This window comes from Clupea harengus, chromosome 5 (assembly GCF_900700415.2).
Source record: "Clupea harengus chromosome 5, Ch_v2.0.2, whole genome shotgun sequence".
NCBI lineage: Eukaryota > Metazoa > Chordata > Actinopteri > Clupeiformes > Clupeidae > Clupea > Clupea harengus.
Window position 1 is genome coordinate 24,497,508 of NC_045156.1, and position 71,444 is coordinate 24,568,951.

General features: G+C 41.2%; 4 protein-coding genes and 1 pseudogene across 5 annotated transcripts; all 5 read left to right on the forward strand.

The window, feature by feature from the left end:
* Positions 1 to 8,843: 8,843 nt before the first annotated feature.
* On the forward strand, positions 8,844 to 25,316 carry LOC105895973 (immunoglobulin-like and fibronectin type III domain-containing protein 1). The gene is made up of 17 exons (XM_031567120.1): positions 8,844 to 8,997; positions 9,187 to 9,300; positions 14,485 to 14,647; positions 14,761 to 15,033; positions 15,535 to 15,870; positions 18,712 to 18,836; positions 19,063 to 19,204; positions 19,296 to 19,589; positions 19,867 to 20,163; positions 20,368 to 20,547; positions 20,956 to 21,084; positions 22,279 to 22,587; positions 22,907 to 22,992; positions 23,186 to 23,378; positions 23,737 to 24,033; positions 24,523 to 24,850; positions 25,006 to 25,316. The coding sequence occupies exons 1-17, from the start codon at positions 8,944 to 8,946 to the stop codon at positions 25,025 to 25,027; spliced, it is 3,342 nt and encodes a 1,113-aa protein (XP_031422980.1). The 5' UTR covers positions 8,844 to 8,943; the 3' UTR covers positions 25,028 to 25,316.
* Positions 25,317 to 28,675: 3,359 nt separating this feature from the next.
* LOC105895970 (glutamic acid-rich protein-like) lies at positions 28,676 to 32,163 on the forward strand. The gene is made up of 4 exons (XM_012822683.3): positions 28,676 to 29,290; positions 29,887 to 30,376; positions 30,642 to 30,789; positions 30,947 to 32,163. The coding sequence occupies exons 2-4, from the start codon at positions 30,267 to 30,269 to the stop codon at positions 31,733 to 31,735; spliced, it is 1,047 nt and encodes a 348-aa protein (XP_012678137.2). The 5' UTR covers positions 28,676 to 29,290; positions 29,887 to 30,266; the 3' UTR covers positions 31,736 to 32,163.
* Positions 32,164 to 33,861: 1,698 nt separating this feature from the next.
* Positions 33,862 to 42,096, forward strand: LOC105895864 (protein phosphatase 1 regulatory subunit 12B-like). 2 transcript variants are annotated; one of them, XM_031568235.2, is made up of 7 exons: positions 33,862 to 34,139; positions 38,307 to 38,323; positions 38,649 to 38,766; positions 39,569 to 39,673; positions 39,979 to 40,032; positions 40,298 to 40,348; positions 41,302 to 42,096. In XM_031568235.2, exons 1-7 carry the CDS (start codon positions 34,047 to 34,049, stop codon positions 41,386 to 41,388), a joined length of 525 nt encoding a protein of 174 aa, XP_031424095.1. In that variant the 5' UTR covers positions 33,862 to 34,046; the 3' UTR covers positions 41,389 to 42,096. The 2 variants fall into 2 exon arrangements, with proteins under 2 accessions (XP_031424095.1, XP_031424096.1); XM_031568236.2 differs by lacking the exon at positions 33,862 to 34,139 and adding an exon at positions 36,322 to 36,537.
* Positions 42,097 to 44,088: 1,992 nt separating this feature from the next.
* Positions 44,089 to 59,763, forward strand: LOC105895887 (annotated as a pseudogene).
* Positions 59,764 to 65,457: 5,694 nt separating this feature from the next.
* ube2v1 (ubiquitin-conjugating enzyme E2 variant 1) lies at positions 65,458 to 70,384 on the forward strand. Its single transcript, XM_012822674.3, has 4 exons — positions 65,458 to 65,547; positions 66,741 to 66,889; positions 67,106 to 67,231; positions 67,888 to 70,384. The coding sequence occupies exons 1-4, from the start codon at positions 65,526 to 65,528 to the stop codon at positions 68,032 to 68,034; spliced, it is 444 nt and encodes a 147-aa protein (XP_012678128.1). The 5' UTR covers positions 65,458 to 65,525; the 3' UTR covers positions 68,035 to 70,384.
* The last annotated feature ends 1,060 nt before the right edge of the window (positions 70,385 to 71,444 follow it).

Sequence of the window (71,444 nt, forward strand, 5' to 3'; positions counted from 1 at the left end):
AAGCCTGGAATACCTCTCTGCTCTTCTGCTGTTCTTCGAACTTGGCAGCCATTGTGACCACTGCTTCACCGAAGACGCCCTGGACAGAGACCGGGGCGTCGAGGAGTGGTGCTTTTTCTCTGTCCGACAGCTAAGCCAGCGATAGCCACAGAGATCTCTGGGTAGCCACCGCGGCACCCATCACCCTCCCCAGTGCCTGTGAGGTGCACCGGGTCAGTCTGAGCGACAGATCCGTCACGCGACGGAGTTCTGCCACAGACGGGTGATCTTCCCCCAGCGACAAGGCAAGCTCGGTCAGGAGCTTAGCAGCGCAGCCGTATTGGTTGTAGCAGCGCAGCCGTATTGGTTGTGCAGGCAGCCTGCCCTGCAGCCAAGTAGGACTTCTCTGCCAGCTGAGCCTGGTGCCTGGCCACCCGCGTAGGCAGGAGAGGCTTCTGGCCGAGGCGCATCGGGGGGAGGCGGGCGAGAGGTAGCCCGCTACTGCATCCTCCACCTGAGGGAAGGAGAGGTAGCCCCTCTCACTAGCCCTGTGGAGCTGCATGTAGGGCGCGAACCCCGGCACCGGGGCCCGGCCCGAGTAGGGGGTCGCCCATGTCGCCTGCAGTTCCTTGTGCACCTCCTCGAAGAAGGGGATGCAGCTGGGAACTGGCGCGGCAGGGCCAGCATAAAACTCCCCGTCCAGCAGCGAGGACCGCACGCTGGGAGGGGAAGGGAGAGGGAGCACGAGGCAGCTGGCTGCTCTCAGCGCAACCTCGTGGAGTTGCTGGCCCAGGATCCGAGACGAGGTAGGGGGTGTATCCACCCGCATCCTAACGTCTTGGTTTGTCTGCATTACTTCCGCGACTGAGCTGTGCTCGTCGGAGTAGTCTAGCAGACTATCATCATCCAAGCTGATGTCCAGCTCGAGTTCGGGCAGGGCACCGCTTGGTTGAAGCTCCTCCGCCTCGCTGCCCGCAGCCCCAGGGCTGACAGGCGGCAGTGACGGGGAGAGGCCCGGGAGCAGAGCTACAGCTGCAAAGCGACTGCTCACACTCACCGAGCCTACGGCTGGAGACGCACTCGGTCCTACGGGGGCGTTAGCCCCGGATGGAACCGGTGCACTCCTCGGCGTCCTTGCGCTTCCAGAACGCAAGGCGCCTGGTAGCCTTAGCTAGCGGGAGGCTAGCGCAGATGGAACAGACAGGGTCTTTGCCCGAAAGCGCGACCTCCGCATGGTCCCTGCCGAGGCAGGTCACGCACCGACGGTGGCGGTCACCCTTGGGACGGGTGTGCCCGCAGTCGGGGTAGTGTCTAACCATCTTTATTCAATCTGAAAGTAGAGAAGAGTGTTAAAACACAAGCACACTAGCTGCAACGAACACGTTGTTAGCAAGCTAGCAGGCTAGTCAGAAACTTAGCCAGCCAGGCAGCCAGGATAGCAGCCACTACTTTCAAAATTAAGTTGAGCCAACGAATTTTGCAGCGCCTGAGCTAGTGAGGGTTAAGGAACCCAGATAACTCACCAACCCGTAGAGAGCAAAAAGCACACAAAACTCTTTTGACTGTGGTTTAAGCGTTGAGATATGCTCGGAGATGTTCACTCCGTCTTGCGAAGTTTCAAAAGAGGAAGAGATCTGATGCGTAATCTAAGATATGGACTCCTGAGGGGGCGGGCTCAGGAGCGCGCATTGACAGATCTCGCGGCCTTTCAGGCGTGAATAGATAAATGCTTCGATTTGGGCCCATGACTGACGTCTTGTACCATACTGTTATGTCGCAGTGAACTGCGAAAAGGAACTGCGTGTTCCACCATGGATGATGAGCTAAAATTAGAGCTTTTGGTTCACGAGATTACAGCAAACTAACCCAGGTAAATATAGAAACTCATAAATATTTCTCCGTTTAGCCCTTCCGTCCACATTGAAAGTTGTGATCACTTTGAAATCAAGACTGTCTTTTAATGGTTAGCTGATTTGGGGAAATTAAAGTTTTCAGCGAACATTGAGTTTCTGGGTTGCTATGGTTACCCCTCAGGGTGCCTGTGCAGCTTCATATTAACGAGTTTATGTTCACAAGTTCATATTCACACATATTAACATGAGTTAATCACACACAGGCAACTGCAAACTGTTAATATGGTTCCCTAAGCTAGAGATAGCTAGGATAGTTAATAGCCAGGTTAACTGCTTCATAGCATCCCGTTAAATAGTCTGGTAGGAATACACGACACCCCTTACTTTAAAACGGCGCATTCCAACACTGGAAACCATGCTTTTCAAAAATGCTGCCCTAGGCAGATACATTGAAAACTGGAGTTGTAGCGTGGACAGGGCAGGGACAACTGAAATTTTCATACGTTCGGTTTGCTTGGGTGAAAATACGGTTTAAAGTAAACCATCCAATGAGCGGCGATTCTGGGTAAAGCGTGACCGAACAGCTAGCTGGTGGGACAATTTTGTATATGCCTATATATATCAAATATAAACATTTAAAAAAAATAAAATTGCTGATGTTCGTATTTTTCAAATTTCTCGCAGGCACATAGTTTTCATTTAGCAGCTGATATGTCATGCTGAAACACCATTTGTTTCGTTACTAATACATAATTAGGCGCACTTTACGCATTTCCTCCCATCTCTTTGCGACGAACACCCACTTTCCCTTATACCCTCCCCGCAGCGGTAATCTAAAGTGCGCCACATTTGTAAATACGGTTTTAGGTTTTTACCCGCTATTTTACGCCTGAAAGGGGCGCAATCCTGTTAGTAAATGAGGCCCTCAGTGTTATACTGAGCGGCTGATTTCATTTGTCCGTTCTGCATTCCTGGTCATATGTCCTGTTTTAGCTGTGTACTGTGGGTGATGAGAGAAAACCTGATGTGTCCATCTTTTTCCCTTTTCCATATCCTGAGGTGATATAGTGTTGGATGTCTTCTCTGTGTGATCATAAAGAAAAGAACCACACTGTGTACACTCTTTCTTTCTACTTTATTGGGAACATAATCGATATGCTCCCAATAAATTAGTAAGAAAGAGTATATGCTGGAGAGTCCAGTTTTCTTTATTATTAAAGCCGTTCTTAACTCGCACCCACAGACAGTTTAACTGGAGTTGAGCGTGCCTACTTCCTTGCTTGTTTTCTGTGTGTTCAGCCACTGACACCCTTGTCTAGGTGGAGTGCTTTGTGCAGCCATTTTGGACAGTGAATGATCAACTAAATCAAAGACAACATGCCTGATAAGTTTTCCTTTTCTATGTAATATCACACGCCTCTTTTCTACTATACCTTTACACAAAGCCATGCCACCCTGAACTGTGAACAACTGTGATCTTTGCTTGTGTTCCTGGTACGCTTCCAGTCATGATGCTAGAGTACTGGAGAAGCCTGCAGGTGCTTTACAGTTGGTGTGCTATTGATTTTGTCATAGCTGGGCCAAAAGGTGATAGTGGAAAAGTGGCAACAATAAATGCAGATACCGGTGTGCATTGACATTAATTCAATTACATCAGCAGTTCATTTTTTTCTCTGCTTTCTCAATGATATGGTGCCCTCTTGTGGTTTGATTAAATATATTTCATATGCACCATTTTCATTAACAGCAGGGAATTAATGAATTTCTCCTTGATAACACTGCAAAATGTCAAAAGCATGGAAATATTCATTATATTTTTGCTGATCCATAAAACATGTTTTTGTCTCACATTGGTTTTGCAGAATAAGGGAACCCACATCTGATATCTTCATTCTAAAAGGCCGTAATAATAATAATATGACCTGTTGCCCTACAATCTAATGAAAAAAGTTATTTTATTGAGCCCTTAAGATAGGACTGACTTAAATCAATAATTTATCTCCAGAATACCTCACGCATTCTTAAATTCTGAAAACATGTTGCCTGTATGTTGAACAAATCACAAACCTTACTTTCACCAGCTGTTGAAGAGAGATTTTCTATTAGCCTACAACATATTTCCTCAGTAAAAAAGCAGAAATGTGCGGTCCTCCAGTGAAGATGTCAATGAACTCAAAAGACTCAAAGACTCAAGAGCAAGCTTCGTAGAAGGAAGTTGTTCATAATTCGCTGGAAGTGAATCATCAGAGTTGTGGGAAGCCTACCATCAAACTTCAAATTAAATTAATTTTAAATGTGTAAATATTACTTAACAAGCTGTGCTGTGACCATTCAAATTGTCCTTGGACCAGGACAATGCCGGATAGTGCTATTTATTCCTAATCGACAGACAATCTACATGTTTTTGCCCACAAGCCAGCAAAATGGAAGATAAAATGTTGCGGAGAATCATCCAGTAGAGCTTTTCTACATTTACATTTACATTACATTTAGTCATTTAGCAGACGCTTTTATCCAAAGCGACTTACATATGTGCGACTTACAATGTATACACATTTTACATTTACACTGATGGCACACTGCACATCAGGAGCAATTAGGGGTTCAGTGTCTTGCTCAAGGACGCTTCGACAGGGAATCGAACCAGCAACCTTCTGATTACTAAACGACTTCTCTACCTCCTGTACCACTGTCGCCCAAATTGTCTACAAATAACAACCATTATTTTCTTTTGCAATCCAAGTCTAACTACGGTACGAACTACAGCAGCAGTGGACAAACGTCAGTGGCCATGAATTGAACAATTCATCACAGTGAAAGAAGACATACAGGAATCGTCCAGCATGCACTCGTTTTTGCCAGCTCATCAGTATGAAGACTATAATACTGGCTGGAACATTTTCTTAAGCACACGTTCTTGAAGATTCTTTTTTTTTATAATAGCCTAAATGGAAGACTCAGAAGAAGGTGGATTTAATTTCCATGACTGTCCTCTATCCTTGGAAACCACAGGGACATTCTGATCCCTTCCCTTTGTTGGCTTTGTAATGTGCAAATCTAGTTTTAGTAGCAAGACTTTGTTGACCGTTGTCTGTTTAGCTCCCTCTTGGCTAGTACATTGTCAGTCTTTTTATCCATGTTCATGCTGCCCAATAGGCATAATTCCCTTTAGCAGTTAGAGCTATGCTGTCTAAGCTTCATGTCAACTTTTTCTGTATCACCTCCTTTTCTGTGCCTCCATGTGCATTCAGACGATGAGGATCTGCCTCCTGGTGCAGGTGGGTTGCGGAACATAAGCACATGTGTGTGTCTGCCTTGTGCATGTTTTGTAATTCCACATTTCAACACCCCAAAAACATGAAACAGAAGATTTTTTTTTTTCTGTGTAACACCTCAGGAAATTGAGAGGCTTTTTGGATCATGTGGATGCGCTGTCCTCGTGGTTTAAGAGGTGGACAATCTTGTTTAGAAAGTAGAGTATTAACACTCAGTGTTATACTGAGCGGCTGATTTCATTTGTCCATTCTACATTCCTGGTCATGTGTCCTGTTTTAGCTCCATCTCTTTCCCTTCTCCATATCCTGAGGTGATATACAGTGATGGATGTCTTCTTCTTTGTGATCATAAAGAAAAGAACCACACTGTGTACACTCTTTCTTTCTACTTTATTGGGAACATAATCGATCTGCTCCCAATAAATGAGTAAGAAGAGTATATGCTTAGAGTGCAGTTTTATTTATTATTAAAGCCGTTCTTAACTCGCACCCAGAGACAGTTTAACTGGAGTTGAGCGTGCCTACTTCATTGCTTGTTTTCTGTGTGTTCAGCCACTGACACCCTTGTCTAGGTGGAGTGCTTTGTGCAGCCATTTTGGACAGTGAATGATCAACCTAAATCAAAGACAACACGCCTGATCTGTTAATAACATTTCCTTTTCTATGTAATATTACACGCCTCTTTTTCTACTATACCTTTACACAAAGCCATGCCACCCTGAACGGTGAACAACTGTGATCTTTGCTTGTGTTCCTGGTATGCTTCCAGTCATGATGCTAGAGTACTGGAGAAGCCTGCAGGTGCTTTACAGTTGGTGTGCTTTTGATTTTGTCATAGCTGGGGCCAAAAGGTGATAGTGGAAAAGTGGCAACAAATAAATGCAGATACCGGTGTGCATTGACATTAATTCAATTACATCAGCAGTTCATTCTTTCCCTGCTTTCTCAATGATATGGTGCTCTCTTGTTGTTTGATTAAATCTATTTCATATGCACCATTTTCATTAACAGAAGGAATTCATGAATTTCTTCTTGATAACGGCAAATGGCAAAAGCATGGATATATTCATTATATTTTTTGCTGATACATAAAAAAAATTGTTGAATGTTTTTGTCTCACATTGGTTTTGCAGGATATGCAAAGATGGTAATATGTTGTTATCCTCCAATATATAAGGGAACCCCAAATCTGATTATAATAATAATAATAATAATAATATAATAATAACGTTAATAATAATAAAAATAATAACTGTGCTATTTAATTGCTATTCATTTGTAATTCACCTATTCTTTTCTCTTTATTTGATCAGTGCAAATCAAAAGGCGATCCAGGGTCCCTGGTGTTATGATCACACAGTTTATGGAGGAGGTTCCAAAAGAGTTCACCACTCCAGACTTCGTACGCAAGCCATTTGCAGTGACCACTGTAGAGGGTAAGGGCTATTTAGTTTTATGTTTTAAGCAAAAATCAAGCCTACAACTCCCCTTCAAGCATGCAATTTTTACATTCAATGTCTAGAGAAAATGCCATGTCCTTTGTTTGTATTGTTATAATTGCATTTTAATAGAAACAACTTTTTGTGTGTGACACCTTCAGAACATGTGAAGGATGACAATTTCTAGAATCCCAACAAAACGTCCCAATATAAGAATCAATTAGCATTTAGCATGAATGTTATGATAATCTAATATCTAATTATCTAGCTCTGCTATTCCATTACACTAAGTAATGAACAGCAATACAAATCTGAAGATAGTTTCATATTTCATTTAACATCAGTTATAACACAATGAGTTATGTAGCATCCTTGTGTTTCTTAGAAACAGTTGTATGAAGCAAATATTGTATTTCAGGTAAATCGTGCCTCTTTAAAGCTGTTGTGTCAGGAGAACCAGTTCCAAATGTTACATGGTCTCGGAATAATGGAGATACCAATGATCCAGAAAATATAAGGCACGATATGATGAAAGGAATGCTGAATACGTCTTTGAGGTAAAACAACAATAAATCATTGAAGCAATGACTTATGATGGTATGGGGACTTCATAAATTAGTTTTGTGCATTTCCATAAGCATTGCATTTAGACAGACATTCTTCCATGGTGGTTATGTGTAGACAACCAACTGTACATCTACCGTAATTTCCGGACTATTGAGCGCACCTGAATATAAGCCTCACCCACTGAATTTTTAAAATATAATTATTTTTAACATAAATAAGCCGCACATGTCTATAAGCCGCAGGTGCAGCCAGTTACGATAAGTGCACTGTTGCTTTAAGAGAGCACAGTTGCAAGAGTCAATCAGAAGCTAGAACATTAGATTGAAGACAGTGAGATAGAAGAAAGACGCTAAGTTTGAAACCAATGAGCTAAAGAACTTGAAAAGACTGGATTTGTATTGTTGTAAACTGTTTTGAGTTGTGTTCTGTCTACGCCGGTAGACTGTGGTTATTTTGACATTAGTTAAGTTATTGAGATACTGAGAAATCGCGTGGAGCTAAGCATCCATGCGGCTGCATCCATGCTAGCATCCTAGCTCCACAAAAGCCACCGTATACAGTCACAGGTATTCATAATCCATAAATTAGCCGCGTCGTTGTTTAAACCGCGAGGTTCAAAGCGTGGGAAAAAAGTAGCGGCTTATAGTCCGGAAATTACGGTAGTTAAGATTTAATTGAGATGGTTCTTATGAATAAGAAAATTATGTGCAGATACCTTTTTTATGTCAAGGCCTTGCTTACATTGTGCAACAATCATAATTTTTCATACCCCTGCATAAGCATTGTCCATGCTGTCATAATTATGTAGAAACTGCCCTGTTAATTATACAATAGCAATGGCCTAGATTTACCACATCAAGAGTTCAGTGTTATTATCACATGTATGCATCAGGAGTTTTACTGCCTACTAAAGCAATAGGCCAATTGTATAAATAGGCCTCTTCTCGACATGGTTCATTTTTGGTCTCTGGGGTTCTGAATGATAGGGGTTTTTTTTTTTTACCACGACAGATCTTTAAAATTTCTTTCTGACCAAAAGAACCTATAGAATTCTTTGCTACAAATCCCTATGGAAGAGCTGTGTGTACTGCCACTTTGAATGTTATTGAAGGTGAGCATGTATACAAATAAAACAATTATGTAGCCTGCATTGTCATTAATTAATTTATCCAGACTGACTGACATGATATTACATTTTCATTCAAATGTATATCCTTATTTTTTGTGATGAATTTGTAAGTATTGTGATGCAATGATTTAAACACTCTTAAAATCTGCATTACAGCAAAATATGCTTTATAAATAATTGCTATTCCCTACTGTTTTGTCCTTTTTAGTTGGATTTAAGAAGAAGCCACCCGGTATGTTTGTTCTAATACTACTAAATTACTCTAAGCTACTTGTTAAATTAACTATATTTTAGGTATTAGGTATTAAAAAAAAAAAGGCAAGGTATTAAGGTATAAAAACATATTAAAAATATTTCTGAAATTTCTGGTAATTTTGATTTAGGTTTTTTTCTTACTCTCAGCACCCAAAAATGATCCAGAGGATTTCAGAAAACTTCTAAAGAAAACTGTGTAACTATGTAACAATATTGTCATGTATAAAATATTAATATTTTTTACTGAAAATGTGATATTGCATGGAAAATTCATTAATGCAAAATATTGCTAATTCTTTCATTCCATCAGAATTGTCAAAAGAAAGCCTAAGAAAGTATTAAAGGAAGGAGACATTGATCCAGCTTTCTGGGAAGTTCTGTTATCTGCTCCCAAGAAAGACTATGAACGCGTTTGTTTTGAATTTGGAGTGACAGACTTCCGTTGGATGCTCAAGAAATTGAGCTTAATGAAGAAGGAGAGAGAGAAGGAGCAGGCAAAGGTAGATTTTGATTTTGACTTTTGAAGTCTTAACACAAAAGGTATTCTTTGAAGACACCAGAATTTCCCCACAGGATTAATAAAGTATTTATCTATCTATCTATCTATCTACAATCAGCTCTGTTTTATTAAAGGCCTGTAGGTGCATGTGAAATCCACACGGTCTCACACAATTTCTCTTGCCATTTAGGTTGTCGAGAATGTGCAAAATGTGAAACAGATTGAAGTGAAAACCAGCGGAAAGGCCGAATTTGAGGTTGACATGCAGCTGAAGGACCCTAATAGTCAAGTTCACCTCTTTAAGGTGAGATACTTCGAGGTTTCACACTGAACAACATACACGATTGTAGTACTTTTGATAGGTGTCGTTAAAAGAAAATAAACTTGCCCCGGTTGTGTTGTATGACATGTCACATTTTTTCTGACGCTGGTGTTTGTTGTAGGTGTGTGCAGGCAACTTGTTGGGGTAGGTAGACATGACAGATACCCATATTAACGTGTAGAAGCACTAACAAGTGAAATTGTCATAGTATTTCCCCTATGAGGAAAAGGGGAGTCTGACGAGTCTGTTTACCTTATGAGGGCTTCACTTGCTGTATCGTTCTTCGCTTTATATCATTGTACAGCATTTGTGAAGGATTTTATAGTCACGAAGACCTAAAAACAAACTACTGTCACAGTGGGATAATTTGGATTGATACATAGCACCCTCATGCCCCTACGATGGGCATGACACTTTAATTTAACTAACTTTCAACTTGGGCCATCCCTCAGTTCTTTTAAACAATTGACTACACTATATGTGTGTTAACCTATATGGTTTTGTTTTAGGTTTGGTAGTGTTAAGTGAATTAACTCTTTTTAAACTAGCTTAAGCAATCCTTAATGAAACTAAATTACTAACATAGTAAATGCAATGAAATCAAGAATCTTCCCTTTTTGTAAAAAAAAAAAAGAAGTAGAAAATGCTTACTGTGTAAAACATTAAATGAAATTACAACAAAGTTTTTAAAATAAAATGTTTCTCTCTTATCCTTGAAATGAAATTACCTTTGTTCACTCAAAACAATGAATTTCAAAGAAATAAGGCACCTATTTCACCTTTAAACTCAAATGCAAATGCACAAACCTAGGATAGGTCACTTTTTAAAAGTTAGTCAAAAGCTAGGTAGCCTTAAGAGCTAGCAACTCAGGCTACTACACCTACAAAATGAGCCTAGCGCCCTGGTGCATAAACCGAATAAAAATATTGGCTAATGTAGGCAAATTCAAACATTCAAATGCAGTCAGACACACAGTAATTAACCCTAACTGCACCCAGTGTTCAAAGTTCAAAAAAGTCAGTCAAACAGTGAAATATAACACAGTCAAATATAAATGTCCTATGCTATTCCGGCATAACCTAACATTACCCCTAAAGTTGCAGGTCTGTTCGTTGCTTGGGTGTGGTATGACCATAAACTAAACTGTTGCTTAGCGCGAAAGCAAACAAAAAGGTGAACCGTTTACCTTGAGGCGTTGGAAGATTGGAAGGGAATAGAGTGGAGAGTCCTGTGTGTGAAAGCATGCGCGGAGCCCCATTCCGCGTGTTGACCTGCTAGCGCTTGCTTCAATCCTTTCTGTCCATCCGTCTTGTCCAAAAGAACGGCAAAGAAATCCTCCTCTGTCTTGGCAACTAAGCAAAGTCCCGTGTGCACCGAGGACGATGGTGACTGCGTCTGGCTCGAGCACTATGGGCTAAAATGGCACCCAGGCTAGGCGTCAACTGTCACTGATCTCGTATACTACCCCTTTTCCATCAAGGCCGTGCTGGTGCTGGTTTGGTGCTGGTTCTAACCTAAGAACCAGCTCGATTTTCCATGGACTGAGAGCCAGAGTAGGGTTACGTCTTTAAATCACGTCATACGCCTCCGTTGTCCTAGCTGAACATTTTGGAATGTTGTGACAGGTTACTAGTTTTTCACGAGTGGTTTTCTTCCAGGGAGAAGGCAAACAAATTTCCATAAAACTTCTATTATGTTTCGTTTTTAATACCATGTAGTACCATGTAGTACCATACGAGCTTAAGTTAATGTTCTGTTTACTTGGCAACGGGTTTTCTATATTTCCCCATGTAGATCAAACGAGTGACAATGCAGTTCATGACGGGAGTTGATTAGCTACTACATACTTACCAGTTGCCATAACAGCTGTAGCAGTACCTCACGACAGCTAGCAGCTACTGCTAGCTAGCTAGCTGCTACACGAATTTGCTTAGTCAACAGCTAATCTTAGGTGTGACATCACACAACAAAAACAAGCCAGATTGAAAGAGTTACTGTATACTGCAGACAAACTAACACATTTTGATGGATGAAAGCTTTCTTTATTGTTTTTAATTGGTTAATTGTATTGTTTTTAATTTGTTGTCCTTTTGAACCCCGCCATCTCCAACTCTCCCCCTATTTCCTCATATATTTTAGCTTTCCTTACTGCCTTTTCAAGTTTGTCTTTCATTTCTGTTGATGACCAAATCGCTATCAAGGTTTTTATTTCATCCGTGATCCACTGCTGGATGGATTTTGTATGTATGTTTTTACCGTTTTCACTCATCATCTTTGTTGACGGTGGAAAAAAAATGGCGGTCCAGCAGGGACGAACCCGACGTCATCGGTTCTTGTTTCTGGCCCAGCATAAAGTTGGTGCTGAGTTGGAACCTTTTTTTTTGGAACCAGAGCCAGGTTTATTTGTGTGGAAAACCGAAGAACTGGTTTGAGAATTGGAACCAGCCCAGAACCAGCACCAGCCTGGCTTTGGTGGAAAAGGGGTATTAGCAGTGTTGGGGGTAACGAGTTACAAAGTAACGGATTACAGTAAGGATACTACTACATTACACTCAAAATATTGGTAACTACACTACTTTACTAGATCTCAGGAAGGCGCTAATACCGTATTAGTTATCTGTCCGAAAAACTTAAATCAGTTCAAATCTCGTCCTATAGCCTGGACATAGATAATAACAGTGTAATTGTAAAGTTATGAACAGCGAGCTCAAACTAGCCACCCGCTCTCCTCCCTCTTGGTTCAAAGGTCACATTATCATAACAGGGCTCTCAAGTGTCACGCATTGAGCGTGACAGTCACTCATTTCGGTCTTTAATCACGCACTCCCGCCACACATCGTATTTCTCACGCTGAAAAAAAACTCTAGGCTATTTAATGTGCCGCAGCGCGCTAACATGACCTGGCCGCGCTGCCCTCACCATGGAGGAATCAAGCACGTCTCCCCGAATCCCCTGGAGTTCTGCCGTGAGGTGCCAATTATCAGCCAATCAAAAAAAAAAAAATAGCCAATCAGAAAAAAAGTGTCTTTTGTATCTGTTGTATCTGGGTAAGATTTAATCCAGCAACCAATGAAAATAAAGCATCCTGGAATTGCGCGCGACTGATCTTCCGAAAGTTTCGTTAACCTGAGGAAACTACACTACTACTTCTACAAAGAGCAAGTGGTCTCCTGTTTTAATGTTACAACATATTCACAATGGTTTGACAAAAGCAATGACAACTTGACTGCAGTTAGAGAATATTTCCCAGATAATTAGCATCAGTTTTTAATGAGTGTTTGTAGCCAACACAGTTTGCCTTTTCACTAGGCTATAGCTTTGACTCCGAACTTCGTTAATAGGCTATAATAAATTCGAGTAGGCCTATTTAAAATATATATAGCCTATAATTCGAACGAATATTAGGCAGCCCTTAATATTCAATGATGTTATGGGCATTATTTTTTGTAAATGTGTTTGCTTGAACATTCTATTCAGATTCCGAGGACTCCTTCACGTGAAGTTGTGAATCTCGAGCTCATTAGGCATACTAGCATGTTATAAATATCCTGGCCATGGATGCATTAATCATTGCATCTGTCTTTCAAAGATGTCTGGTAAAAAATAAATAAGCATCCTGTCCTTCGCCCAAAGAGGAAAGCCCCCTAAAAAGGCCAGATTAGGCCCAGAGAACGTAAACACATTAGAGGAGGAGATGGTGGAAGAGGAAGAGACAGTACAGGTGGAAGAAGAAGAGACAGTACAGGTGGAGGAGGAGGAGACGGTGGAAGAGATGGTGGAAGAAACAGTGGAGGAGATGGCTAGAACAAAAGGGAGAATAGTCCCAGGAGCAGCCACCTACAAGACCTCTTTTAATAGTGAATGGACCTCTAAATGGCCATTTATTACTGTAGGAAGCACCAGCTCATATTACTGGTGCTCTATCTGCCGCCAAGAGAACTCCTGTGCCCATCCAGGTGTGCGGGATGTGACAAAGCACATAGGCAGTAAGGGGCATCAGGCCAAACAGCAGGCACTGAAGTCAACCAGCGCAGTCAAAAACTTTTACTTGCCAGTGACTGCAGAGATGAGTGTGCAAGAGGTCAAGGTACATTTAAATGCATAAGGTTGACTACAATGTTCATGAATACCATTTTTCCTAATTAATACATCCAATTCTATGACTATGGCATATATAATGGGAACCAACACCAAAAATGATAAGAGTCCAAAAAGGCAACAAACACCTACAATAAACAACACAAGTCATAATTCTCTCTCAAGAGATCAAGTCTGATCAATTATTAACAACAACAAAACACTAATAATCATATGGGGGGAGGGGGGCAGGGCTGGTCTGTGGGCATACGGCAGGGGAGGGGCGGGCGGAATGGGGCGTGGCCGGGGGGGGGGGGGGTATGTCACTCTTGCCTGTCTTCAAAACTTGAGAGCCCTGTCATAACAACCAATAAAGTTACAGAAACGAGGTATTTAAATTGGGGGAAAAAATACAGTTCGTTACTCTGGCATCATGTGACACGGTGAAAAAAGATGGCATTCAGGTCCAACTTGGAGTATCATGTCTGTAGCTACTGAAGGGGATTTTTATGCATGAAAAGGAGTTCTGTGAATCAGCAGTCCTTTGCTCTTTCTTGATGTTCAGATGTGTGTCTCAGAAAACTGAAATTTAATTTCAAGAATTTTAATTGAATTGTGAGAACTGAATATGAAAGTATATTGAAAGAAGAATTTTCAGTGAGAATCAAATACAGCTTCAGAGCAATTTCATTATATTACATTCGCTTTATTGGAATTCTGTTCCGAACTAATACATTCAATTTCAAATTATACTATTCAGATTCAGTTTTTCAATGCAATTATTCACGTTGATACATTCTAATTGAATTATCAATTATTCAAATATATTTTCTACTGACACATTCCTGCCCATGTCGGCCCAATCCAAATTTGCTGAGTCAAAGGTAGGGAAAATGCTAGTAACCATAAAGTACAGAAAGCCATTGTTCTTCTGATTGATTCCTATACATTTCTATCAGTTCACTAATGTATTTTTGCAGGCTGATCTGAAACAACACAATTAATTTAGTGACTATTCACTATTTTCAATGTCTTTGTTATATTTTGAGTAATTAAACATTATTTATTTTTCTTTCTCTATAATACAGGATGGTGTCAAGATTGATTATGGCACTGGCGGTGATAAGAAACATAATCTTGAGCAAGTAGGCAGCAAGTATTTATTCAGCATCAAAGATCTTGGGCCAGACGATGCTGGGCTTTATCAAGTGGATGTAGAAGACGCCAATGTGCTCTCTTCTAATTTCAAAGGTACATTCATGCACTCAATACTTTACACTCAATTTACAAAAACAATTAAGGCTCTCTAGAGTAGTTTCTTACACATGTACTGTACATATGTGTCTTCTTTTTTTGTATTTCAGTTCCTGATGTTGAATTTGCTTCCGCAATTAAAGACTGCAAAGCCAAGGAAGGCGAGAATGCTACATTTGAGTGTGGCCTGTCTGCTCCGGTTGATAAAATCATGTGGTATGGAAATGATGTAGCAATGGAAGATGAAGCGAAATATGAAATCACTGTTTCAGAAGACAAGTTAAATCACAAAGTTGTGATAAAAGACCTTGACATGGCAGATCAGGGCACCATTACTGCCATAGCGGGTATAGTCCCAAGCAAAGCCTCACTGGTTGTTATAGGTAAGATTCTTTTGTTTGTGATTTTCCCAGAATTGTTGGTGCTCTGTTGTTTTGATAAATACATTTCCTCGGAATCTTTCTCAAGAAATACTGTATGATTCACTTGAGATTATTACAAGTCAAAAAAGTGAAAATACTGTGGGAATGCTTTCTTCTTTAGTTGCATGTTTTTAGCCCACATTCAATCAGACTCCCCATTGTAGTGCATTCTACAGTGGTATAAACACCAGCAACCATTACCCATGGCTACAAATGTACACATTTCACCAGTTTCACTATTGTATCCTTCTGATTTTGATTTTACCTTAGATTAATAAAGCAATCAGAGGGGTGTGTTTAGTTTAAAAAAAAGTGTATTTTAAAAAAGCCAGGATATTTCAGCCCACATTTGTATATCTTTGAGAACAAGAGAATTCTGAGAAATTATTATAAGGATAGCCTAGTTTTTGCCTTTATCTCTCAGTTTGTATTCAAAATTATTTTTCCCACCCTGTACTTCAGAGGATCCGAACCGACGCAGAGGCAAAGGAAGTGGTGACGACGATGAGGCAGCACGACTCGCAGCAGAGAGAGCCAGGCTCCAAAAGGAGAAGGATGATCTGGAGGCCAAGAGACGGGCAGAGAGAGATGCGGCTGCAGCTATGTCTGGAGGAGACGGATCTGGACTCGGAGACGGATCTGGACTCGGAGATGGATCTGGACTCGGAGACGGATCTGGACTTGGAGACGGGTCAGGTGGTGATGGTTCTGGACTAGATGGATCTGGTGGTGACGGCTCAGGGGATGGCAAAGATAAGCGCAACAGGACAGGCCCTCTGGTACCTGACACCATAATAGGTGAGCATGTTCGGGGGCCTACAGTGATAAGTAGCATGTAAAGCTGTATTCTATCATTTTGATTGTCCAATTAACATCAGCAGAGAAGAAGTGAACTAACATCCCCAGTATCTGTTTTCCTGTGTGCACTATTGCTCGTATTTGCCTCCATATACGTGGTCCCAGTGTTCCAACACCTCAACATGTCGGTAACAGCTCTAAGCCAGGTTGAATTAAAATCCTAAGTACTTCGTTTTTCAGACAAAGTAAAAAAAATTAAGCATAAGTGACAAACTTACTTGAGTGTGAGGGTGTTTGAACATATTTAATATATAAATTAGGGTTTAAAAAAGATCAGCTCCACTTTCCCCCAAACTATGCAAAAGTGTCTGTCATGCAGCTACACCGTATAGAGTATAGAGAGTGAGGAGCTCTACATGTTGAGCACATGGAGCCTCCAAAGCTTCTACACTGAATTGAGCAACGACTTTTTAAGTTAATTGGAGAATGAATATTTATTTCTGTTTTGCACAGACTATGGAGAGGTCTAAAAACAGAATCCACTGATTAGGCAGGGTGAGCATTGTGTCTAGCATTTTGACTATTTTTACACCTGGAATAAATTCTCAAAATCTGTTACGATGAGTTTCCATATAGAGTAAGTCACCAAACACTTTCTAGAATAGTCCTTTGGTCATCATATATACAGGTATGCTTTAGTGGAAATTACAAGGATGCACCAGGCAAAAGGACATAAGGAAAAGGACTAAATGCTCACATGAAGCTTGTACCAGCTTGTAACATCATTTTTTCCTGAAATGTCAATCACATGAGGCCAATGGAAAAAATACAAGTCGGCCTATGATGCAGTATCATTATGTTTAAAAGTAAAAATGTAAAAAAAAATTGAATGAAAGAAAAAAAATTATGAAAATGTAAGAATTTTTTTTCAACATAATGAGTAATGTGTTTTTTCACACAGCAGAGTTAAAGTGTTAGCAGAGGGTGTGTTTTATTTTTCTTCAAATTATTGTAAGTCATTAACTTGTATATTGACACTATTCATTATTTTTTACCGTATCTGATTGTACACGGCAGCTTAATATTTTTATGCAATCAAGTATCTGTATTAGTGTGAATTGTTGCCTAGGTGGACCTTGTATGTGACACATCATTGCCAAACCATTATTGTAGTCATATAGAAATATATTGACCCTCATGTCCAGCGTAAGTGATAAGAGTGCAATTGTGTCACACCAGAAATAACTCCTGAGCATAGTAGCTAATGTACAGTTTGATAGCTTGACAAATATTTTTAAATGATATTCTTTCATTTTTGATTTGTGCATCACTCCGAACTATGCAGGGAGTCTGTGGCACTTCTTGACACTCATTTAACCTGCTTTGGTAAGTGATCTGAAAGGTTGTCTATCGCATGTCCCCTTAAGATTGCATAAATGATGCAAAACCACATTGTTAGGGCTGTCCCATTCAAGTCACCAGCCGATTAATCAGTCATAACATTTTTTGGCCAGTTCAGTCTGTTTCAACAGATTGTCCACGGTAATTCATTTATTTATTTAATCATTTGTTAATGGAAATGATCAAGTAGCCTGCGTAGCCACTGTGTTTATTTTCAAGTTTATTTACCTGTCAGTCTAACAGAATTCTATATTCAATACTGAGAGCATGTGGATGGAACACAAGAGAAAGTGACCACAGTCTGCTGTGTGAGCACAGTATGAGATTCACTCATATGATCCTCACAACATGGAATGGAACCTGCCATAACCATATATATACACATAAAATACATATATATTTTACAATTTTTAATTTTTATTTTACATTTACATTGAAATTAATTATTTAAATAATATGCGTCTAATTATCATCTAGTGCTGATAGGACCTTCTGTAATAGTTCTGCTGTCTGCAATTTAGTTTCGTAGACTTCCCTGTCCCAAAGAAGGAGTGGTTATTCGTGAATGGAATGATGAAAAATCATCCGTTTTGGTCGTTTCAGTTGGGGACAGCCCTAGACATTGTGATGCATCTCATGAAACAACCAATGGTCTCTCCATTGTGTTATGGCGTGAGGGAATCTTTTGGAATGTCAAGGTCAGGAGTGGACTAAAATTTAAAATCCCCTTTAAACCGACTACATCCAAATCTTTTAACAAGAATCCTGTAGTTCCCCCTTTGAGCTACACAGAAATAAATACTAAAAGTAAAGCAGAAACATCTTTATATAACCTGATTTATAACAGAAGAATACTAATTTCAGATGGAAATGTCCTGAAAGTCATTTCCATAAAAGTTATAGTGCTGTCTGCAGTTCTTAGGTGACAGTTTTTCTTTAGATCATCATACTCACAGTTTATCATGTGCCATTATTGCTTTCATGATATTTGCGTCATGGCTTGCTTTGAATGTTGTTTGCCAGTGGATTACGTATATGCTTTTTTGTTTTGTTTAGTTTTTTGGTGTTCTATTTCATTTCTATACACATTCCTAATAAACAGCTAATGTACATGTGAACACACCTACAATTCTCTGACCACAATATGACAGCATGAAGTCATAGTATTGAATCAAAAATGATTTGACTTCAGAATGTAAATGTACAAGGAAATCAAATCTAGCCCGTGTTGATAACATCTCAGATCGTGTGGAATCCGAACTGAGCTGTGAACAAATCTTGCTGATTTCCACCACAGGTCCCGTAAAGCATATTGTATTGCCTGTATCAGGTTTCGATTTTATTATCATCTCCACATACTAAGGTCTCTTCATTCTTAGTAGGCCTAGTTGTTATGACTGTTTCCAGAGATATTCATAGTTGTATTCTTCCTTACATCAGATCCATCCGTCCATTTCGCCAGTGGATTAACAGACACCAGCGCTAACAAGGGAGACAAGGCTGAGCTGAGCTGTGTTCTCAACAGCGAGAGCTGCGAGGGCGTATGGTTCAAGGATGGAAAGAGGGTAAACTTTGAAGGGATGTAGAAGGGATAATGCATCTGTTTATTCATGCATGGCAATGCCCATTTTCATTTATTGCTGCCTTCATGGCAGAGTTTTATATAATAATGTATTATTACAATTATGTATTTTCTATGTTCTAATATGACATAAACCTGTTTCTGCCACTGATTTGTTTATTTGAGTTCATACAAAGTATTCTGAATTTCTCTTGTATGTGCCTCTTAAGTTGACATCAACAGAGGGTATTACTGTTATAAAAGACGGGGCCACCCACAAACTGATCATCCATAGCTGCTCTGAGGAGGATGCAGGGAAATATCGATTTGAGGCAGCCGGGCGGAAATCAGAGGCTATGCTCATCATTCAAGGTCAAACTGTTTTTTTATTCTAGTGGCTGCTGGGAGACTCAGCTTTCCAATTACAATGTCACAAGCTTTCTTTTTCTTTCCCTGTATACAGACCCACCAAAGATTGACTTGGATTCTTTGAAAAAATTCCAAGAACCTGTCATCATCAGAGCAGGTGAAAATGCCTCGTTCAACCTGAAGTTCATGGGGTTGGAGCCGATGAAGGTGCAGTGGTTCAAGGAAGGTGATGAGCTACTGCCAGGCCTGAACGTGAGGACCGACTCCTCTACCACTGGTAGCTCCCTGCTCCTGACTAAATGCCAACGGAAAGACACTGGAGAAGTCCAAATCAAAATCAAAAACGAGCATGGCACCATTGAGGCCACCACAAGGCTGATTGTTCTGGGTAAGTCAGTCATTACATCTGGAAAATGTCGATGATTAGATGTTGTATTGATCAAGCATCGTAGGAATACACATATAATTATACCTCTTGGTATATCTCATTTTTACTTACTTTGTATAGTTAAATACAAAGCCATACGTTTAAGTTTTATAGAGGATTGGATGATACAAAAAAGGCTGTTTGCTTTCTACTTTTTCAAATGCATGTTATTAATATTACTTTATATAGATTTTTACTGAATTAGCAAATGGATTAAATCCCTTCTCTCACCCAACAGACAAACCCACCCCACCACAGCCACCAGTAGAGGTTGTAGAGAGTTCACTGAGTGCTATTGAAATCAAATGGCGCCCCCCGAAGGATGATGGTGGATGCCCAGTCACCAACTATGTGTTGGAGCGCCAGCAACTGGGGCGCAACACCTGGAACAAGATAGGGGAGATCCCTGGTCAGCCCTCATACAGGGACACAAACATAGACCACGGCAGGAAGTATGTCTACCGTATTAAGGCTAAGAATGTTGAAGGCATCAGTGATATGATGGAGACAGATGACATTGCTGCTGGCGTCTTGGGTAGGTCTCACATTCTCGATACTCATTTGTGATGTTCGTATTGGGGTCGAAAAAGTATTTGCTATTCGAAACATGCATTAAAGATGTATATCCGGACTTGGGTCATTGAAAATTCTCTGCATTAGATCACGTGAACAATCATACATGGCAACTAATGGTTACTCGTATTGCATTGAATTGAAACAACTTCTTATTTGTATTCAGCCCTCCCTGGTTCCCCAGCTCCTCCAAAGATAGTCAGTGCTTTTAAGGATTGTATCAATTTGACATGGCCTCCTCCAGCCATCACTGGTGGAGTCAGCATAATTGGCTACAACCTGGAGAAACGCAAGAGAGGAAGCAACTTGTGGACTATGGTGAATCGTCCTAACGAGCCAATCAAAGGTATGGATGGTTTCAATGTCTTTTGATCCTGTCCTGTTTGCAACAGCTCTTGGACAATTTTCGATATGGGATGATAACACGCTTTGACATTTACTATCCGAGGGAGGTATTCGATAGGGATGTGACAAGTTAAAAGCTAACAAATAATACATCTAAAAAACAGCATTAAAATCTGTGGCAGTTTTGTGACAAGTGCTCTAAATGCCAGTCACTCACTTGAATGCCAATCACTTTTCTGCTCATCCTCTTAGAATGTATACTTTGCTTGGTATTTAAATGAAATGACAGGAATTGTGCACATGCGGGATTGCAGAGCCTTTATAAGTGAAAATATTCCTACAGCATTAAAATCTGAAGAGATACTAACATTGTACCATACTAACATTGTAATCACCATTTTATCCACAGAGAAAAAGTGTGCAGTGAAAGATCTCATCGAGGGAGCTGAGTATGAGTTCCGAGTGTCTGCCATCAACATCTCAGGGGCAGGAGAACCCAGCGTTCCCTCTGAACTGGTGTTTGCAAGAGACCCCAAGAGTAAGCCTGGGTCCAATCAGAAAAAAACTTACATTATATTATATTATATATCTATTATATAGCTTAACATTATATATCTTTCTTTCTCAGTAGCACCACTATTCTAAAACCCTAGTAGCTCTCTGGTCAAACTTGTTATGATATTTATGGTGAAACTGCAAATGTAATGCAAGTAATGTGAACTGCAACAGTAGCATATGTAGTGGCATTTAGTATATGCCTGTTTAACCAATTACCTCAACGAGATTTTGATTAGGTTATGAGTATAATTTTTGTTTCCAATATTAACAATTTGACATCAGATTAAACAGTAAAGATTGGTTAACAAAAAAGAAATGTGTCTTCAAACATATAGAAGTAGTGGCGAGTGACGGGTATCCTATAGGATGCAGATAATAATGCTATTTACATATAGAATCATATAATTATGTAAAGTTTTAGTCTTAATCTCTTTTTCTTTTTTAAATAAAATGTATTTATCAGGGACCATATGCAAAAAACATTAATCTCAAAAAAGCTTTGTAACAGATTTAGCTAATAGCTCATTTCCATCTGCAGTCCCTGGGCAGGTGAAGGAAACAATAAAACACAGAGCAAAACCTAACATCACCACCACAAATAGGCCAACATCCAATTCATTCCCACGCAGACGTACACAGATGTGCGCACACACATAACACACTTCATAGGACTAAACACAACATAATATAGAAATCACAATATACATAATGTCAGATTAATGCTGGCATAAAAAAAAATAGTTTTTACTTGACTGACGGGGAGCTTATTCTATTCCTTAATTCTTTAATACACAATAGAATCTCCCCTTGAAACTCTGCTCATTTGCTCAGAGCGGAGCTGAACAAGTTCTTTAACGGTGGAGGAGCAGTATTATGAATAATCCTATGCACTAAATGGACATCTGAATGCCAAATTCAGTTGTCAAAGCTTAATATTTTATATTTAACAAGAATGGTCATACTGTCATAATTTCCTGTCTAGGACTTTAAGGGCTTGTTTTTGTATAGTTCTTAACAGGTTTTAAGACAGTCTTGCTTGCCTGTGACCAACATGATATGCAGTAATTATTTTGTTTTGTCTTAGAGGCTTCAACTGTTAACAAATTCCCAATATTCCTGTCATGTTATATTTATTGTGGCATGAAAAAATTGTGCAATGCCTATGTCCATCTAGAGCGTCCAGGGAAAGTCATTGACCTGAAACTGACTGGCTCCAGCTACAATAGCCTGAGTCTATCATGGACCAAACCAAAGGCAGTGACAGACGTTGAGGATGAAGCCAAGGGCTACTTTGTGGAGATCCGACCAATCGAGAGCCTTGAGTGGAGTAGATGCAACGCGACTGCCTCCATTCAGACATCCTTCAACGTGATTGGTCTGAAGTCCATGGCCATGTACTGGGTCAGAGTGATCGCCACCAATGATGGCGGAGAAGGAGAGCCACAGGGTTTCGACAATTACATCATCGCCATGCCTCCTCCTGGTTAGAACTGCTCAGATTTAGCACAGCATGTGATTTGAATCACAGGCCATTTTGAATATTGAACTCGATAGAGAAACATTTACTTTCACTATGTATGGATAAGGAAGAGGTTATAGATGATCATCAGCTATCCCATGACAAAATAGTTTTTTTTTAACAATTAAAATTGTATTGATTTTAGTGAAGGTGTGTTCCACCCCCAAAAGGTGCTTCATACAAGTCATCAGAATAATGTGTCTGTTTTTTTTTATGCATTCACCTTTTATGCATTCATTATGTTCACTGAATATCATATACTTTCTCATCTCTGTCTCCTCAGTGAAGCCTCGGTTTACCGATAAAAACCTGAAAACCTTTATGGTCGTAAGAGCAGGAAACACAGTCCGAGTCAATATCAACTTTGAGGTAGTACTTTATTGTTTGTTTTTTTTAAATAATGCAAATACGCTCAAATGTATGATTATGGTATTTTGTGTACTTTGAGGTCAATATTAGGAGGTAGATGAGCAAATGGATACAAAAAGAAAAACAGTAAATGTTATGGGTCCAATATCTGTAAATGTTATAATCGCCATGACACTTGCTCTTCTTATTCCAGGCCTCTCCGATGCCAGATATCACCTGGCTGAAGGATGGAGCTCCAGTGGGTCATCATGTTACCGTCAGCAACTCTCACAAGGGTTCCCAGCTGCTTATCCCCACGTCTGAGCGCACAGACACCGGCATCTACACCATCGTCGTCAAGAACATCGTCGGCCAGGAGACGTTCAACCTCGAGATCAGAGTGACAGGTAGTTCTCACACTTGCAATTATGTTTGAAAATGTTTTCCGTATGTCTTGCGTTCCCGTGAGCAATTCGTTTCAGTCCTTCCGTGTGGAAAGCTTAGATACTACAGTCCAGTTCATCCTCTTTTAGTCATTCTTCCATCAGTCACGGAAGGACGTAAGGAAGTAGGCCTTAGTGCGCTACCACTCAGATGAATAAAAGAAAGTGCATTTAGCTACTTATGTGCTGACAATCCTTAGTACCTGTAAATCTATAATTTATTCTGCTATTTAACCTTATACACAATCTTCCTGTCTATTAGATGCTTTCTTCATAGATTTTGCCATAGATTTTTCCATTCCCTTCATGCTGTGTGTTTTAGATGACCCCAAGCCTCCGGGCCCCGTGGAACTGGAGCAGAACGTCCAAGACACGGTGACCCTCTCCTGGGTCCCGTCTCCAGACGAGAAGCGTGATGATCGGCTATACTACTTGGTGATGAAGCGCGACTCCGTCAAGCGTACCTGGCGCACTGTGGGTGACCGCCTCTTCAACAACAAGTTCACTGAAGGCAACATCTTGCCAGGCCGAGAGTACAACTTCCGGGTGTTTGCAAAGAACGACATGGGCATGTCAGAGCCAGTAATGGCCCCAACGTGGGGCACTGCGGCAAAGAAAGGTTTGTGGACAGAAGATGGTTTCCCTTGTAGTCTGAATGTATTCTGCCCAGGCACCTGAAGGTTGCCGCCACCATGTATTCACAGTGACATGTTATTTCAATTCCATGATAACTTTAATATCAGGGTTCAGCAGTGATTTTCAGTGTTGTGTCCTTTGTAAGCAAACTGAAGCAGGTTGTCCCTCTTCATGTGTTAGTATTCTACCTAGTGCTTTTTACTCCATAGAAAACACTCTCACTGTGTAATGAAATTTCTAAATATGACACATAATTATGCTTCTAAAAATCCTTGTAGGTGGTAAATAATACTCTGGTGGTGATGTGAAAACATGTCAATGCACAAATTAAATTGACACAGCATGAACTATTCCGTGTGCATAAAACACACTTATATTCTATAAGTTATCTTTTGTAAATATTTATAACAGAAAATCACTTAAGATGCCTAAGTTCTGTAGTGCTGATTTCAATGTATTTTTGCCCTGCCAGAGAAATTTACCCTCAACTTCCCTGAGTCCAAGGCCCTGGACTTAGAGTGTCCTCCAAAGTTCCTGGTTCCTCTGAAGCTGCACGCTGCGCCCCAGGGCTACGAGTGCTACATGAGCTGCGCGGTGAGCGGGAACCCTAGACCTCACGTCACCTGGTACCACAACAACGTCAATCTCAACACTGACACCGACTACTACATCTCCAACACCTGTGGCATCTGCTCCATGCTCATCTTAAGAGTGGGCCCCAAAGACACTGGCGTGTACACGGTGGTGGCAGATAGCCCTCTGGGGGTGGCAGAGTGCTCCACTCAACTCACCGTCCGGGGGTAACTACACTCACGCTACACATCATTTTCCGTCATCAATTTTCAATAATTTCTTCATAGCTTGGCAAAAGCAGCCACTTCATTGTATTTCCAACTCTTAGTGTGAGCATTGTGCTATTGTTTAATGTATGTCATTTATTCAACTTGTTTTACAGACTAGAAGATGTTTCGCTCTGAAGACGCGCATCATTTTCCCTGGCTGATTTCAAAATGAAGGACAGAGACTGTAAGCCTAGCTCATTTTGTGGAGGTTCAAGTCTGTATACATCAAGAAATGTTGTCCATGTCTCCATGGCTTTATTAACGCATGATAAACACAACATTGAAATATTCGCTTCGGAATAAAACTTTTCTGAATTTGCATAAGTGATTTTAGGGGAATCACAACATCAGCTTATGGATGTTTAATTGAATAAATCATTTTGTGTCTGAAATAAATCGGTCTTCTGAAAAAAATCTGTACCCAGACTGTATTCTGCATTTCTTTATTGAGTCTGCAACATAGTACATAACAATAGCACAGTGTTAGACAATAACAACCCTCATACCTCTGTTCAAAGAATTTATTTTAAACAAATTGCAACGCATCCTTAGGCATTAAAAATAAGGCCAGTGGTTGTGATGACATACTGCCATTGCAACGTCTGTATGGAGGATACAGAATTAAAGCAATCAAGAAAGCAAGGTCTTCCTCGCCATTTTGTGCTGTTGTCTCATGAGCTCGTGACTCTTAGAGCCTAGCTAGAGCCTGAATCTCTCTCCAGTGGAAATGCATTCAAAATCAAGTCTTCCTGCTCCAGATGGCTAACTTCACGCTACAGCAGAATAGTGAATTCTTACTCTCCTATCCCCCTTACTTTAGTCTAAACTTGCATCCAAAGACATCCAAAGACATCCATCACATTCACAGCAGCCGCATGGTTCCAAGCTCGGCAGATGCCTAATAGCATTCATTGAAGGCTACAGTGAAGTTCAGATTCAGCACAAATATTCCATTACAGGGTGGGTTGTGCTACGATAGCATCAGCCATGGTGTTTTTTGAATCAGTCTAGTTGTTGTTACTGCTGTTACACACTGCTATTTTCATGTGAGCTAAAAGTGTTGTTTGCAGGCTACCATTCATAACTCGTGCCAGTGTTTTACTGATGAAGACCTATGTGTTTATCGAGGAAGACAGAGTGTAATAGATGGGGAAAGTGACACTTGCCTATCTGCCCACAACTTACAGGGAGTTAATTGATATATTGTATTGTCAAGACTCAAAAGACTTGAGCAGTGACGCCAATGCAGGGAAAGTGAGTGTGAGATGTTGCTTGACAATCTTCACACGACTATGGCAGACTATACTTTGATAAGGAAAATTTGGTAGAGTTTAAGTATATTTGAATCAAACATGCACACTTGTGTTGTGTGTAAATCACACAATGCAAGAGATAATTTGGCTCCAAATATGATTCAGTCATAGCTTGTATATGGAATGTCTGGAATGGAATGAGGTAGGTTGGATTATGTTCAACTGATAAAAATCATTTGGACCTTTTTGTATGTACCAGTTTATCATAAATGTTAATGTGTTTCTTGCTATTCAACTTCTTTAATAGATAGCTTAAAGGTTACACAGACAACGGACAACCCAATATAGCCGAAGTCTAGCTAGCTAACATTCTGTGACATGTCGATGATTTCGTTATGCTATGTTTATAGGCTAAACCTGTGTTATTGCGTCATAGTTGGGAGTGAAAAACAAGTCATCTGTGGATGTTACTCAAAAGAATAAGTTTAATATAATTTAAGACTTCCATGTCTGCCTGTTAATCCTACACACTTGGCAAACCATCTTCAGGTTTCAGAACTGAAGACAAATTAGTTGTAGCCTAATAATGATTTCATGCACCAACAAAATCAGTAGAATGGAGGATTTAATTATTAATAATTATATTTAGAATTTTACATTAAAATTAGTGCTGTCAAACGATTAAAATATTTAATCGCGATTAATCGCATTTATGTCATAGTTAACTCAAAATTAATCGCGATTAATTCGCAAATTTGTATCTATTCTAAATGTCCCTTCGTTTTATCATTTTTTTCCATCATTTTATTTTTATTTTAATGCCCTTATCAACATGGAAAAGTGGATTGGCTTGCTTTATGCCAAATGTTATATTTTATTGAAAAACCAACATTGCAAACAGGGCGGTACAAAATAAAATTATAAAGTGCACATCTCAGGTAAACATAGGACTGCCTATAGTGCAGTTAAACCATGGCTTAATATTTTCTTTTTTTTCAAGTTTGCTGGGACATAGCAGTCAGGCCTCTTATTTCAGAAAACAATGAACCGTAACAGTTAGGTTACCAATAAAAGGTAAGCCTAGCCTACTACTTCTTTGCTTTCAGCCAGCTGCCTGTTGACATTTTCAGACAACAGTGAAGCTCGCTTCTTTTGCACAACACAACTTTTTAAAAGTAAACTTTCCATTCAGAAGCTTTTTATCATCCATTTCGCCGTATCGCGCTGCTCACCATTCACGCAAACCGTAACGTTAGCCTACTACACAGTTTGCGAGGCCAAAAGAACGTTAATCTAAAAAAAAAAAAAAAAAAATCGCGTTAATCTCGCGATAAAAAATTAACGGCGTTAAAATGGGTTTGCGTTAACGCCGTTAATAACGCGTTAAACTGACAGCACTAATTAAAATATTTTAAAATACAATGGTTAGTTTACACGGAGCAAATTGAAATTTTCTGGGATCCCATATTTTGTTATTTGATTTAGACATTCTGCTAAGGTTTAATGGCTGGCACACATCCTGAACTTGTGTGGTGTGCATAGTTGTATTCCTGTCGTATTTCCTTGGCTATAGGTCGACTTCAGGTTCATTATTCTGCTTCATAACTAGATGTAGATGTGTCTGATATTCTGCTTAAACAACGTAGGCCATGTGTGGATTTCACAAAATGCTGTTTAACGTTAACGCAAGATGGGAATCGACAGATCGCCTCAAATCTTCGCAAATTATCCATCTGTTAGATTAAGATAGTGTACAATCTAAAATTAAAATTAAATGTCAAACTAGCGTGGTTTGAGCGGAATATAAGAGCAACGCAAATTACATCATGGGTAGGTAATGCAACTAGTTTGATCATTTCCTATTATCTCATTAATTAATGTCTATGTGTATTTTAATATTGTAGAATGCAAATTAATTCCCTATTAAGTTAATAACTTTAAGACTGTTCCATTCATATTAATTAATTTGTACTAATACTCCCTTCCTAGAGGTAGCCTAACACCACCATTCCCATAGCCTATTTTGATACTGATACACAGGAGACTGCATTTACAGAAAGGTTTTCTTGCAGAGCAGAGGGTTATCAGTATAGATCAGATTGTATGTATAGTTCTTGACATATGATATCAGCCATAGGCCTTTAAACGTCTATGAAATTGTTAAAATACTTTAAAGTAAGAAATTTGTGTGCTTTTTCTATTCAAATGTATGCCTGTGTATGTAACAAATAGAACCCGTGGACCCATGTCAGCCTTGAAACCACAGATTTATATAGTCCAGTGTAGCGTTGTACTAGGTAAATGTGTTGTTTTGCCATTTTGTGATTTGTTTGCTGATAGCAGTCAGTGCAACGATAATTTATACCCAGCAGATGGAGGTGGTGTGACATGTAAAATGTATTTGTATTTTCACACAATTTAAAAGATGATGACGAGGCTACCTTCAAAATTCAAAGTTTGTTCCTTTACGCTTTTCTGACTGAACATGAAACATGATGCATTTGGACATTTCTCGTTTTATTTGGTACTCATCACTCACACACACTCATACAACCTGTGCATTTTAAGTAATAGTCCACTTGCGCAGGAAATAAATGCCACGCATGAAGATCACTGTCGTCTTATTCAAATGTGCACCAGCAACATCAAATAACAGTTATTCAAATACGTTCGTACAGGCCCTAACTATACAACGTGCTCCCACACACACACACCCACGAGCCACGCCTCCTGAAACGCTGGGCTACCGGTGATTGTTGAAAACCAATGAAGGACCAGGACCTCACAAAAGGCTAATAACTAGACAGGACTGTCCGAACATTACACACTACACCAACTACATACTATACTGTAACGAGGAGTGTTCCCTGCCGGACAACACCATGGGTAAGCGCAAGGTCAAAAACAACGTCAAACAGGAGGATCAAGTTGCCTCTTGTGCTGGATCCACCGGTGGTCAAAAGTAAACCGCGCAACCATTATGTTCTTCTGTGCTTTTTGTTATTCGTGGTCGTCGTTGGGGGTCCACTTCTCAGTTGGCTCTGTTATCAGCAGCAACAATCCATTGACGATTTGCAGAAACCGTTACGTCTTGCAGAGGAAGTTTGTTAAGTTCCAACAACATGATGGGGCAGGGAACACACAAGTAAGTCTATTTTACAGTCTATTCTCTGCGATTATTTACAGGGTACAGAAATCCAAATATGTCCCATGACATCTTTTTTTTTTTTTGAGTAGGCTACTGAGTTATTTTGTAATGTAGTATTCTGTAATGTGTATTCTTTGTGAAATTCTGTAAAATGTGTGAGACTATCTGGTTGCTATGTTACCATTTAATATAGTATTGGTGGGCCATGCCTTGTATTTCTTGTGGTTGACTACACGTGTGATGAGTAGAATGGTGTGGGGTTTCTTGCTCATTAATAGTGGTCTTGTCCTAGGGATCCTCTTACTGCTTAGCTACTCATCACATTGGAAGGACCTGAAATGTCACTCCAATGGGAATGTACAATGTGCTTGTATATTTCAAGCAATCAGTACTACCACACATTTTATGAGGTGCCCCTCATGTTATACATAAAATCCGGTTGAGGATTGGCACTTACTTGCGATTCTTCCCTATATGACCATGGCCTGCCATGGTGTTTAAAGAAAGATTTTTGTGATAGTGTAAGCCATTTTCTCAGGATTCTTTATTTAACTTTTGAAAAGCAACTTTTAAGCTATGTCATCCTCTTGCAGTTGGATGGCATTAGTCATGTGGAAGAGAGGCTGCTGGCTCTGGAGCAGGCACAGCCCGAGGCCCAGAAGCAGGCAGAGATGGCCCTGACAGCTACCGAGCCAACTGGACGATTCGGACCTCCGTTGCTCAGGTGCTGGCCCTGCATACTGAGATGACTACAGAGCTGAACAAGATTGCAGACCTGCAGCAGATGGAGTGTCAGTGGCTGCACTGAGTGCACTTTCTCACGGACCAAAGCAAGGAGCTGGAGGCGGTGAAGCAGAGCATCAGTGACATTCTGAGCTCCAACTCCCAGCTTGCCCTCAGCATCTCCAGCATCTCCAGCAGTATCACCAGTGCGGCATCCCAACTCGACCAGCATGGCGTTTCTGTAGACGACATGAGTATGCAGCTACAGGGGCAGGCCGATGACATCCATAGCCTAAAAGAAATTCTCTCTAGTCAGCAGGCGTCTCTCGAGTCCAACGGTCAGGAGGTGCTGGAACTAAAGTATGTAGAGAACAAAAGCACAAAACAGCAAATGAACTGGACTTGGGAGAACCTCTTTCATTTAACACACTAGCTACAACACAGACACTAACAACATCTTCATTGGCACATGCTGATTTCTTTTGAAGCCTGGCATCATGATGATGGATTGGTATCTAAGAAGAATGCATTATCACAAAACCTGTATTTAACTTTTTGGCCTAAACGTGATGATTCTAGAAATCTTGCAGCTGTTGACCTTGTACCCCTTACCCCTGTGCACCAGGAGCCTGTTGGTGATGGAGCGGATGAAGAGGAAGAAATCCCTGAATAAGCAACTAAGAACCGTACAGCAGAGCATATCAGAGCAACTCAGCCCTGCCCACAGCCTCCATGCTGACCTGGAGACCCCATTGCTTGCTGTGCATAGCCAGGTGATGAAGGACCCACACACATACACAGTTTTTGTAGATGCAAATTAAATTCACCATGAGTAGTTTTATTAATTTATTATTACAGTTTACATGTTGTATATTGTACTGTTTTGTGTGTTAAATGTAATTGCTAAATTGGCTATGTTCTGCTTTACAGGAACCCGAGGAGCTACCTAGTGAGCAGGTAGACCAAGAAGCTGCAGAAGAAACACCTAATGAAATAGCCGAGGAAGCCTATGAAGAGGAGATGGCAGTAGTAGAAACTGAATCCATGGAGGAGGCAGCTGAAGCTGATGAGGAAGCAATAGATGAAGCTTCTGATGAAACACTGGAGGCAGAAGAAGCAATTGACATTGTAGAGGAAACAACCAGAGAAGAGCCAGAAGATGTTTCTGAGGAACCACTGGAGGAAGAGCAAAAAGAATCAGCTGATATTGTGGAGGAACCCACAGAAAATCAGATGGAAGAAACAGTAGATGAAGTGACAGAAGAAGATATTGCAGAAGAACAAGCCGACGACGAAGAATTTGCTGAGGAAGTAACAGAAGAATTAGCGGAAGAGGAGGCAGATGAAGACAAATCAGAAGAAGAAGAAATAGAAGAAGAAGAAGAAGAAGAAAAAGGAGAAGAAGAAGAAGAGGATGAAACTACAGAAGAACTGGCAGAAGGGACAGAACGTTCTTTAGATGATAACTCTGTGGACGACACTACAGAGGAACCATCAGAACTTGATGAAGAATCTACTGAGGACAATTTTGAGGAGGACTCTGTTGATGAGCAGGCTGATGCTGAGGAGGAATTAGTTGAAGATGATTTTGAAGAGGAACTTAAATATGAGCCATCAGAAAATGTAGAAGAATTTGGAGAAGATGTCATGGAGGAAACCACAGAGGAGGCACGAGAAGATGCGGAATATGATGAAGATGATTTTGCAGAGTTTGAATAGTTTACAAAATAAGGCGCTTTTTCAAAAGAGCAAGATAATGAAACATTAAAACAAACATGGCTGAATCAGTCATTTCTTTTGATACATGCTAATCATAATTTGTTTAGAAATTATGTCAGGCAAACAAATAAACAATATTTTTACGTTTGTTTTCAAGAGAAACTCTTTTTCTTAGTCAAGATAATGGCCCTGCCTTAATTGTCATGTTTGTTTGGGTGAGTGTTACCCTGAGATGAGATTTTTTTTAAATGAGAGTTTTGCCTCAAAGAACATAAAAAATAATATAATGCACAAAACAACCTATTTATATGAGTAAAACTGTAATCACTGGAAATGTCGGCAGAAAAAGCCTAAATTATCATAACTGTAATGATTTTATCTTTAATCTCCCTGAGGTTCGAAAATAAAGCTAATTTGTATGTTTTGTACCATTTGTTTGGTGGTCATTCGAATGTTGTGGCCTATATTGCCCATATCACAGCCCTCTTGCTACCCTCCCCCACTCCCTGTTACTAATACTGTCTCCACGTTGCTATTTCTGGCGGCAGCTCTGAATACTGCTGTGTGGCAGCCAATCTTACCTCATTCAGGCCTGTAAGAGATGTATATATAGTTTGCGTTTTGTTTCCACAACAACTGTTGTAACTGCAGTTACTTTCTCCTATTTGGGCAAACTCCGCAAGCCACATCTCGTGCCAAATAGGCACGGGCAGCGAGGGAGCAACCGCTGTGAGAGCTTCCTCTCTTCATGCGTCCCCCGTACCCCACGTGCAGTTGTCCCTTCTGAGTGAAACTCAAGCCCGTCTTCCCTAGGGTTATTTGTGGCCGCACTGTTCGTCTCCGTCTGCTGCCAGACACAGCTGTTCACATGTCACTGCCATATGACCCGCACAGTCCATTCAGTGGAAAGATTAGTGTCTAGATAGAAATGAAGAGCCACCAGTGGAAATGTCTCCTAGATTATGAATTGTTGCCGTTGATCAGTAATCCTCAAATTCTTCTTCGTGTACAAACAGACACTTCAAGCTTCCTATTCAACTGGCCAGAGAATAGCTTTTCCTATTTGAAAAGGGTAGATTGTGTAAAATTTGTCTTTCTTTCGCTTCCATTTGTTCCATGGCAAAGAAACACTATGCTGTGCTACAGCGTGACACTATTAATCAAACAGCTGCTAGCTCATTGCATGACCTTTTGAGAAGACATTTCCCTAATGAAGTCTGAGGTTGTACAGTTCCTGGAAGCCCCGTACACTGTGTTAAATGACTGGTGTTTATAGTACACACACTGCTACCACTCTGCCTCTCCAGAGGAGGGCAGCACTGTCACAGATACCGTTTACTGTGTGGGCCTAAAGTGAAAAGATTGTTCACAAAATGGTTGTGGTCATGTCTCAAGAGAGCGAAGTCATTTGCTATATTTTAGTAAACCCTCTTCACCAGATATGTTCACATCAGGTAGACCCTGGTAGTAAGTAACAGGTCAACCTGTCACATTCATCAAGCTATAGACCAATCTGCATCGTAATGTGTATGAAAAGAGGCTTTGTAATCACTCAGAGGATAGACTGAACAACCATAAATAAACAGTGAGGTCATCCAGTGACTGAGAATACCCTGCTACCCTTCACTATGTGCCCTAGGGTTCAATACAGAATGTATTCTCATGGATTGTCTTTTATGGGGTAGAGCACCTTGCCTTCAATCGAATAGACTATCTACATCTGACTGTCTTAGGGGGTCACAGGGAACGAGTTCAGATAAATGAAAGTGAAAATCACGCAAGAACATCTAGTGCAACAGAGTAGTTTCATAACCACTGTCCTGCTTCATTGTGCGGAGAGAGAGAGAGTAAGTGGTGAGCGCTGGCCAGGAGGATGTTTTATGTAATCCTGTGTGGATGAGAGTGAGTGAGTGGGAGGAAGTATGTGTGTGTGTAACTTAGTGACTGAGAGGGGGAGGGAGGGGGGGTGGGTGGTTGTATGGTCGTACAGCAAAGAGGGGGAGAGGGAGAGGGGGAGGACAGACACTGAGAAGGGGAAGGAGGACGAGAAAAGGGGGCAGGAAGATATGAGGCTGAAAGGTGGGAAACAGGGCAGGGCTTTCGGATGGAAGAACCAGTAGTCCCCTCAGGAGCCAAGCAGCAGGACCTCCGGCTCATCTCCACTCCTGGCTCCTGTTGCTGCTGCTGCAGCGCCGTCTCTGTGCTGTACTCGGGACATCGCCACCGACTCACCGCCTGCTGGCTGATCTCCCACCAAACGATTCCTGGACCATGCTAGAGACACACGCCTCCCTTGCCTGACCCCGTAGCCATGTCAACTCTGTCGTCCAGCAGCAGGGACCCGACCCGCGCACGGAGGACCCCCTCCGACCTGCCTGCCCCCCTAAGCAGCAGAACAAGCAGGGTAAGAGAGATGTTTTTACAATTCAACCTCAAAGACTATGTAGGCATAGCGCTGATGTCAGTTTTCTGGGCAATACGTTTATGCATGCATCCCATCGAAGACATGGCGGAGTGTATTTATTTATACATTCAAAGCAAGTCAGCTTAATGCCGATCTAAGATTTTATTCATAGGTTCATTCATAGGCCTTAGTAAAGCACAATCTTCACAACTACAATGGAAGTTTTTAAAATGAATGACAAATAGTAGTCACAATAAGACTTTTTGACTGTCTGCAACTTCTGCTAACATTAAGATGTGTGTCAAAGCTCATACTACAAACAACAGCATCAAAATATGAATCAATATAGTTTCTCCTACTAAAATATTCAGGTTCTGCAACATATCTGTCATGTGATCTGTCATCAAAATGACTGGGAAAAGTTATTTTTGATCATGAGATCATGAGATGACTTTTCAAAGTTTCTTATTTTGCATACAGTGAATCCCCTCAAGGGATGTAGATATGACAGTGATCAAACTTAATCTTGCGGAATTGAAAAAGACAATGGCTTGATCATTTAAGTTTGAGTGTGACCTGACATTTATCAGTCTAGTCTGTTGTCTGTTGTATCAGTCTGTATCAATCTAATTACAGCGTGAATAATATTTCCCCTTTTTCAACCACAATATCAAACCCTCTCTCTCTGTCCGTCTCTCGCTATCTGTGTGTGTGTGTCAAAGTGAGCTGAGAGATAAGAGAGGACGGGAAATGAACGACAAGATTAAAACAATTGATAAGACACAACTACATTGTATTTTACTGGAACAAGAGGAAGCATTCCTTCAGGGCAAATGTTCAAAACAGAATTTAACAGCAGCTCAGATCACCCAAAAAAATCATCAGGCTTTGCTTTTAGAATCTCAACAGACACACAAGCCTCTCCTCAAAGTAGTTCAAAACAAAAACAAACACACTTCCCCTGACCAAATCAAAAAAACAACTCAAACTAGTCTCCAAAACACACTTACATACATTTATGCTGATACTGTGTGCCTGCAAAGAGATGTTCCCACTGTTTATGTAAGCTGCGACAGGGGAACAGGAGACTGTGAGGAGAAGACGAGCAGGCCAGGAGAAGCTGCATGGGAACGCTGTCCGAGTGTTTACAGTGCTGTATTCCTGCCCCGCTCCACTGGGACACACTCACATTTTCCACTGGGAAGCGCTAGCCAGGCCGGCACGACAGCCCTGAACACATCCCATATGCTGCTGCTCGGAGGGGACAGAGGTTTGACAGAGAACCGAGGCTGAAGCTGGCCAAACTCAAAGAGAGCCCGAAAGCACAGATTTATTCAACAGGGAGGGAAACCACAAGAGTGGTATTGTTGGGCAAACTTGCTTACACAGTTAACGAAAATTACAGGAGGCTTAGTGTTAAGGCTGTCAACATGATGATGGGTTGGCATCCAGTGAACTTCACACTCAGAAGGGAATTTTTGTTACCGTTTGTGTGTGTGTGTGTGTGTGTGTGTGTGTGTGTGTGTGTTCACTGCACATACACGTATCTTTTTCCAGCCAAAGATAAGCTGTTATTCACTCCCTGGGGATGTGTGCCAAGCCATATGACTGCCATACTTGGTTGTGGAGAGCCTAATTAGAAAATCGGGTCTGCTGGCCTCAGTCCAGAAAGAAAAGCCAGCAGGTGGTCTTGCATAAAAATAATCTGCTCTCCATTTTCCATCTTTTTAACTGTCATTGTATCTCTTCCCCCTAACATTACTACTGCCAGTACCAGATGCTCTAATGAGGCTTAGAGCACACAGGTCCTGTGCAAACCCATGACCTACAACCGGCACATGGATCCTGCAATATCTGTGAAGGTTTTCTTCTTCCCTCCACCGAGTTGAGTCTCCCCTACCACCACCAATTTTTCCTGCATCTTTGAGATCCACACGCTCCAGGCATGACGAGGGGCCAGTGTCAACTACATCTCTGTCACGAAGGACCCGCTCCACTGTTCAGTCCCAATATCTGAGGACAACCGGAGAGCCAGACCCTTGCTGTTAAAAAAAAGAATTCGCAGTTTTATTGTTCATGTCATGACCTCACACTTCAATTTTCTTCTCATGGACAAAGCATTCTTCCAGACTGGCTAAGGGTTGTTCAGAGGGCATTTTCTTTTTTTCTCTTTCTCTTCCCTTAACCCGCTTGACGACTACAGAAACTGGACAAGCTTAAGCAATTATTGTGCTCGAATAGTTTCACCTGTCTGTTTCCTAAGTGGCCGTGGGACTTCAGCTGTTTACTGATTGTCTTATTAATCAGCCCTCATGAGATAGCGCTTGATGTCCTAGCATGGATATTTCTTCACTCTCTAATTCAGCTCTTTGCAGTGCAACAAACAGCATTCATGACAGTAAGATTCCTTTTGTAATGTAATGTCTTACATTAAGTATTTTTTGTACGGCTAAAACATTATAACAATCAATACAATGGAAAATAACTGATACAAATCTACCTAGCTAGGCATAAGGTTATTGAGAAATTTAGTAAATATAAATAACTACTGCATGAAGTAGCAAGCAAGCTTAATCCAAATGACATATGAAAACTTGAAATTATACAGAGAAGAATTACTAAATAGAGCGACATGACTTGTGTCAAAGACACCTGAGTTTCCAACCCTGATCAATAACACCTGGCTCTAGTATTCAGATGTGCATTCCACTCCCCCCCCCCCCCCCCCCCCCCCCACATGATTAGTTAAGTCAGGTGGGTCAAATTAGGGCTGCAGCTGATTTTGAACAGGGCTAGCCACCTTGAGTGTCTTGCCCCCCTCTGTGTATGGATGAATGGAACTGAACCAGAGCAGAAAAGTGTGGATTTGGGATTCACCCTGTCTGCCACGGTTAATATCAGTTCTGGGCAGTATCTGTGGAGAGAGCATAACACTCACAAGACGTTTTTAATAGTTTCAATACCAGCGTGTACAAATATAGTACAATATGTTATCTGTTTATCAAGCCATGACCTCACAGTCCTTTTTAAACGTTCTTACGGTACAACATTGCGTGGATGCACATCTGGCTAAAACTTCACCTTAAATAGGTGCTGAATGTTCTGTAGTTTAAGTAATACTGTAACAATATGAGTTGGTTCATTGTAAGGGAAACTTCTTTCCCTCTCTTAAGCCCTTTTGCTTTCCTCCTTTATAGTCTATGAAGCAGAGCCCTGTAAACACCTCTAATCTGAGCAGGCAACAGCGCTCTGACCATCCGCCAGCTCTAGAAGTTGTTACCTTTTTTGGATGTGTTTGGTTATTTCCTGCGGCTCAAATGCTTACACAGAGAAAGAGAGAGAGAGGGAGAAATGTGAGGAGGGGCTAAAAAGACATGAGGTATGAAACAGTTAGTGAGACTGTGTCTGTGAAGCTAAGTGACAGAGAGAATGAAATAGAAAGAGGCTGTTGCTTCCTGATACAGACTATTGCAGTTGACAAGCAAAGCCAGGTTGCATCCCCACATAGAGTCGACTCCTCACGATACAAGCCTCCAGGAATGATGCACACAGCAGTGTTACTACAGGATGTTAAGCCATGCGGCTCAGATCATGCACACAAGGGACTTCACTAAGTACCTACTAAATTGAAATCTAATGGATGGTGAGGGACTTACAGGTCCAGCAGGTAGCATTGTTGTAACACATTCAATGTTGTGATGCATTCAATGTTGTGACAATTATTTTTAAATGGTGGGATTGAATGGGAGAGGAGAAAATATACACACAGAAATGTCTCAAACAGTCTGATGTTGCCTTGTCTTTTACTTGACTGGTAGGGTTCTGGTAGGGCCAGAACTTTAGTTTATTCTCATATAACAATCTTCTAACTGTCAAGTCTTACCAGAGACACTGTGTAAGTACTCACTAATGCTTAAGTCAATATCCACTGAAGCCAAGTGCCCATGCAATCAACAGTATACTAGGAAAACATCAAAGGGAAATGCTTTGCCATTATAAACTCATCACTTATGTCACCACTAAATCCAGCCAGTCAATTATAAAGCTCCACCATTCTTGGCTAATTTCTATTGTTCACTATTATTAGGCATGGCATAGACTAGAGTGTATAAACTTCTATTGAACATTGACTGCTTATTAATCATGTGTAAATTACTTTCTTTCCAGCATGAAAGAGAATCAAAGTAAGTTCAGTTTGATTCTACTTTACCTGCAACAAGTTAAATATTCCTGTTGTATTCCTGATGTATTATTCCTAAAATGCAAATTCCTTGTACGTCGCTTTGGACAAAAGCGTCTGCTAAATGACTAAATGTAAATGTAAGTAATCTGACAAGTTAGAGAGATCCCTTATTTGATGAGTTTAAACAGGCATCATAGCTTGCACTGCATTAAAATGATGAACACTCACCAATGAAACAGTGCAGTTCCAATGATTGCAGATAGAGGTTTGCAACATGAATCTCATGACCACAAGACACATAAGAGGGCATTTGGGTTGTGCAACAGGTTAGACTCTTCAGCCAGTGGAGCCGGACGGGCCACTCCTCTCTCTTCTCGAAGGGACAACACCGCAAGGGGAGCGGGCCAGGCTGCGGATGACACCAACCCTAAGGACTACAAGAAGGTATAGTACTGCAAAAGGCAAACTGTACCACCGAACCATCCGCTAATCTGCATTTAGCCATGCTGACTGTTCCCCTGGAGAAAACGATTGTCATCTGGCTTCATAAATTCAGGATAATGGGACATTGCTTTGGAAACCTGGGACCTTTCCCAGTGACTCACCCCTTGATTTTCCATAGTTAATGCTTTATGGTTTCTGTTTTGTTGAATACATGGAAGGAATCAGAATTCATACAGTACGACTGTCGGCACCCCTTGGCACTTTGCTTCCCTCCACTCCTCTCTCACTTCAACTGTCTGGTCTTTGCTTTTCATTTTAAAGACTGCCAACAGGCTAGTGGTGGCAAACTCAGCGAAACTCAGTGAAGGCTGGAAGGATAAAAGAAATTACATTAAACATTGTCATACATTTTTTTTGCAGTCAAAATACATGGCAATACACTTCAAGTTCAACCTGATAACTGACCTGAATTTAAACCTCACAACCAGTCTTCAAACTGGCCACAACTAATGAGTCTGAATTTTTACCAGGAATTTTGGTCAACATCATCAATTCCATTTATATCCACATGAAGTAAAAACCGGTCCTCAACCAACGCACCTCAGTTCTGTAGAGTGTAGACTACACTACACTAGACAAAGGAGCTTTGATGTCTGCTCCAGATGATCTCAATCTGCTGTCGTCTCCTCGAGCTTTTGTTCAACCATCATCTCCAGTTGCAAATGTCTTTTACTATTCGTATAAAATCCACAATAAAACAGGCTGCTGTCTATCGCCATTTGAAACACTTGGTTCTTTGCAGATGTACGAGCAGGCTTTACAGACCAATGAGAAACTGAAGACCAGGTTGGAGGACAGCAGAAAAGAGCTGGCAAGGATCCAGGCCCGACTGGAGAGGGCCACACAGGTAACCCCCCCCCCCCCCCGAAATATCAGTGGCTATTTTAAGCATCTCTGATGTAAGCAATGCACATATTTTATATACGTATAATCTAATTATGTTAAGACATGTTTTCCATAATGAATTGGGGACACATCAATTTCTTTAACTGAGTTTGACTGAATCGTGTATATACAATAGATTGAATTCACAGACATGGTGAATTCTGGCTGCACAATCACAACTGAGCTTGACTGTTCTCTCCCTTGTACGTCGCTTTGGACAAAAGCGTCTGCTAAATGACTAAATGTAAATGTGATATTGTTTTTCAGAAACAGGGTAAAATATCTGAGTCCAAGTCCAATGTGATGGAGACGCAGAAAAGGGTATCTATTTTCTCTATAGATCTTAACTCCTTGGACTATGACCATCCATGTTCACCGGTGACTCACCCCCTCATCCATTATATACACTTAAGTCCTATGCACCATCAACTTACCTCCCTCCACTGGTCTGACCTCCCCATCACCCTCGATTCATCATATCCCCCTCACTTCACATAACTAGACCTGAGCATGCATGCTGTATACCCGATAATTATCTTCAGTTATGTGCTGAAGATAATTGATACTGATCCATCCATCTCTTTAGGAGAAGCACGTTCTGGAGAAAAAGATATCAGAGATGGAGGATGAGCTGAAGGTATGATTCCTGTTATGTTACAGTTCAAAGCACAGTTCTCACAGTAGTTGATCATGACACTCGTGTTTCCCAAGCATTATCAGAGCTCATTGTCTACCACAGGGCAGCCAAGTATAGTGATTCAATCATTTGAAGGGTTGCATGCATCATTGCATCATAAGGTAAACACAGTGCAGTGTGTGGGATTTTCAAATGTTGGAATCAGCAGGAAGATGAATGAAAGGAAATGTATATACTCTGACTTCCCCAAACATATCTGAAAATTGGCTTTTATCAAGCATAAGGACAGTTTGGCATTTTTGTCAGCTAAGTTAATGTCAGTAATATTTTGTGAAAAGTGTGCGTACCTTGCTAGAATGGGTAAAGCTTCATCTGTATGTTTAATTAGGGAAGAGGATTGACTGAGAGTGTGGTAGACAATGACACTTGCACTGTTTCACAGCAAATCCTGGTGTCGATGCAGTGAATGTCCTAAGGGCACACACTTCTATCTCCACTCTACTCCATTCGTGACATGAAGTACCAGAATCCGAAAGCACAAAGGCACAACTGTCTGTCTATCTGAGAAGAAAAAAAACAGACTACTCCATTGCGAAGAGTGAGACACAAAAAAAAGCTCAGTGGACAATGCTAGCAGACAAAGGCCTAAACAGCAGACACTGCAGAGCATTGAATAAGACTACTTATGCTAGTGTAGCTGCAGTTGTAAATCTATTATACCGTAGGCCTACAGCAGACAGGTTGTTTCAGAGATTCCAGCGAGTGCATTGCACTAAAAGTGACCAAACATCTTCAAGCAAACAGAACTGAATATAGCTTTAGGTATAATCATTGTCCCAGTCATATTTCTGTTCCCTCTTCCAAGATGCACTTCTGCTCTCTGGGCCTGTTCTCTTCCTTAAAAATGCTGTTCTCCTGTTCACGTGACCTTAGCAATGCTCCTCTCTCTGCAGGTGAAGACTGAGCTGAAGAGTGAGAACCAGCGGCTCAAGGACGAGAACGGCGCCCTGATCCGCGTTATTAGCAAGTTATCCAAATAAAAACAAAGGAAACTAAACTATGAAACCTTGAGACTCAAACCAGTTCTCTTGTGACTGCCTGAGGAGTTCCTACTGTCTAAATAACTTATATATGAATAGACTTATACATATATATATATATATATATATATATATATATATATATATATAAAATTATGAATAGAACACACGCACACATACAAAAACCACTGTCTACACTTTGTGGTTTCAACTTCAGACCTGTCTTAAACAAGTGTAATGTCTGTGGGGTCATGGTTGTCTGACTCTACTGCCATCTACTGTTGAAATATTAGTGTTGCTTCACAGTGTTTAGAATGTAATCAGCAGTATTAGCATATGACTTTGCTTCAAATTATGGACAGTTGCTGTACTCAAATTAATTTTAGCTATACACCTGCGTTAACTTGGAGTAATGGGATTGTGTCTACACTGGTAGTCTGATTTGAGACACTGTTTTAACAGACACGTCATGTATGTCTGGTAGAATACAATGGCCATCGTTTGCTGTACTGTATTGCGTTCTTAGTCATACTCACTTTTATTTGAAGATTTTTATTTAAGAGTTACTGAAGATTTGCATGTGTTGTCTCAATGCTGATTCTGAACACATTCCCACTGGTTTGAGCTATGCTGTCTTAATATGAAATGACTTTGTTTTTGTTTCTGTTAATCAGAGAAATCGTATTTATTACACAAATGAAATACTCATTTTATTGTACGCCTCATTCATTGCACAGTTTACATACTGAAATTACCATGATTACGATTACATTTGCATACATGTGTATACACATAAACATATTGCATATGAGCACTAAATGAAACCAAGATCATATCTTTGACTAAATCTGTGTTGTGTTTGTTGCCTTATGCTGACAGTCAATCTACAATGATGATAATGATTAGAGTAATGCTGAGCACCTGTAATGTTAAAATGCATGTCTTCACTGGATTTAAAGCAGGATACACCGAAAGGGTAAAACCCAACCAGCCATTGTACTAGACTGGAATATTTAAGTGTCACCTTGTGGTTATTAGTGGAACTAACTAAACAACAATGTTGGCTGTGTTCTGACTGTACTAAGATTATTATGAAGTGTAGATTCACAATGTTTCCACTGTGACAACTAAGATATGTGGTGAGGTGAAATATTCATAGGTACAAAATGGCCCAGAAGGCATGGTCCATGAATGTACCTGTAAAATGTTAAGATATTAATTTGAGCCATACTTTCATAATGATATTTTTTAAATAGTTTGGTTGTCTACGTCCAGTATTTGGGGAGGATTGCAAATATCTTTGGTTAAAGATAGAATGAATTTGATGGAAATAATGTCACTGAATGCATCATTCGAAAGACTTTATCTATTGGGTAAAAGAGGGGTAAAAAAAAAACATGTTTTTCATGGTATTTTAAATCTCTTACATTACAAGGTTAGGTGGGTATCAAAACATGCTTCCAGGCAACAATATTATGTCTACAGTTTCACTGGTTCAGTGAACTTCTCTTTTTTATAAACAAGTGGTGAGCCAGTGCCACTCTCACAAAGTTTAGTTATTGTTATTGTTAATGTTAATTTTCCGCTAATATTTCTGGGACTGACAATCTAAGCATAAATACATTTATGTAAGGTTAATACATAGTCAATAGAAATAAAGATAGCTGCTATACAGATATTATAGTAGGTTAGGCTATTTACCAGTAGCCTTGACCACCAAGCACTTTAACCCTAAATCATTTGTGGTGGTCACAATGTAGCCTATCCCATCTCACACCTGTTGGAAAAGTCCTTTCAATTCTACCTTCCCTAAAACCAGTTCCTGATTATATTAGATCAGATCTAGGCTACTTAGGTTAGATTAGATTCAATATATATTTTTTCTTTACTGGGTGTGCAGAGGACAAATTAATGCAGATGAGCTTCCCTGTTCAAAAAACATTTATTCTCTTTGTAGAGGTCTTGAGGGTGTTTATAATTTACGTCAGTATTTTGGTCAACACGATTACCAGTTCATCACTGGTTGGCTACGTTAGGTGTGTTTATTGTAAATGCTTGAGGTCATTAAATATTTTGGAAATCTCAGTTTTATTACTGAAGGAAGCCGCCAGGAAGTCTACCAACGCCATTACGCGTAATCAATGAATCCACTATCACTAACAAGTTACGCCAAAGCATATTCTTGACTCCACCTAGTTACGCAAAAATCGCCTCCTCCCCATCACAACTGGCCGTTTTTATTTCGGTAGTATTGACTGGTGTTGATTTTCTTTTTGCTAGCCATGTTTTCATGCTTGGCTAGTAGCTACATAGGCTACTATTACCAGTTATCATTTGATTGTGATATTTAGACCAGGTCGAACAGTAGGCTACATTTGTGTTTTCCCGTATATTATAGTCAATGAGTTAACCGGATGGATGCCTTCCTCCACTGTTCCGTCTGTGTTTTTCAACCGGATCACCGCAGTCTGAGTGGTGCCCTCCGCGCTCCACGGCTTTCTCAGTCATGACCTCCCAACGCCTCTTGAATTTACTGAATGGGATTTATCGATAGTTGCCTCGTTTACGTTGATCTAGACGCATTGTTAGCCTCTTCATCTTTCTTCATGTCTAAGCGTGAGAAGGTTTAATTTTGTTCCTGGCTCCATATCTGATATAAGGTTAAGCCAAGTCTGACTCTTCCTAAGGTGAGTGCTGTGATTTTATCAAAGGACCCGTCGATGTTGGCTACTTGAAGGCTTGTTAGGCTAAATGTTTTCCCTTTGTCGGCCTGGGAGTAATGTTACTTCCAGTTTACGTTTGAAACATTTTGTACATATTTGTGTGTGATGATGGTAAACATTGTTGCACCTACAGGCTAAAGATATGTTGTGTTGAAGAGGGCTAAAAGCGCTAACCGCATGGACGTAAAGTAACCTATGTTGTAGACTACGTTAAACTACCTGATTTCTGTCCTATTCTGCGCAACCAGATCGATGCAAACATAGGCCGTTGCAATTTACCGCAGTCGCCTTTAAGGATAGGCCATTAAACGACGCTTTTCCAACGTGGGGAATGTGTTCAGGCAGCACTGGGATGAAACAAAAAGAATCAATTCCCAAGCCCGATCTTATGCAAAAGCCAATATGGAGTGGTCAGACGGCCCACAGCGGTATCAGACTGTAAGCTAACCAATAATCAAGTGTTGTGGATGGGCCGATTGTTCTGCATATGCTGTGTCTATAGTCTATACAGTATGGATGGGCTAAAAATGACGCGAGCTAAATATGGCGTGACCCCTTTCCGTCTCGAACGGGGTTACCACCACGATACAATCATAGACCTAGAGGCAGTCTTACCTGCCGTGGGAAAGGTAACACCTCTCCTGGTGTAGTTTAATCTTAGCTCAGATCGCAGGCCTGTTTGTAGAAACCAGAGCTCTCTGTTGAATCCCACCAATTCCCTTCTATTCATTTAAATACAGACATTTCATCATTTTAGGTCCTCTGTAAATGTTAGGCATATTGATGGCCCTTGATCACTTCTAAACATAGGAGGACTATTTTTACAATTTCCCTTCCGTAATCTAACAGTTTCAGTGCATTTTTTCCCCTTCATTTGGATGACAGGGAAACGGTCGAAGTTGATCACACTTATCGATTCTGTTTGTTCGTATCCCTAGCCCTTAGTGTGTAGATTATCTTCGTTTCCCTATTCAGTCAGAATAGTTTGTTCCTCAAAGACGTAATGTTAACTAGGCCTGTTTCTTCGTCCTTACCTGCGCTCACCTAACCAGCCTATTCAAAAGGTGCACATCGCGATTTTCGTTTCTGTGGCATTTTTTTAATTGGTTTTGTGTTCGGCCATAATCTATGCAAACTCAAACTATATTCAAGCTGTTATGGTATTGCCTAACTGCATAATTTAATGACTTACTAGTTTATCTTTATATTGGTCAGACAACTGTTCTTCTTTACCTGTCTGTAGACCCCTCTGTACATTGAAACTTAAGTTTACAGAAATGTTCAAGATGATGCGTTTTTGCCGCTGCCGAAGCCCCTGTAATGTTGTGTGCGCATACATACATACATATAGGAGATGCCAGGACTTGCAGAAGTGTATATTACATTCCAGCCCTCCCTCTTTTTTACAGAGGTATCCTTTTTGTACATCCATCATCTTCTCTATTCAGTCGCCCAACTTCTCTTTGCCATGTTTGCACAGCAACTGAACTCCACCCTTAAAAAAGAAGATAGTCATCTGTGGATTACTCTTGGTCACTCCTGAACTAGCATCTGATATGTGTACGTTTTGTTTAATGCAAGTCCAGGAATATGGTAGGAAATAAATAGGTTCAGGTAAACGTATTTGATTGTGCTAGAAAATGGAGGTAATACTGTCGAGGTGCAGTGGATCATCTCTCTCTGTCTACCTGCTCACCCTTCAAATGACTATTGAAGAAGCCATTTTCCTACATTCTTCCTCATTGAAGGCTAGAGCAGTAGAGCTTCAGATGATGGCAACTTGTACATCCCCATCTTCATCTCAAATATTCCTCCTTTTTTCTTCCTATTTGTTCAATACAATCTCTCTCTCCCTCTCTGTCTCTTTCTCTTTCCCCCTTCCCTCCGTTGTTGGTGTTTGAGTAAGTCATGTGACTGTAGATCCTAGTCGTTTAGCACCTAATCACCATATTAGGTTGGGTTGCTGTATGACTACACAGGCTTCAGAGTTGTTTGGATTTGATTCGCAGCCGTCCAGTGTTGACACCTAGCAGAGTCTCCACAGTTGCTTTTTGTTTGCAAAGATAAGTGATAGTTTGTAGCCATTCCTGCAATATGAATTTCTTCAGTAGTTTGTATTTGTCAAACATGGGTGGGGCTGTATGCAAATGTCCTGTTCCCATGTTAAGCATACCATATGTAAGAACAGTTCATACCAAGGCAAATCGGTAGATATAGCTACAGTGTTTCTTTCAATTACTATATTACGTTTGTGTAGTACGTTCGCTGTATGACTTCAGCTGTCAGTTCATTCACACACATCTGTGTGACTATTAACCCGAATCTGAAATGTAAATTAGTAGGTAAAGCTCTTTGCCTGGATCTGAGAATGTAGACTGAGCCATGGTCACTAAGAGCACCCCTCCAATCAGGTTTTGGTTCCTTGTTGGATGGAGCCACAAGGAGGAGGCCCAACAGGCTCTAGAGCCACCAGGAGTTTGAGGAGGAGACCCTGCAACTCCCAAACCACAGGCACCACTAAGAAGCCAGCTCACTGGAACTGTCTGTCCATGAGTGCACACAGATGGGATCAGGGCCTGTATTCACAAAGCATTTTAGCTTGCCACCAAGAGTACTCCCAAGTCACACTTAAGGTTTTAAACTAAAGGTTTTCTCCTAAATCCTATTCACAAAGCTGAGCACCTTTTAGTAAGGAAAAGCAAGAACTCCTAAACTAAGAGAGACTCCTTTGCTATGGCTGATGGCAAGTGTCATGCATGTGCTTGCTTTCAAAGATCTCTGTGATTGGTTGATGAGTGACCGGTCTATACCACAAAAAAACCGATAAATAAACAAGCAAACGAAAACATAAATAAATATATGACAGGCACATGAAACACATGACAGAAACATGTGTAACAGAATACACTACCCACAGATGGAGTATGTTCACACAGTTTTCTAAATCCATACGAGAACATGTTTGTGCACACAGGAGCTAGATTAATTTTACAATCAAATGTTACATTCAATTCAGTTTCAGCACTGGTTATTGCATCCCCCACAAGCTCCATAGGAAAATTGTTCCCTCATGATTTATGCAACATCCTTTACAGTAATTCAGCTTCTGCATTCCAAAACGTTGTAACATGGAATGACAGAAACTGCAATTTTCCATTTGTTTGGGATTTGGTCCCAAAGTGAGTTAGGAGTCCTCTTGACTACTTCCCATACTTCAGTGCAACCTTTAGTGCTATGGGGAGACCCAAAGTTAGGACTGACAGGCCCATTATTTTTAGGAGTTTTTCCCAAATTATAAAGGAGATGCTTTTAGCCTTAAGATGCTTTGTAAATATTTGCCCGGTTTTGTAGGGTAGTTCAACAGCTGCACATGTAATCGGTCATAAAAGTGCACTCCATACACGCATGAACAGACCAACTTTATTACATCTTATCTGTTATGAGAGGGCATCATACTACTCTGTGCAGTCTTTACACAGAGTGCGTGGTTCTTTACACAGAGTGCGTGGTTGACATGATGGGGGTGTTTTGTTTGTTTTTTTGCTGTTTTTATCACAGTACGTATCTTATGTGCTGTGAAATTAGATATCTCTGTGCAAGCAGGATGAAACAAGAGGATGTTCCCTCTATGACTGAATACAACACATTTGCCCATGTTCAGTAAGGTAAAAAGAAATGGGAGAGTGTTGTGCTCCATACAACAATGCTTGTCCTTTTTCATTTCGAACATTTCTAAATGGAACTGGAGATGAGCCAGGGTCCTCAAGGAATGATGTCAGTCTTTAGGGAATCCAGACAGCTGTTTAGTATAAGTCTGTATGAAAACCTTGTTGGTCTTAGGCCCTGTTCACACGTGGCATTAACATGCGTCTTTTAGTGATCCGATCACAAGTGGACAGCTCTAAGTACAGGTGTGAGTGCACCCAAGATGCACTGGGGACGCATTGAGATCCGATCACTCAGGTCACATTCAGAAGCCACATGGTCACATTCTTTTAGAAGTGTGTTCGTGAAAGTGTCCTGGCCACGTTGAAGGACCGCCTACTCAACTGACGTAAATGTGTAGCATGACCAGGTCTCCCGCTTAACATTGTACTGCACAGTACTTTGACCCTTTGTCATACATCCCACATTCATTAGTCATTTGGTTTCATTGTCAGAAATAAGAACACATGGGTGCGTTCTTTTACCTGCCTGTCACATGAGCCGCTTATACCATTCTGGCATAGTTTCTAGTCTATTTAATAGCGCTACTTCAAAAGCAGCCGTGACAAAACATAGCAAATGGTTTATTTAAATGGGAACGGTGGTACATTGAACAGCGTTGCAACTGTGGCAACTGAGTAGGCAATTTGTTGTTCTTTTCGAAGCCTGATGAAATTGGTTTAAATACTTGTTTACATTTTTCTTAACTTGTTATTCTTATCTTGCCTGACCTTCTCAACAGACTTTAGTGGGCAGGGTTGAGCTGCATGATGCCTGCTGCTTTGGTTAAGGACAGTTGGCTTTTGATGTGCCTGTAATGGCCAATGCATGTTGGATGTCTGTCAATAAAGAAAAGACAAAAGACAGAAAATGAGTGTGCCTTTGGGATGACGAACAGCACTGTGCTTATATCTTTTATGGCCTAAGTGGTGTGCTGTAGAATCGACTAGAGTCCAAAGTATAGGTTTTTACGAGCTGGAAGGCAGAATACAGTTTCTTATTCAGTTAGATGGACATTATATCAAAGTTCCACATTGTCCCACACAAACTTACTACTCGTCCCACATTTGGTCTGTCTGCATCTGGTCACCCTACCTCAGCGTAAGTGGAAGTATGTACTCGAAGCTGGCTTTGACTGCGACTTCTGACAATTGTAAAAGTTGATTTCTATAATCAATGACCAGTAGCAAAGACACATTTATTAGAGGAGGCCCAGCACATTATTGGTTAAGCAATTAATCATTAATGTTTATAATACGGTGCTAAATTTGTACTACAGTGATACATTTAACAGTAACTGTTAACCGTGTTAACACTTTGCACCATTATAATTAGGTGTTTAATATAATATTGTCAGTTTCATTGTCCAAATCAAGTCATCACTTACTATAAAACAAAGAAAATGTGTTTCAAAGGCTATTATTTGGACAAATGGGCTGCCTTGACAGACACTGTAAGTAGGCCTACGTACAACACAAATTGATCATTGGGACCTCATAACATATACACAGCTCCAGCCCAACTTACTTCTACAACAGTGGTATTTCTCTTTCAATGAGGCGAAACGATCTATGACTATCTGGCATTTACGAGCTCGATGAAATTACCCCTGTTCAAACTAAGAGCAGATTCATCATGCCCACAAAATGCCACTCCTTGCTGTCCCATGTACACCACACTGATTAGCCTCTTCATTATGTCATGGTTTTTAGTTACCTGGCTATTGTGCTTATGGCAACTGCTTGATCGGTCAATCCTGACTTTGCTGAATAGCTTTAATCTTTTGTCTGTCAATTGCTTTATCCAAATTGGATAAATCTGCAAACCCTGTGGTAACCCACGGATTGCTAGCACATACAGCTGTCCTCTCAAACGGCACGCATGGCAGACTGTATAGCTCTGTGTGTCATGCTAGCAGTTAACCATGCAGTCTTAGCATAGCGATGAGTTGAAAACGTTCTTACTTTATTGCTGCTTTTTTGGCACTAAAGCAATATCTGGTTGACTACGCACATGTGATTTTCGACCAGCTTTCAGGTCTCATTGTTATGATAAATATGCATGGTAGTTAAAACAAAGTGTGTGTTTTTTTCGTATCATTATGAAAAAGATTAGAGTTTTATAGCATGAAAAGTGAGGGGCACAGCGAATGAAGTGGGGGGCACTGCCCCCTTGTTCATTCGGTCTTTGCAAACAGAAATGTTGTACATGTTTATATGCATATAGAGCGTGGAAGTAAGATACAAAAACAAGTGGTCACTCGAAATGCTCGTGGAGACAAATTCTAATACCCAGTGTGAACTGAGATGCTTAGAGCTGTCCTCTTGTGACCGGAACACCCAAGACGCATGTTAATGTCAGGTGTGGACAGCCTCTTAGTTGATTAGGCTTATCGGAGGGCATCATCAAGCCTTTACAGCCTTTGCATAGAAATCAACTCGTACTACAGTACAGTAGGGGAATATAAGTGTCCATCTGAATTTCTTTTTTAATCTATGAAAACAGCATAGAGGGCAGAGAATCTTTTGTGAGGCATCTGTGTTAAATAACGCCTCTGCGATGTGAGATGCAGTTTTGAACGAAGTCTGTTCCAAACCGAATAAGTGCACCTGAGATCCGAATTGGACAATGCAAATGCACTTTAGTTTTTTATACAGATGAAAAAGTGTATAATCTGATTGTTGTGTGATTTTTTTAGAAACTAGAAATGATTTCACAGACATGTGAAAAAGCAGCCCTGTGTACTGCATGGGTGTGGGACATTATTATTTTTTTTGTTTAAAATGCTTCATATGAATACCCTCTACTCCCCAGGCTCTCTCTCATGGGCGGAACAAAGAGCAAGGCCAAAGACCCGGGCCAGAGGTCACTGAGCCTGGATGGCACCATTGGCATGGGCAGCGGGAGCGGGCACCACCTGATGCCTGGCCCACAGACCCAGACGCCCAACCGCAGTCCGGCTGTGGGAACCAACAGGCGGGGCACTCAACCCCATGCCCACTGTGCGGAGATGGCCTTATTTGGAGGGTGGACCACTCCAACACAATCACCTCCCCTCATAGGGACCCCTGGCAGGTAGGATGTCATTGCATTCATTCAAGTTCTCTCCTTGAGTCATTAGACGACTCGCTTCCTTCAGTCATCTGAGACTAGATGATCAATCTCAGGCTAGCACAGATATTATATATCAGCCTGGCTTAGTTTCCCTCAATCAAACATAGATCTCTCAGGTGAACTTGACCACACTATGGAATTCCACTGTAGTCAGACAAGATGTTTCATTATTCATTTGGTCCCGTCAGATCTTTCGGGTCACTTTTGCCTCTCAGGCAGAAGAAATTGTAACTCATGGCACATCACACCTGTTAACCTTTTTAAAAGCCTTTGTTTGCGTGCATGTCCATTTGGGACATGGCAGTATTACGAACACGCCATACAATCTGCGTCAGTGACGAGCTTTAGCAATAAACGATGATGACAGAAGTTGTTTGTTTGCGTGTGGCTTTGGGTGTTCAAGGATGAGTGTTGTTTTGAGTGCCAGACCATTTTACTTAGAGATGAGTAATTTTATTGTTCTGGGATAATGTAATTAAAGTCTAGCAAATAATAGAGGAAAAAAGGTTATGTCATAGACATATTGCCCACACAGGGTTATGATTGCGTCACAAATTCAGTCCATGTTTCTTCCCTGGACAGGGCAGCCTATTATTGTTGTAACGGCCCTAGCTACAGCCTTTCAGTCTGGAAGTCATTTCAGCTGGCTTAGTAGCTGATGTGTGAGGGGCACGGAGGCTGGAGCCACCTCAGCTGTCTTATCGCTCCCCAGCTGTCTGATCCTGCACAGCTGCCTCCCCCAGCAGGGCTGGGCTACAGAGACTGCATGGCTGAACTCTAATAAATTTGAATGCTGGGGCTTTTGGCATTTCTCCAGGTGCACTAAGGACTGTCTCTCTCTCTCTCTCTCTCTTGCTCTTGCTCTGTCGGTCTGCGTTGTCTTGCAGGTGGTGTCACGACGTTTGTGGCGCTGTATGACTACGAATCGCGCACAGCCTCTGACCTGAGTTTCCAGAAGGGCGAGAGACTTCAAATTGTCAATAACACGTAAGGGAAAAGATGCCTGCCATTTCACATGAATTTGTCTCTGCTGCACATATAAGGACTTAATCATTAGCAGCGGCCGTACTCTGATCCAGCGCAAATGGTGGACAAATAAATATGGCTGCTAAATCAGTCCCAGCTGATTGTCACAGGCTTCTATTAATTTCATTCTTTGAATCAAACTTCAGTCAATCAGATTTTACTTTCCCTGCGAACACTTCAATCACTTCAGTCATACTGCGGTAAGCACACTGACACGAAGTGCTTCACTGCTTTTATCTTGCAATTGGGGAAAAAAAGCTCAGCTTTTGAATTTGTGTGTTCATTGAAACCCCTTTTTGACCTTAAATCCTTCAAACGCATATGGTCAGCATTATATGTATAGATTAACTGTGATTTGAACGGTTCACAGAGGTTTCTGCTTAGCGGCCTGCGTTCTAAAGCATCTCCAGAAGTTCTGTGCATGCCTGCCCCCCCCCAAATTACCTCGACACAGACACTCCTGCCGTGCTGAAAAACTGTGGCCGCTTAATTCTGCTTAATGTATTCCTGACCTCCTTCTGTATTCTGTTTGTTATTCCTTCCTTTCCATGCTTCTTGCTTTAAATTAGGAGAAAGTACAACTTCAGGTCAGTAACAATCCTCCTCCTTTCACTCCTCTCTGTCCCTGTCTGTCACAGTCAAGGGGTGTAGGGGAAGACCATGAATAGCATCACTGTGTATCACCACCATGACCTAGACATACAGAGACTGAGCGGACTCGGTTACTCGGCTCTTCTGTTTCTCATGCCTAATTAGTAGAAAAGTGACTCTTCCCAGCTCTTCTGCTCGGGATTATTTGCTGCACGTTCAACTCCTTGTTGTTGCCCTCTTGAACATTAGTAATGCTGTTTGATATGGATAAGGTTTTTAGCGCCAGATGCCCTCAAAGCAAAAAGCCATATTGAATTATGTGAATTGATAATAAAAAACATATTGCAATAACAGTGCTTGAATTTTTCTGCATTGCAATTTGACATAAATTGACAAAAGAAACCAGCAATAACCATGCTGTTAATCAATGTTAAGTTAAACAATGTTAGGCTCCCTTTACTTGTCACATACACTTGCAGTGAGATACAATTTCTGCGTTTGACCTATCCTATACTTAGGAGCAGTGAGCACGCATGCTCTAGGAGCAGGAGCAGCAGCCGTGCTGCGCTCGGAGAGCACATTGGGAGTTAGGTGCCTTCAGCCGTGGATGTTTAAGGAGGGGATACTCGCCCCATAGGATTACATTATATAGCACTTTTGTGGTTGCCAGTTACAGCGTTACTCAATAATTGGCCAATTTTTTTACCTTGTAAAGATTGGAATATAGGGCCCAGGTTCAAAATGGTGGGTTGAATATTACCTGCTGAAGCAACAGAATGTTTTGGAATTGTATTTTAGGAAGGTGAATATTTTTTTGCATTGAATTCTGAATACTGGAATTTAGTTTTCAATGGAAATGTACAACCGTGATGAATTGTACTGCAGAAAAATTCAACCATTTTTATTGCTTTTTTTCTATTGGTGTCAAATCGCAATGCCATGCAAATTCAAGCATTGTTAGTGCAATATGTTTTTTTTTCAATTGTTTGTTCAATTCATGTAATTCAACATGCCAATGAAGTATTGCACTATTATACTTCCATAGTTTGACATCATGCTAAATGGGGGCAAAATTCTCGTCATATTATTATGTAGCATAATTACTTATCAGTAACCTGCTTGTTAGCAAGCTCAGTTCTCACCTGTACTCTGCACTGCGGAAATCGTGGTCCCGAAACTTCCCCAGTCCATTCTCTCTCCCTATGACCATACTAAAAACAGATTAAGACAGTCAGTAACATCAGTATTACGATGATATTGCTGTAGTAAATTTAAGAACAAAATGAATTTTATCTTCTAGCGCAGTCTGTGGAAAATATTTTATGAAACAAACAAGTGTCCAGAATTTGAACCCATGATCTGCAGGTTGTTTGCCATTAGCCTGGGCTACTGGAGATGATGGCTCATGCGTTAGTCACTCACTCACTCATTCATTCATTCATCATTCATTCAAAGTGACTTACAAATGGTATTTCATCAATGGTGATTCATCTTAGAATAAGTGATGTTATGTACGACTTCCATTGTAGGGTCTGTTGTCCTCAGGACATTGCCACCGTGGGTTGGGAGAGATTTCACACCAGATGGCATCAGAGACATGGTCCATTGATGTGGGTGTATGTATGTGTTTTACAGGGAAGGGGACTGGTGGTTGGCTCGATCACTGACAACAGGAAAGAGCGGTTACATCCCCAGTAACTATGTTGCGCCCTCTGACTCCATCCAAGCAGAAGAGTAAGTCTCTCCATTCTGTCATGTGTCTCTCTCCGAGCCACAGACTCCCTATACGCATGCATGATTACCGAGACACGGGCCAGCAGGGGTTTTCCTCAGTGCTCAGTGCTCTCTTTCCCTCTGGGCAGGTGGTTCTTCGGGAAGATCACGCGCCGGGACTCGGAAAGGCTGCTGCTCAGCGTGCAGAACCGGCAAGGAACATTCCTGGTCAGGGAGAGCGAAACCACCAAGGGTAGGCTCTCTGTGATGATGAGCAGGGGCGGGAGAAGTCTCTAAAATAATTTTGGGAAGCTGTAAGGGGCCTGAAGTCTCTCAGGGATGTTCCAGACTGACACCAGGTCTTTGGGCGGTATTTTTTTTCTTTAGATAGATTGTATTGTAGATACATTTAGCATTTTGGAGGGTAACAGTGTTGAATATTCCTGAAAGGTAATGGATGCCCTTAGGGAGGTGTATTCTGTTAAGCAATACACCACCCACGTCTAAGTTATAAGTAAGTATGCTTTTGCCGTTTAATGTTATAAACGACTTGCCATGAAAGTTCTGGAATGGATCTGCAAATTAGACAAATAACCTCAAGGAGCTAAAATAACAGCATGGAAAGTGCTGGAATTTTAGTTGGTAGTACGTTTATGAAGAATGGTGTCGGCCAGAATGATGTCGGTCAGTCTCAATCAGTTGGTTTGTTAAGCTGCTCTCTTAATCCACCACCAGGATGCTTCAATAAGTGTTTTGAGGTGTTCATACATTTTAGGCTGCTGAAAATGCTTAGTCGTTTAGATCTATACACAAGTGTGTTATGGGAAGATGGAAGAAGTTAGGGATGAAATGCTTGAAATGGTGTTGGAAAGTCCTTGCAGTGAATGATCCCAAAAGTTTGGAAATTCCCCCCCCAACCCATTTAATATCTTGTATTTAAACCTTTCTTTGAAAATCAGCCTTTGGCTTGCAGCAACTTGCAGTCTACTCTTGCAGCTGCGCGCTTTGGTGATCCGGACATGGGAGGCATTTTCTCAATCATTCAGAAGGAAGTAATTAAAGCATGTCCAGCGACAACTGAGATTACAGGCCAAGCGAAGCTTAGGGGTCTCCATTGGCAGCCCATCAATGCTCTCCCAAGGTGTGAAGTTAAGCAGAGGGCAGGGAAAAGGGGAGTGTGGTCTTATCTGAGAGATGTCTGATCGGTGGAGAGACCCCAGTGAATGTGTGCATGGCTGAATCATCCACCAGAAGTAGGTCACAGCATGAGGGTGTAGGATTACCCCTCGGCTATAAATCTCTCCCTCCTTCTCTCTCTCTTCGTTTTTTTTCTCTCTCCCCCTTTTTCTTCCCTTTTCTTGCATTCTCTCGCTCTTCTCGTCAGTATTGGTATGTAGGGGGGAGGGCTTCCTCAAACCTTTCTCAGACGTTGCCAGCTGTAATGACGCGAGGAGAAGATTGATTCTCGCTGGAGGGAGTTTATTTTTGAGGTTGCACTGTAAAGACAGTGACTGGCCTCTGAGTGAGGGAGTTCAGCCGAGATGAAGTTCTGTGGCCACGGTTTTTGGACGTGACTGGGATTCCTGCTGTTATTAAGCTGATTGAAATGTGTGTGTGCCTCTTAGTATGATTTCTTTCAAATGACTCTCTTAGTGATGTCAACGTACTGCTGCAGCAAAAAACCCTTAGCAACTTATCAGACCTCTGTTTTGTACAGCCTGCAAGCGGATGAACCAGCTGAACTGTCTGAATGCATTATCGTTTAAGTGTATGCTCATACAAGATGGGGGGGGGGGGGCGGGCATTCGCCCCTGTGGGTTAGGCTTACAGGAGGCCCATTCACAAGAGGTCAATGGCATTGATTTCGCTGTCAAAGGAACGCACAACAGTGGCCGGCTCTCTCTCTCTGGCACAGAGATGTCACAGCTATTATAAACAGGCGCACAGCAACTGGCAAATACCATGCCCCCTGGACAGAACAAGAGGGACTCGCCTGTCATTTGTTCCATCTGTCATTTGTACCCTGACAGCTGGAATGTTGGTCTACGGAATCCTTAAGTCAAATACTAAACATTCCTTAACTGAGCACTTGGCCCTTGGTGAAAACAGTGCAAGAATCATTGAGTATGGGTTTTGTAGCCTTCTGTTTGATCAAAAAAAAGTTCTGTTCTGCTCCGTTTTCTTCCAATAGGCGCTTCCATTTGCTACATTCGCCATTGCGTTGGTAAGGTCACTGAGAGACTGAACTCCCAATGCTCAGTCTGTAGATGAGAGGCTATAGGATACTGATGGCTGTATCCTCCAATCAAATAGCACTGAAAGAGGAGTTCATTGGCCCTTTCTCTCCTCCTCCTCCTTTGCAGGGGCCTATTGCCTGTCTGTGATGGACTACGACAACGCCAAAGGCCTGAATGTGAAGCATTACAAGATCAGGAAGCTGGACAGTGGAGGCTTCTACATCACCTCACGCACTCAGTTCACCAGCCTGCAACAGCTGGTGCTGCACTATCGCAGTGAGTCTCCGCTGCCTTTACTTAACCTCAAAGTACAATGCCACTGTTTCCTTACTTTCACATTGTACTCGCTGCAAAGAACACTGAAGTCTGTACGTAATCTCCCCAGGGTACTGTTTATTATTCATATGACTTTAAAGGATGCTTTATTATTTACGTCACTTCAGCATTCCACAGTCTTCATATTTTAGTCTCATAGCCTTAAATAACTGCAGGACACATTCATTTAATTTAGTCTGTTTATTTGTATTTATAAATTAAAGAGTCCCCCAGAACAAATAATAGAGTTCTCAGTCATTATGTGCATGCCCTCCGCAGTGTATTAAGTATATTAAGTGTGCTTCATAACATAGAGGATCATGACAAATCAGAGAGGCAACTCCAGATATGTTTTGATTGGTGGTATTGTCAAATATTAAATAGTAGGTAAAGTTTATTTCTAGAGCACATTTAAAGACGCTTACGCTGACTAAAGTTCGGTACAAAGGGACATTGATATATAAAGAAAAAAGTAAGATATACAAAGAGAAACATATCAATCAACAAGGGACAAATACCAATTAGAGACACGACAACAGATTGAAATATTAGTGAGCCAAGAAGGTCAGTGAATACAAATGCGTCTTTAGCCTAGATTTAAAAACGGAGATGGAGGGAGCACCTCTAATATCTAATGGCAGTTGGTTCCACAGTCATGGAACGGCAACTGAAAAGTGACAATTAGTGTTGGTTAGGGTTAATTTTCCAATGCAGCTCTTATTCCTTTTTCAACAGGCATACAGAAAGCAAGCATTTATTTTCCTTAAAACGTATCTTGAAAACAGATGTGTATTTCAAATAAACCATTAGGAACAGTGGCTCTGAGTGATGGTGCCAAATCCTCTCACAAAGCCAAACGCTTTCCCCACAGAGCATGCAGACGGCCTGTGTCACATCCTCCACCGACGTGTGTCCGACTCTGAAGCCCCAGACACAGAGCCTGGCGCGGGACGCCTGGGAGATCCCACGACAGTCACTCCGCCTCGACGTCAAACTTGGACAGGGCTGCTTTGGGGAAGTATGGATGGGTAGTGCCACACGTACGCTATGGGCTGTCTCATGTTCTCCGCTCATGTCATAGCTATGTGAAATACTGCACAGTCTTCCTTTATTGCAAGCTCAGTGTGTACAGTGCAGGATCAGTATTGAATATTATTTTGGACATTTTTATGTGTTTTTCATCAGACATGACTACTTTCCTCTCTTGACATTAGTAGCTATGTTAGCTTTAACCCCAAACAAATCTGTAAATAATGCTTTCCTAACCAACATGGCTTTATTTAATACATCCTAGGTGAGTTCATTGTGATGTTATCATCCAGAATAAAATAAATACTTGGTATCCAAAACACCTTTACAGCAAATTTACTCAGCAGTCTATTATATACCACTCTATACCCTGTTAAATATTTCTTTCTCTCTGCTTATTCAAGTTTTTATAGTTTTATGTGTAAAGAAATTAACAGAATTCATGATTGTTACAGTATTTGCTGTTTCATATGAGAACTGCATGACTCAAATGTCACAGTTACTGGATTTAATGGCCTCTCTGACTGTGAGCCCTGGATTTAACCTTTTGACCCAGGCACGTGGAATGGCACGACGCGGGTAGCCATAAAGACGCTGAAGACGGGGACCATGTCACCCGAGGCGTTCCTAGAGGAGGCCCAGGTGATGAAGAAGCTGCGGCATGAGAAGCTGGTGATGCTCTACGCTGTTGTGTCTGAAGAGCCAATCTACATAGTCACCGAGTACATGAGCCAAGGTCCGACCAAAACACCAATGTCATTCACTAAAAACACTCTTGTGATGCAGTACTCCATTATGTCCACAGTGATTGTTAGTTGAAATATACTAGTCCACTTCGATTTTTTTTTAAGACAAAAAAATGTGTCCGTTCAAACGATCTGCTGTCCTCATTCCTTGTGTTCTGGCTCTCTGTTCCCTTCCCCTCCTCAGGGAGCCTCTTAGATTTCCTCAAAGGTGACGCAGGGAAGCTCTTGCGTTTGCCCCAACTGGTAGACATGTCTGCTCAGGTATGTGGGCATCGATGCACCCTTAATGTCATAAGAATCTAGACCGGCTGAAATGTCACTTAGCTGAAACGTTGTTCACCTTACACCTCTTGTCAACTTTGGTTTAGATCGCTTCGGGAATGGCCTATGTGGAGGAGGATGAACTACGTGCACCAGAGACCTCAGGGCTGCTAATATCCTGGTTGGGGACAGGCCTGGCGTGTAAGGTAGCAGACTTTGGCCTGGCCGTCTGATCGAAGACAATGAATACACGGCCAGGACAAGGTGATGGACGGCCAGTGTGTTCTAATGGTATTAGTGTAAATAATGTTCATACCGTAACCATAGGTTAATGCCAAGCCAACGTGCTTGTAACCATACGCAAGAAGGGTCTGGACTGTGATTTTGATTTATTACTTTCTCAATTGTTTGGAATATTAGGGGCCAAGTTTCCCATTAAGTGGACAGCCCGGAAGCAGCACTTTATGGGCGATTTACCATCAAGTCAGATGTGTGGTCATTTGGGATCCTTCTGACTGAACTAGCCACCAAAGGCAGGTTCCATATCCAGGTTACCGCTTACTACAGCTAACCATCTAAAGTCTGATGTTCATGTGATGCCCATATATGTAAACATCTCATCATTCAAGCGCCATAGATGCATTATGTTTCACTGGTCAGTGTGAGGTTGCTGAATATGAACCGTCTCTCTTCAGGTTATGGTGAACCGGGAGGTGCTGGACCAGGTTGGAGCGTGGCTACAGGATGCCCTGTCCTCTCGACTGCCCGATCTCTCTGCACGAGCTGATGGCTCAACTGCTGGCGGCGGCGGGGAGGAGCCCGAGGACGGCCCACTTTTGAGTACTTGCAAGGCTTCTTGGAGGACTATTTCACCTCCCACTGAACCCCCAGTATCAACCAGGAGACAACCTTTAAGGTTTTCAGAAGGCGTGTGTGTGTGGTGTGTGTGTGTGTGGTGTTGTGGTGTGGTGGTGTGTGTTGTGTGTGTTACACACACAGGACATGGTATATTGCTAGAGAAATGGACAGAGAAAAAGAGAGAGAGGCACTTCCATTAAGGGAAATCGTGTGTGGTTGTGAGAGAAAATGTGTGGGTAAACCTGAAAAAAGCACGCCTGTAGGTCTCGATTGATTGGGAATTAGCGTTGGTTAGGAGGAGAGGGAATTGGTTTCATATCCCTTCCCATCATCCACAGTTGTGGTGGTTAGAACTGTAAATCCACTTCGAACAGAGCACCTGGATGTGCAAAAAAGACGGATGATTACTCCCCCCCCCCCCTCCCCCCTCCGCTGCCTCCCCCTCCCCCCGCCAGTTTATCTCCAGGGCCCTCTGCATAAGCAGCCGAGCAATCTGACCTCAAACTGAGGACTCTCCAGACATTATTTCTGATTTTATCTTTTTTTTTTTTTTTCTGACTGGAAATGGGACCTAAAGTGTGGGGGCTTTGTTCTTATTTGGCTGTGAGACTGTAGGCCACTACTGCTACTCCTTGTTCACCCAATGCCCACCACGCTGGTGCTAGTGAGCTACTTGCTTTCCATAGCGAATGTGCGGGGCAGATGGTCCTCTGATGAGAAGTGTCATTACAGTTCTTCAAGGTTCTGTGCCATACCCAAATAGCATCCGGCTGTAGGCTACATTCGGCTCATATCCAGGACCAGGTCCAGTCCTCAATTGCCTGCTGTCTGGGTACTGATCTCTTGGTTCTCACCTCCTGTATGGTGTGGCCTGCCCTCTTTTCAAATTTTGTAGGATGTATTTTGTATTTTTCCGAAACTTGAAGCACCAACTAGGGGTGTTTAGTGCTGCCATGAATTGTCGTGTTTATGGTGCCTGAACCCTAAGTGACAAAAAGAGACATGCAATATGGTGTTCAGAAGAAAGTTGATCAATTAATTTGAAGTAGTCTCGGGGAAAGTCAAACCTTGTTGATACTGTAAATGGGATGGATAAAATATGTACAAGTGTGTGTCAAAAGGATTATGTACCCCAAACTTGCAGTTTTGTTTTGTTTGTTTCAGACCATGTGTTAGTTTTTGACTTCTCCCCCCTCCTTGCAGTGGGACAGTCAGCAGTTACCTCATGTTTGCTGGGATAAAATGGCCGTACTGCCAAAGTCTGTTCACTGCCTTGTTTCTCACCTTCACTGCCCGTTCACCTGTCCGGAGTCTTACATTAGATGGGGAAAAAATGACAAGCCAGTCTTCTCTCAGAATAGTGTTTTTTGTAGTTTCTTACTTTGGGACAACAGTATCATTCATTAGTGCCCTTGACAAGTACATCAGCGCAAAAAAACAGGCACAAAGAATCAAAGAAACAAGATGCTGGTGAGGAGTTGTTTCTTTTCTAAGGCCTGTGAGGTATTCTCTACATTACTCCTTGTTATTCAGTGTGGTGCCTCTTCTTTATTTGTCGGTCTTTTGTAGTTTTTTTTCCATCTGCCTTTTCTACATCCTGTACCAGCTGGAATATGTTGTTAAAATACAAATTGAACATATCGACACTTAGTGCATTACATATGTAATGGAGACTCCACATGGGACACAAGATAGCAGCCTGGAGGAGCAGAGTCATTTGCCGTCAGTAATATCAGTGATCAGCTCCCCTCGATGGGCCAAGTAATGGATCTCCACCTCCACATTTCACATGAAAATCGAAATAAGAAACTACTGATAGCTCTGTTTTTACCCTCGAGAATTTAACGGTCAAGAACTACTGCATTCTAGTGTGCCAGTGAAAGCCATATGCATTTTATACTCCTGTCTGCCTATGTATACGATCTTGTGCTTCTATGTACCTTCAGAATGGTTGAGCTCATATCATAGAAAACGTTACAGCAACCTTATCAGAACGTTAATGGTGTCCCCAGACTGGTCTCACAGTGGACCCTAAACTGGCTCTCGTTTGACTGGGCACTCTAGCTGCTGCATAGGGGGGTTCTGTACAGGAAACAATGTTACTGGTACAACCCAGTGTTTCGTGATGTAAGCAATGTATTCTGGAGAAGATCTGGAGATTGTGCGTGTTTGTGAGTTCACTGTATTGTGCCTGATGTTATCAGGTTCTGTCCACTTCAAACCTGATATAGTGGAAAGCATGAGCTGGTGTTCTTGGGGCAGTGTCCTTCTGTTTTCCCTAACAAACATGTAGGGTTTACTTCTATGTGTTTTCTTTTCCAATAGACACGTGTGAGTCTGATGCAGGATGAATTTCTGGGATTTGGTTTTTACTGTTATGCATGTGTTTTTTTTTTTTTTTTTTTTTTTTTTTTTATATTACACCTTTTATCATGCAAAATGTACATTTGTTTTGTCTGTATCTAGTGATCAACAGTTTGTTCTTCCCTGTGTTGGTATCTTTGGACAGGAGGCAAAATTAGGATGTGTGACTGCTTCTGCTGGCCTCATGTCCTTTTGACAAAATATGACACTAGTTTAACAGTTTTCTGTGAGTTCTGAAAGCCAAACACGATGATTGATCTTCAGTATCTGCTCAAGGTACCAAATCTATTGCCTTCTTTAGGAAATAACTTGTGCCTGTTATTCCACTAAGGGTGCAGAGTTGAAGGGTAGAAATACTTCCCCTTAGGCCCATCTATTTGCCAATGCCCACTTCAGTCCATCTTGTAGCTGGCCACCAGGTTCACCACCTTAACCGTGTAAAAAGATTTCGCCTCGTACATTCTTGAGAATCTGAGTAGAAAGATCATTAGGATCATTGGCACAAACATGCTTATACTGAATAATTAAAATTCACTGAAAGAATAGCCTGATAAGGAATAGTGCCAAATGCGGATCATATCACAGTATCACTCTTCAATGGTAAACAATATTTTTTTAACATGGCGCATATGGAAACAAAAGGTATACCAAAATTATTTCCCCCTTCTTTTTTTTTAGCAATTTTGCAGTAGCTGTCTCCATAGAAAAGCTGATGCCAGCCAGAACACAAATATCTCATTTGTGCCTTTTTTGGGTGACTTGGCTTAAAAGAATATTTGGATTTAATATATTGTCTTGCATGGAAATTGACGGCAGGAACATAACTGATTTGGTTAAATGATGGAAGGGGTATTCTGCATGGATTTAGTATGCCTTTCAAATTATACAATCAGGAAGTTTAAAATGCCTTCAGATTATATATATATGAACTGTGTATGTAAGCCTCAATATGGATATATATATTGGACAGGAGTGTGTATGTTGTGTATTATTTTTATATGTGTCTGTGACTAAAATTGTGTCAACATTACTTATAAGCTGATATCATTTATTCTCTGGAGACAGCTTCTTAAATCACACATCAGTGTCAGTGAAGGTTGTGAAGAAGGACAACTAATGTACATCTCTTTTCAAAGTGGGAAAAATGGACCAGTGCCACTGGCCAATAATCACCTGCTACGAGGCTGGCGTAATTGATGAAGGACATCTTCTGTTTTAGCCTAATGTTTGGAGCGTGTGCCTACTTATTTTTATGAGCACATTGAGGTTTAATTGAATTTTAGTACATTTCTGTGTTTTCACATACATGCTTACAGAAAATGCATTAGTGATACAATACCACATTTGTTGAACAATTGAACATGAGAATCTGTCAATTTCCTGTAGGCTACACTTCAACAATTGGTTAATTCTCTTGCAGTGTTGCAATTGTAACGATAGCAATAAAATAACATACTTGTAAGTGCAAAATAAGATTCTTCCATAGCTGTTCCAAAAACTACAGATATGTAAGTCTGCTGAAATGAGGTGTTGGTCTTCAAACACATTTTGGCATTAATTTCCTTCTGTACATAGATGTAGTCACTTTTGATCCCCTATCTTTTTTCTTTTCCTGTAAAAAAAATAAAACAGAAACAAAAAAAAAACTTTTTTTACCAACAATTGTTCAAGTAGAAGTGTGGAATTAGTCTTTCTTCTCCTCAGAACCTCATAAAATTGTAATTGTTGATGCTTAAAACTGACTTGAAGGAAAGGACAACACAGAAGTTTAAACCTCACTGTCAAGACTCACAAAAACAAATTGTCTGGGGTTTCACCTGAGGAAACAGGTTTATTAAATATTGGTCTTTGTCTGTTCAATTCAGAAAATGAATTGACTGAGAGGAGATGAAGTCTGTGTTTTAAAGAGGTACTTTTGTCAATGTATTGCTGCAGTAACAGCTTAGCTATACAGGACCTGTATTATTTTTTTAGTTTTCTGTTTGTTTGTTTATTTGTTTGTTTGTTTTGTACAGCGCAACAGTCAAACTTCTAAGTTTTTTTAAACCTATGCAGTTTCTGGCCTGCTATTCCTGAAATGTTTTCTGTAGCCCTTCTGAGAGGACAAACAAATCAGAGAAGAATGAAGATTTTGTAACAATCTTTTTTTGTGCACCCAAATTGGTTTGAATTATTGTGGAGCTCTGTTATCTGTAAATGTGCAATAAATTATATTTGAAGAGTGTTCTCTTTACACCATTTTGTTTCACAGTATTTGGCAGTATCAGTATCCTGCCCTATTTTGCATGCTCTTCAGGCCTGCTGACAGCTTTGTTTTGATAGCTCATTGTTGCTCATAGACCATAGATGGTTGTAACACACACTTTTAGAAGACCTGGACATTTAGTAAACAAGTTTCTTTACAAAGAATAGACATTTACAAAGAACACAACCCCAGTTCTAGAATATCAAAATCAACTGACATATTAAAGATATGGCTCCAAAAATAGATGAAGCTTGAATTACTTTGTCTTGTACCAGTGTTGCTTCAGTGGAGGGGCATTGGTGCAGAGGGCTCTGGAACAGTGCACTAGCCTACATATCAGCAGCCACGTCCATCCCATCAGCTGTTCTCTCTGTCAGTTTGGTGTGCTGGCTTGTTTATCTTATTTGATTGCCTCTGGCAGATTTTTCAAAAGTAAGCACAGATAGAATCACAGATCACCAATGAGACTTCACCATCTCACCCACTGCCACCACATGAGGGCAGTAACCAGGCTTTTTATTTGTGCCATTTGCAGGCTGTTTCCAATAGGATTGGTATACTATAGGCTACACAGTAAGCCCATATCATACAAGGTCAACTCAATACCAAATAGGTTAGTTGCAGGCTGCTCTGCTGTAAGACCATAGCAATACTTAATTTGACCAGTTGCTTAGGGTTGTCGTTTTTCCCTTTTTCCACCCTCAACGGGGGAACCACTGTGCTAACCAAACACAGTTACACTGACTGCTGGGTTACTTTTTGCAGTTAGCCTTTAGGCCTTATTATGACATGACCGGTTTGACAAGTAGCCTAGCCTTCTATGCAGAGCCTACCTCAGTTAAAGCTTGGGCTTTATTGTAGCCCAAGTGATTTTAGTAATTCAGCCTCTAACATATCCTAGGTCCTCTCACTTTTTCAATGTAGGTTAGGCCTAAGGTGTGGGCAGCTCATCTCAGTAGTAGGCTTGACAATAGTTTCCTTATAACATAATTTTCTTTATTACGGAGCTCTGGAGAGTCATAACTACATTTTCCCCCTCAGAACATTCATTTTCGTGATATCTACAAGAATTGACAGCCATTATCAATCACTGTCATGCCAAAATGTTTTGCATACAAACAGCATCATTTCAGTAACCCTACTACAATTTGTTCAATTGAGTCTTGGAATCACTAGATGTACGTGCGCGCCCCCGCTTTACAGCGACAAGATGGCGGGCGCCGCCGGATCAGGTAAACGAATATACATTTTACATTTATATTTTGTGTCAGTGAAATCATAGTGTATTCGAATTGATCGGACATGCTTTCATTTCCTTGTTGTTTTATCGATATAAGACGCACGTATATTTGTTCTGCAATGTCCAGAATATATAGCACTCCTTTCCCAGAAATGTGGGTGGGTTGCCTCCCTCTGCTTCCGAACTTGCATTGCTGCTGCCGGGTGTTTTGCGGCACCAACAAGCTGTTGGTGGTGTGCAAATGAAACGCCTGTATCTGTGCGGAAAATGAGTGTTTCCATTTGCATGTTGTTTGATATTACGTGTTACTCTGTGGTGGTTTATGATTAGAATATCACAGTAGTCAGAATATGTTATTCTTAGCCTCTTCTCCAATAGACCGCTAGCTAGCTATGCAGCTAATAGTTAGCTTATTCAACTGCAGCGTCATGACAGAACGACTCAACCTGCCTATTTCAGGGTTCATGATTCTCAGCATGCTGAGCAGCAGCATTCTGCATTAACACGAGGGTGGCTTGGTATTCAATAAAAGACTGAATATGTGCTACTTATTTAATTGTGTTTACGTTCGACTGTCCCATACAATTCATCATTCGATTGCTGTGGTGTGACGAATTTAGTTATATTCAGGTTTGGTGAATCCAAGGTTTTAAAGTGATTTTTAAATCGGTAATTTGTTAGAATAATTTGTCAAAATAGGTATTAGCAGTGGGTCACGTTGGGCACTGATTAGCCTGGGATAATCACTTTAGGTGCATTGGTCGGCTTGGTGAACACCAGAGTGGTTTGGGTACAGTTCATACACCAGGGGATGCAATTACGATACTTTTAGCCTTTTTATTGGTTGTTTTATTTAGTTGTTGTGTAGCAGCAGACATGTTATTCACTGTAATGCATTACTGTAGCCAATGGACTGGAGAGTCACATAGGCAAGCAAAACACCTCAGGTGGCAGAAATAAGGAACTGAAGGAAGACTCAGCAGTTTTCAGTCTCCAGAATACAACCTTTAAACAGTCTAAATCCTGGTTCTCTCTCTTTTTTTTTTAAAGCAAAGAGGCCAAACGGTACACCTTCTGACCGCAGTATGCCTTGTGCTTCATTTTGGATCTGCCTGGATGCTCTTTTGTCACTGCAGAGATGTCCAGTTCACAGTTGATAAGTGTGTGTTTCTATGACCTCCCCAGGCGTGAAAGTTCCACGAAACTTCCGGCTTCTGGAAGAACTGGAGGAGGGCCAGAAGGGTATTGGTGATGGGACCTGCAGTTGGGGTCTGGAGGACGACGAGGACATGACGCTCACACGCTGGAACGGAACTATTATAGGTCCCCCCAGGGTAAGACGGTCCCTTAAGCTCACACACTCTGAGGCTCATGTTAAGAGTCATTCAACAGGATGTTGTGGGTCAGTGTTGACACATCACCTGGCCTAACCTTACCCACTTTAATTTCACCCATTGCTGTTTGTAGGGTGCTGACAGTGTGGTGTGCAGATGTGGTCTCCATATTGTAGTGTTCATGTTCATTAGCTGCTCTTTCTCTGCCTTTCCCAGACAATTTTTGAGAACAGGATTTACAGTCTGAAGTTGGAATGTGGACCGAGATACCCGGAGATACCCCCTTTGGTCCGATTCCTGACCAAGATCAATCTGAACGGCGTGCACAACTCGAATGGAGTGGTGAGTTGTCCTCATGTTCTGAATTTTAATATACTGGCTGGTTAACTATGTATGACAAAATGCATATAACCATTTTTGTCATTTGTAATCTCTTAAATTCACTCGTTTGAAGAACCCACTCAGCATAGTGATTTTTGATTCCCTGCTCTGAGATTGGATAATCTCAGCCCTTGATGGCCCGCTACAGTAGCATACTTATGTGTGTTGCTGGCTATATTGGCAGCACTGTGGGAATTAGTCACTCACTTCCCTCCTTGAGCAACACTACAAAATGGCCAGTCATAGACTGTTGCTTTCACATGGAGTATAGAGGCCCTTTTGTCTGTGGTTGGTTGTTTTGCATGTCAGTCAAAGAGGTCCTTCTTGTCAAAGCAGACAGCCCCTGACTACCTTAATTTATAAAATGCGCCAGAACATTTGCTGAAGGATATGTATAGCTACCCATTGGGGCTCTTGTTTTGATATCATTAGGATCACTGTCTTTCTTATTAGCGTGTTTTTGTGTGTGTGTGTGTGTGTGTGTGTGTGTGTGTGTGTGTGTGTGTGTGTGTGTGTGTGTGTGTGTGTGTGTGTGTGTGTGTGTGTGTGTGTGTGTGTGTGTGTGTGAGAGTGAGTGTGTGTTGGAATACATTTTGTATTTGTCTCGGCTCCCCTAGGTTGACATGCGAGCGGTGTCATCACTGTCCAAGTGGCAGAGCTCGTACAGCATCCGTGTGGTTCTGCAGGAGCTTCGGAGACTCATGATGTGCAAGGAGAACATGAAGTTGCCCCAACCCCCAGAAAGCCAGCTTTACAGCAACTGACCCCCCCCCCCCCCCCCCACACCCCAAACCTCCTCCATGCTCCTCCTTATCTACAGCCACCATCCCTCCATACTGTTCAACACAGCTCTACATTAAACAGAAACACACTCGCACTCACACACAAACACATTGAACTACACCACTCTGGCACATATGCACACGCAGATACACAACACCCCCACCTGCATATGTACACAGACTTTTCCCATTTTTTTTGCAAGACTCTTGAAAAATGAAAACAGATCCATCCTCAGTGCCCTAACCCCACCTATAGGCCATGCCCCTTCCTTTTTGCTGCAGCAGTCGGTGAGTGCTCCCCGGCAGGAGATCCCACTGGACAGAAGAGATGGATGCACAGGCGGGTGCCACCCACCATGCAGACCAGACGTTATGATACGAAGAAAAAAAAGAAAAGCAAATACTGTACATCTTACTAATCTTTTTTTTTTTTTTTTTTTTTTTTTTTTAAATCTTTATTTGTTATACATGCAGATTGTGAATATAACATAAATGATCTTGTTAAGTGTGCCTGTGTGTGCTGTGTCATAACAGTGATGGCAGTTTCAGGTGAACAGGCAGCCTCAGCAGAAAGTAAATGACATTTGTGCACTGTCAAAGATCCAGCTGACCCATTTAGGTCTCCTGAAAAGTCATCAGAATTTGGAGAGAGGCCTACACTGCGGACTGTGTAGTGCCTCGGTCACGTCTGAATGCAGATATTTTGCTTAGAGTCCTGTGCTTTTCACGCTATTCTTAGCCTAATCTGGCTCCTCATATAGAACCTGAGATCAGGATCAGAAGTCAGCTGTTCCACTTCTAACGCAGGGAGTTTAGTGAACCATTAGTCACTGTTGGTCACTCACACTGACATAATTAATGTGCTACAAAAGCATTACATTCAGACATTTAACTTTTGGTGATCTTTAGTTTTTTTTTTTTTTTGGGGTGTGAAATGTACCTCAACAAGACAGACCTAGCCCACTGCTCTCTACCATATAGTGTCACAGCTAAATTTACCATTTATTACACTTATAATCAGTACACAGTAATATACATGAATTACTAAAGGATATGTACTTTTAACAGCTGAGCTCTATTGCATAGGAAACACCACAAGGCCAGCTAGATGTCACAAAATATATCTTTTAAGGGGACATTGTAAAGGCATTCTCCCTGTTATAATACTGAGACTTGACTGTGCAACCCAAATTAACTGAGCAAGGGAAATAATAGGCTATAGCATTCATCTTTCATGGATTTGACAACTGCATCGTATTCTACAGCATCCACACAAGTTATGTTACATTTAAGGTGCCCCATTTATTACAGCGCATGTGTGTTGTGTTTATCTGCTTTGAGATATGACCTGGAGGCAGCATGTGCCAATGCTGAGTTACGCAGGTAATTAGAATCAGCATCGGAGAGGAGAGGATGTACAGATAGGTTTTCCAATGTGAGACCTCTGTCACTATCCATGCCTTCTCGGTGGGCGGCATGTGAGTATTGATTAAATTCAGTGATGGCACTGTCTCCTTGATTATATGTGAACAAAATTATGTAAAACTTATGCAACAGTTTCAAACTATAGACAGTTAAATCTTTAGGCACAGACTGAGTAGTGTCTGTCTGTCCTCCCTGTGGAGACAAATGGAATTGCAGCAACTGCCCATCTAGGCCAGTAATTGCATATACAGTCATGGGTTCAAATGGACCAACATCTCTGTTCAAGAATGTCTGGAAGGACCAGTTGGTGCAATTGACATTTGACCCCCACCCCCAACACATTTGTTTGTAAACAAATGGGATGTAATTTGTCTGCAAATTAATGCAGTCAATGTAGCTGTAGTCAAAACACCATTCACATAAGGGGGAGAAGCCCTGCACCATTTGGATGAACCAGGTCGTGCAGTCATTGAATATGTCAGGTTACGAACTTCAGTACTGTGGGTGACAGGAAGTGTCTGCTAACTAAACTTGATTATTATGTACTCCAGTATTCTCTGAAAAAATAAACACTGTCCTTTTAGTCACGATGAACGTAGCTAGCTACCCAACATATTTTTATTGAATATATGTTCTTGTTTCACTTAGTTATCTTTGGGTTCTATTTGTCAGAGACCCTAGGCACTGCTATCTTCATCACTGAAACTTAAAGCACTCTGAACAGTGAGTTTCAAACAGTGGGATTCAATTGGAGACAGAAAGATTTACATGTTTGAAAGGGCCGAATATGTCATGTATGTAATTACTCTCACAAACTTTCAATTTCACGAATGAGTTTGGTCATCTCTGTGAAGAATGTTACGTATCTTGTGACTTAAAAAATCAATAACAAACAAAAAAAACAATGCTTTCAGAATCAGAATCGTGTTTATTTTGACTTTCTGTTGCATCTTTAATGACATATTTGTTAATGATATAAAATGCCCAATAATGGCATTCAGATTATTCCTCGGATTGCATGGGGAAGTTTTGGTTCTATAGGCAGATTAAAGCACCGTTGGTGTTGTCTAGAGACATATTTGGAAATGCACTCATATAATGCAATCTTAAAAATCACAGTTAAAGCTAAATAGGGCTTATGTTAAATTGCCATTGCTTCTGGTGATTGGTATTACTACATTTTAGCCAAAACTGGCACTAATGGCAACCAAACATCCATACACAAAGCACTGGATCGAAATGTTTGCCAAAATACCCTGTGCAGTGGTGGTGTGGTATTTGGTCTGGCACTCAACCTCAATTTGGGTGAAGTGTTTCAAGGTAGATAATAGAGCTATTTTGACGACAGACAACCAGGCCAACTTTTCCCACATGCCTGGAGGAGGGCGTATAATTACACTGTACTTCCGGAGACATTTAAAAACCTTTCCCCCAACAACAGGAAGACTTCTGACACGCAACCATTCTTCTTACACCCCTCATCAGTGCTCTCACCCAGCCAGGTGATTGGTTCCTGTGGCCTAGATTAGCACTTCTTCCTCTCTCAACCCCCAAGAGAGCCCCTACTCCTGATCCAGACCTCTAGGACCTCACTTCTGCAGTACAATACACCTCTGACCAGTCTTAAACAAATAGACTCACACAGGCTTGTCAGGCTTGTTGAGTCACTGGAAATGGGGATTATTTTTCATTTGTGAGGTTTTCAGAATGAGAACAAGTGATTTGATAGCATAGTTGGCTGGGTAGCCAGCAAGCTGAAATTACGGTAATTTCAAATTTCAGGATGTGGCTGTTCTTTATCTCTTGAGATGCTGTTACATTGCCAGTCAGTGCTGAGGTATCACAGTGCTCCCATACCTCTCATCTCTCCCTGATGCTGTGATAGTTCAGACGCCACAGAAATTAACCAAGCAACGAGCATTATTATCAAAACAGTGTTTAAAGATCTGACCAGACGATGATAGACA

Coding starts and splice junctions, on each gene's coding strand:
- LOC105895973 (XM_031567120.1), top strand. CDS start 8,944: ATGCTCAAGAAATTGAGCTTAATGAAGAAGGAGAGAGAGAAGGAGCAG. Junction 20,164..20,367: donor CATTGCTGCTGGCGTCTTGG/GTAGGTCTCACA, acceptor ATTTGTATTCAG/CCCTCCCTGGTTCCCCAGCT. Junction 24,851..25,005: donor ACTCAACTCACCGTCCGGGG/GTAACTACACTC, acceptor CTTGTTTTACAG/ACTAGAAGATGTTTCGCTCT.
- LOC105895970 (XM_012822683.3), top strand. CDS start 30,267: ATGAGTATGCAGCTACAGGGGCAGGCCGATGACATCCATAGCCTAAAA. Junction 30,377..30,641: donor CAGGAGGTGCTGGAACTAAA/GTATGTAGAGAA, acceptor CCTGTGCACCAG/GAGCCTGTTGGTGATGGAGC. Junction 30,790..30,946: donor TGCTTGCTGTGCATAGCCAG/GTGATGAAGGAC, acceptor TCTGCTTTACAG/GAACCCGAGGAGCTACCTAG.
- LOC105895864 (XM_031568235.2), top strand. CDS start 34,047: ATGTCAACTCTGTCGTCCAGCAGCAGGGACCCGACCCGCGCACGGAGG. Junction 39,674..39,978: donor GACTGGAGAGGGCCACACAG/GTAACCCCCCCC, acceptor ATTGTTTTTCAG/AAACAGGGTAAAATATCTGA. Junction 40,033..40,297: donor TGATGGAGACGCAGAAAAGG/GTATCTATTTTC, acceptor CCATCTCTTTAG/GAGAAGCACGTTCTGGAGAA.
- ube2v1 (XM_012822674.3), top strand. CDS start 65,526: ATGGCGGGCGCCGCCGGATCAG. Junction 66,890..67,105: donor CTATTATAGGTCCCCCCAGG/GTAAGACGGTCC, acceptor TGCCTTTCCCAG/ACAATTTTTGAGAACAGGAT. Junction 67,232..67,887: donor TGCACAACTCGAATGGAGTG/GTGAGTTGTCCT, acceptor CGGCTCCCCTAG/GTTGACATGCGAGCGGTGTC.